Raw genomic sequence first — 55,426 nt, forward strand, 5'->3', positions numbered from 1 at the left:
AATTGTTAGCACTGGTAGCATTCTGTAATGTAATAGATCACTTACATCTCAATTTCCAAGCAACAATTACTCTTCAGGCTTAAATTGGCCTCAACGCTGACAGCAAATCAGCTTCCTTAATAAATGTAAAGTCCTCATATGTCTCCACACCAAGAGATTGCAAGGTCTCTTCTAAAATGTCCTTTGTCATCTCTGGAAGGTCAGGCAAGACCTCACTGATGGCGGAACGTAGAAACATTCTCTCTGAGTCAGACATTTCTAGAATCAAGCAAGTAGAAATTAGATATTAGTGAAGTAACAACATGCATTTAAGAGGAGCCACTTCTTTTGAATATGTGTCTGAGGATTTTAAAAAAAAATGTGCATCTAAAAGAAAAAAAAAATTATTTATACTTTCATATTTTTCCAAATGGTATGTTTTTACTATATTTTTTTACTAACCATACATGAGCATTTTTTGTGTGGTTTATCCACCACTGTGGCCAAGACCTCTTTATTTCGACAGCACACTGTGTTTCAGTGGAATGACTTGATGCCCGTTTAAAATGTATGATGGTAACGGATAAAAATCAACCAAATCGTTAATGTTAAGACATTGCAACCTGGTGTTCTGTTTTGTCACGGAGTACAGATGGTATTCAGAATGATAGTCAGCTTTATGTACCCCCATCACAAAATACACTGTGTCATCATTTTGAATTAAAATAATGAGAAGTTCTCCAAACTCAATGGCCTCATCATTTTTTGACACAAGGAAATTACCTTTTTTATATGATGTACCTTTGTACACGATGTCTGTGGATACATTAGTATTAATTTCTGAAATAGTAAACTCTCTTACTGCATGTTTAATTGTGTCACTGTAAAGGTTGGGATAAAAAGTGCAACAGTCTTTGACTTGCAGAAGCTGACTGCATCCTGGTCCAGCTGAAAGATATGCCTGAAACTTCTGATGTCTTTCAGATAAAGTTAGGCAGATGTTTTTAAAGTTTTTCAAATGCCTGGCACATCTCTTGAAGTAGGAGTGTTTGCTTTCAAAACGCATCGTCCATATACTCTAATCAAGGGGACAAATTTAAAAATAAGTGCTGGATAGTGCCGCAAATAATGATGTTTTGGTTTTAGTGGACTTTCAGGAAATAAAGACTTTCTTGATTCCAAATATTCTTGGATTAGAATATCAAGATAGGCTACCTGTGCTGATGAAATCGTTTGCGCACAAATCATATCAACAATATCTTTAAGCTGGAGAGTTAACTGCCACACATCATCTTCTGGATTTTGCACTTTGTCACCAATTAATACAGGAAGCAATCTTAAGAAATTCCAATTCTGAATGGCTTGCCCTGAAAGCTTGGGCACCTCAGAGTTGACAGCACATGGCTTTGTGAGAGCATCAGTTCCTTTGTACTTGAACTGCTTGATGCGCCGGTTCAAAATTGAATATGTAAGCCATTGCTTCTTCTTGATGAAATACTTCAAGTACAATGCAACATCATAGGACAATACACCCTCAAATATGTCATGGCCTAAACAAGGAGGGAGACCAGGCTGGCAAACATGAAAAGATTTCAAAGTATTGAAAACAGAGTTTCCCTTTATGCCTTTGTTGTCTTGAGCTTGTAGATCAAGAACAACAGAATTGTAACGTTCAGGGGTGCGCTGTGGACCACAAACATTTGGGTCATTGTTTTGATATCAAATGTTCTTATCAAGCATAATAAAACAAAAGAATAAAGACAACATTTTGTTAAATTAATCACCTTAGAAGTAATTTAGACAACACATTTACACTTGAAATGTTTACTTGCCACTTTGTCTCGCATAGCATTCACATATCACAGATAACAGATAACACTGAAATTGAACTGTGGTGTAGTGTAACTGTATTGAATTGTGGTGAATGTGATCAAATAAAAGAAAAGAAAACAGAAAAAATAAAATCACACTGGTACAGCGGCATCTCAAATTGCCATCTTAGTGCTTACATGCCTCACAAATGACAACTACATGTTTGTGCTCCTTGTACTCAGGCCTGGTGCTCTGGGAACACCAGCTGCTGACTTTTCTGTCTTTGGCAGCTGGGCATCATTTCAATCATACAATGATTTCAGTATAAGAATCATTTCAGCATATGAATGATTATGAACTGTTAGGCCTACTAAATGTAAATAAGCTTTAAAAAACAATCTTTTTTTAGTGTAGTTAACATTAGCTAGCTAGAATATGTCAACAGCTAGCTAGCTAATAGTATTGGACATGTTTCTCCTTCTCACAAGTAATTTCTCACTATTACAAGGTCAAGGTAACCATAGCCTAATATTGAGATATTATGTTGTTATCTTTTACAATATATATAAAAAAATGTCTGTGGTTAAAATTAAATAAGATTAATAATAATTTTTGACCCATGTTTGTAAAATTGATGTAGAGATAATAATAAAAAAAAACTAACATAGGCTAATGATTTGTGGAAATTAAAAACAAAATATTTAATGAATACTTGGAATAAGAAATGATTAAAAAAAACATATTTTAAATGAAAGATTCAGCAAAGAAACACTCAGCCATCACTGAAATAACATAGCAAATGAATATGGGTCATTTTAGACCCATGTATGTAAAATTGATGTAGAAATACAAAAAAAGTGTTTGTTTATAAAGTAAGAAAGGAAACGTAGACACAATGATTTGTGGAAATCAAAAACAAGATATTTAATGAATACCTGGAATAACAAATGATAAAATACATATATTTTAAAGACTCAGCAAAGAAACACTCAGCCATCACTGAAATAACATAAGAAATGAATACGGGTCTTTTTAGACCCATGTTGCGCATTAGAAGGGTTGCTATACAAATACTATTTTTATTCAAAAAGTAAGAAAGGAAAAATAAAAATAAGGATTTGTGATGATCAAAAACAAGTTAATTGAGGAATACCTGGAATACTGAATGATGAAATTAATTTCTTGCAAAGATATAGAAAATTAAAACTATTTAGACCCATGTTGTGCATCAAAGGGTTAACAACTCCCATTCCCACTTCCATGAATCCCATTTCTGATGGGATGCTGTTTAGAATTTGGTGTATATGCTGCAAACCTAATTATGTACATTATAGGAATTATGCAATTATGATAGTGATTATGAATTATGATGGGGTGTGCTTATAATTTAGACATTTTAAATACAATTTCTAAGTCAAAAACAGAATCCCAGCATAACCTATTCATTTTGCATAATTGATAGCTGAAATGTAAATAGTGTGTTGGGTAAAGCATGTTTCACCTCATAAAGTCAATGTAATTCTGAAAAATGACCCATAAGTGTGCTGTCCATGAACAGTAATAATTAAACTTGACAACTTTTTTCAAGACAACAAATTTTATTAAGAATTAGAAGAAAATAGAAAAGTAAAATAATGTAAAAATAAACATATAAAGAATAGAACTATTAAATAAGTAATTAAAAAAAAGTGTTTTTCTGGAACTGGCTTATTCGTCGAGCCATTCTAGACTCAGGCCCTCTCCACGGTAAGAGCCTCTCTTTAGTCATATTTGAGCTGTGTGCCAACAGTGATGTCCTTCAGTGCTTTAAATAAGATTATATCCTTGTCTTCCCCATTAATTTTCATCTTGCAATGGAACGGTTTAAGGTTTGGCATCTTTGAAGAATGGTTTATTCTTCTGCCAAAAGTGTTTGTAAGAGGGCGGCTCTCGCATGGATAATTCTGTGAATCTACACACAGTTCTCTTTCTCCAGCTTTGAAAAAGAAACAATATCCAGGCTCGTCGTTCAGGCTCTGCAGTATGGCCCTCCCTTCAGCCGCTGTGATTACCTTTCCATGGTAATCACAGACTATATCGTTGGTGTAAAACCGTCGGGTTGCGACGACTCCTATAATAAAGAGAACAATAAAAATGACATGTAGTTCATGGCTGCTGGAATGCACATTTTACATTATTGCTTCTTCTGCCCTTACAAGACAAATGAAGAGTTTTCTTAGCTAGACCTTGCTCTTGCTCTGCACCAAAGTCCTCGATGGCGAGCCCCGTCCATGTCTGCTGGGACACGCACTGAATGACAAAACGGTCTTCTTCTACTTTTTGCTTTGGGGCTGGTCTCCACTGCAGCACAATCTCCTCCGGCTTTGGCCAGTTCACCGTCCAGCCCTCCTGTGTGATAAGACCTTCGCTGCAGACGGTTTGCGCAGTCTGAAGTATGCTGAAAGGCAGAATGAAATAACTTTACTCATGTGATTCACTGTAAATAAATGGCCTAGTTCGTGTCGAGTCAGTGTGTGTTAATGCTGTATTGATGGATTCGGAGACTTACACAGCAGATGTTTCTCCCGCTGGGCGTACTGGGCGGCCCTCCATTTATTATAAAAGATACGGTCTTCTGGAAAACCGTATTCCACCCTTTTCTTTTTACATGGAGGCAGACCCTCCAGCGAAACTGGAAATCTTTCAATGAATTCCCCAAAGTCTCTCCGATGTCCCCCAGAAGCGCCAGGCGTAGCCAAGGATGTCTCGTCCGCAGACCCGCTTTGTAAGTGAGGAATACAAGGTTTATAATATGCAAAAAAATATGAATGAAAACTTGCTAATCTGCTGTGCAAATAGTTTGTGATGAGTTATGTCCTGGTTGGACGAAGAGACGTACCTGGCCAATGATTCCTGTCCATGACATCCTGAGGCTGGGCCGCACCAGCGCTGAAGGACAGGTAATTCAGTAATGCCCCCCTTTGTTGCTCTGGGAGCTGTTTCAACTGCCCTCCGCACACACTGGCTGGTGAAAGGGGCCATCTCATACCTGCAGAAAGACAATGAAAAATCAAATGTTAATTGTGCTGTGACTGACAAAATGTGGATCCATTCACACACACGCATACCAGTTTGCATTTTGAAAGTGACACACTTCCTGCTGCCAGTTGGTGGCGCTATAACTTTGACTCACAATAGTCACATCCATGTGATCGTCACATCGTCACACCAGTCACATCCTCGCACTGTTAGTGCTCGGGCCCTAATGATGAAGTCTTCGCCTACTTACAGGTTGTGGCCCAACAACTGCTGCCTCTGGTTTTAAAGTTGAAACTGCTTCATGTTTTAGTAACAGTTTCTTGTTGAATCCGGTGTTGAACTCGTGGAGATTCTGGAAGCTGTCTTCCGTAAATGAGCAGCACAGAGAGCTAGATTACCATCGTCATTTTCAGGAACATAATCAAACATAAATTGTATCCATTGTTGAAGTACAGCGTCTGTGGGAAGCCTGAACACAGAAGACCTGACAGCTGCATGAACAACTCACTCGACGAGCTGGAGCTGCTGAAATATGGTCATGCCCTTTTCTGCTTATTCCGGAGGGAGGGGTTGATGTAAATGTGTGGGTTAGTGACGTACCATAACCCAGCTGTAGTCCCAATCCAGTTGTTTTTGTAGGCGTTTATACTTCCTGATTTTTAAAGGACGATATCTCTGCTTACACTGAACTTTCAGCGCTGCAACTTTGCAGATACTGTTCATGCACCAACAGCAACATTACACACTATTTAACATGAAAAAAGTGAAATCGCAGTCAACCCCCCCTTTAATATTCATCAATTGCGAAATCATGTTAAACACAGAGAGGAAATAATAAAAATATAACTTTACTCAATGTGAAGTAGAAGTTATCGTTGGCGAGGTGGAAAAGAGGAGAGAAATGTTGTTTGGAGGGCACAGTGTGGGCATCCAATATGTCCGTCTAACGGAGCAGATATAGCAATTAAATCGTTAGTCAGTCAGATAGATAGATAATTAGAGAGATATATAGCCTAGATAGATCGATAAATAGGTGTATTATTTGTCCACTGGGGAAAGTTGTTTTCATTGTAAAAATATCTTCATCAGCTCCGGAATCATGGCATTCATGCATATGCCTTTAGTTTGTTTTATTTTTGATAAAATAACGTATGACGTGTCTCAACCATTCAGAAAGCTGCAAGAAATTACATTTGCGCTGAACTATTTCCCATTTAGATTATAAGCGACATCCGTAGCTTGTCAGATGCAGAATTAAATGGATGTAAATAAAATGCCCCATCACAATGCGTATAATGAAGCACATGGCTGATCTTGCGCTCTTAGAAGATGTGGCGATTAAATGGAAGGATTCGAAGCATCTTCTTCACAACAAAAGGTGTGGAAAAATATATTATTTATTGAAGAATTCCCTCATTGTGCAGTTTATTTCAGTTTGGAGTCTTGATTTCGCCCAACTCCTTGGCCCTCTCTAATTGAATTAATGACTAGACTCTTTTTTTGCCTCGACTTTGAAATCCGACCATTTCTTTTTTATTTCGGCCACAGTCCGAGGTTGTGAGGCTACAGCATTTACAGCGTCTGTTACCTTTTGCCACTCAAGTGCCTTTTTTGGCATTAGTAATGGCGAGAATATCAGTTTTGTACATTATTTCGTTCTGTTTACCATCTTATTTATGAGGATGAATTGTATAAGCCAATATTATTGAAGAACATGTTTCTTTCTTTTTTGGAAATATGTGTTAATTTGCATTTCTGTTGCAGATCGATCAAACGGGTGTTCGTGTAGGCTGTTAATTGTAAGACTTGCTTTGTGAAGTCTTCGTGTTATTTATGAGAGGCAGTATTGCAATTTATTTTACACAACCGTCTACAGTTTCACACACTTTCACGTGTTTTTCCAACTGCCGACGGTGTCGCCATTTCTCATTTCACCCGTTTTTGTGCGTACGCCTGGGTCAGAGCTGGCGTGAAGGACCGCACATTTTACCGTCAAGTTTGCTTTGTATAAATACCAACTATTGCGTAGAGAGCGGCGTACGCCTTCTTTTGTGTACGCAACGTTTATAAACGAGGCCACTGGAGCTTATCTCCTGACTTGTGTATAGGCTTTACTATGGCTGTTTTCAGAGCTGTAAGGAAAGTACTTTCATTTATAGACTGATTTATAACTTTAGTGAGCATAAATTCATGTACAATACAAAGTATTTACAATACACTTACAATAAGTACTTTACTCTAATTACAATACAGTCTGTCTGGGTTGTCAGTTCACAACGAGGCTCCATGTAAATTTGTCACACATGGTCTGTGAGAGGCAAGCAGACGTCCGGCAAAATCACAGTCTGAAAAATAGAGTCTATCCGGGTTGTCAGAGATCCAACCACTCCAGCTCCAGGACGTAGATCAAACTCAATTATTTCATTGGTCACACTGAGGCTCCATTTACATGAAACTACAATGTTTAGACGCTATTGAGGCTCCTTTTACATGAACATCAAGTCCATACGCAAGCTCCCAATTTTGTCCAAACATCTATAGTTCATTCGCGAGCTCACAGTTGACAAACAAAACATTGATAGTTCATAGTCTTGTGTCATAAAATGTGACACAAATTGTAAAGAATCAAATGTTCAGCCACTCCAGCTCCTCTATCTCCCCACGAAAAGTCCTCTTCTTGATGCCGTGGTCGAAGCAGATCTTATCATCTTTCTTAATGTCCGTGATGGCCTGAAAGAGCAGGACGTGCCTGTCTCCCCCCTGAAGCTTCACTATGCAGTGGCATGGCTGCACGTTGCACTTCTTCTTTGAATGTGTAATCCATCTCCCGATGGTTTCCAGAGACGGGTGGCACTCACAGGGGAAAGTCTCCGCATCGATGCAGATTTCGTCAGGGCCATGTTTGAAGAAAAACAGGTTTCCCAGCCGGTCCTGCGTCTCTGCCATCTCCCTGCCCTCAGCACCTGTGATCACCTTTCCGTGGAAATCACACAGGATGGAGCCCTTCCCGAAGGCCTTGGTTGCAACAACGCCTGTGGTCAAAAAGAGGGAGTCATTAATGTGCTGTTAATGATGTTATTATATTCATTTTATTTATGGATTTTACTGTGCTCATAAGACAGTTGTACATACCTTTCTGCTCCCCAAAGGCCTTCACAGCCAGACCCGACCATTTCTGCCTGGTCACCCCCTTGATGATGCCCGGGTCACTCTCCGCCTGTGCTCTGCTGAGCGGCCTCCACTTCGCCATGATGTCCTCTGGACGAGGATGATTGGCCGTCCAGCCCTCTGCATCTATGACTAGGATATTCTGATGTTTACCGTGTGCAGAATTTTCAAAACTCATCGGAACATAAAGTTTAAATCCAAACCAAGGCAATCCGAGAAACCTGCGGCTGTTCAAAATACGCCATTATTTCACCGCAGGGTGTCAGTGTTCGTCTACACTAGTGACCGCGACGCTGAAATGTGTGAACAGATGAATAACATCAGTACGAAACACAAACATTTCTTTATTTGGATTAAATATTGTGATCATTCAGTGTCATTTTTCAATGTCAATCGTTTTACTATTACATGTTCATGCCCAAAATGCTTAATTAATATTCAGAGAAGTTGACTGTCATTCTCCTCTAGCTGCGTGCGTTCTGATCGTAGGCACCTCGCGATCATTCATTCATTCAACTATTTAAAAAAGACAGGAATAAGCACCAATGTACTTTTTATTAGTCAAATTCATTAAAAAAAATTTAAACTCAAGTATAGAATATAAGTAGGCTAAGAGAAAAATACTGTTGTTAATGAGAAGACAGAAGACTGCTGCAGGTTAGTGGATAAATATATTTTGCCTATTTATTATTCAGAATGGAACAGTTGGAAAGAAAATATATTTATAGGAACATTTCAGCAGGCTCGAGATAATTAATACAGAGATCATTATTCATTGTTTTAATCAATTGGCATCCATAAAACGTAGTGATAATCTGCATTCTCATGTATGGACGTGCGATGAACACTCCCGGAAACTCCCGGTATGTAATAAGTAGAACGCGGAAGTAGTTGTGCAAGTAGTCCATTGTTTACACATTTAGCTTACCAGGTATGACATTCTTTGATCCCTGCCGACGGTAGAACCTGTCCCAGGCTTTGACCATAGCGTCCGCATAACGTCCAGGGACACAATGTACACTAAAAAGTAAATTAATCGTTTACCCAAGGTAAAATTATAGAAAAACTATTTCTTTCTAAACAAAATGTCCTTCTTATGCGTGGATTCTTAGAAATATAACATGCAAACTTCCAATTACCTCATTTTACACTTATATAAGCTATAAAAAATAAAATAAAAATAAAAAGAGTAGAAGCATACTTGTTGAGCCCAATGAAGCCATCGGTCTTGTTCGTCTCGTTAATTCTAAGGCTATTTATCTGCCTGTAGGAACATTGAAGATGTGTTGAATATTTACACACCACTCATTCAAATGCATAACATATTTGTTGAGATATGCCAGAGATCCTACTTAGAAATGATGATTTCATGGAGGATTTCACGAAACGTTTTCTGATTTTGACCGTTGACCGTATGGTGTTCTTCATTTGCTAAAAAGAAAAAAGAAAAAAAGATTTTAAAATAGTTACAATACTTCCTAGAATGCACCTGTGACCATACACTCACCTCTAGCTTTAGTTTCAGAATGTCAATTTCCAGATCTGCCTTTTGGATCTGGCGGTCCAAGTATACAAGTTCTTTGCTGTTTTTTTCTATCTTTTTAATAAGAAGAAGTCTATATAACTCCTTAACTGGCAACTGAAAATACATTAGATTAGAGTTACATCATGAATGTAGTCTAAAATTCAGAATTAAACTGTGGCATTTACTGTAAATCACTGAACTGTGTTCATCTGTGCACCAGAAGTTGATGGACCTTCCTCCTGCTGTTCTTCCACACTCTGGGGGTAGAGATAAGAATAACCATTTATAAAGAAACTTAGATTCTATAGGCTACTCCACATATAAATGTGAATGTGTAGATTGTTTGATATGTAAACATATAATATTAAAATTACCTCTGTAGGCCTGTCTGTGGTAGCAGAAATGGTTTCTTCATCCCCATCATCCTGTGAAGATGAGCATTTAATAGAGTACACTTTATAATTCTATTTGTCATAATTGATGGTGTATGGAGTAGGCTACTGACAACTGTATGGGGTACTGTTGGGACAGGAGGCTCCAAGAGGCAGATATTACCATCAGAATCTGTTGGGACCAACAAAAAACCCAACCCAAAGTAATATAAATGTAAATATCACATTTAGTCTATATATAAAAAATTACACATACTGTAGGTAGATCTCTTACATTTTATGAATGCACTTAAGTCTTCTGGAGTGACTGGCTCTGACGAAGTCCCTCCAGGTATTCCCTCAGCCAATGGCCTTCCAGCATTTAGGCTCAGGGCCATCTCTTCTGCATTTGACAGAGGTGGTGGTGCAGGTCCTCCCCCTGTTTTGCGAGCCTCTGCCTTCTTTCTGTTGGCTGAGTAGAAGTCAAATGAGAATGAATATTTAGACCTATGTCAAAAATGCTGCGGCACTGCTAGACACTGAATGCTATTTAGTCATTTAATATGTCAAATGTTTGTAAAGCGAGGTAGCTACTCTACTCCTATGATGGGCTCAAGGCTTACCTGCTTGAAGTATGTTTTTATATTTCATTTTCAGCTGCTGCCATGTTCGTTTTATGCCTGCAGGATTGCACCTATCCATGAAAATTAAATTAGGTTTAATAAAATCTGTTCTTTCAGTTTCACCTCTGATATTATAGCAGTTGGGTAAGTTACTCTAAAATAGTTCTTAATTACTAACTATAAATTTTACCTTCAAAAAGTCTAATTAGATTAATGTAATAATTACTATCTCTAGAAAGTGGTCTACTTCCTAATTTGTTTTACTTATTAATTTCTTTCTAAATCCCAAATTAACCTAAACCACTTGAACAATACAAGGAGAGACAAGAAACTGCACTTCTAATACTTTCAAATAAACAATATACAATTGCATAAATTATTCTTAAATTGATCAAACTGTGTAACTAGAGGGAGAAAGTTAAATTAAAAATATACCTTTTAAAATTTGATATTACATCCACTATTGTTTTATACACAATTGTTTTATAGTCTTTAATTTAATTACAGTATTTAGATGACTTAGTAACTTCATTCATTACACCCAACAGTGTATAAAAGTAATTAAAATGTAAACTTACGCATTGACTCGAGCAGCTATTTTCTCCCAAGCTAACTCTCTCTCCTTCGCCGCGGCAGCCGTGTTGCTTTTTTTTTTAAATACATGTTCAAATTCTGCATATGCTTGCATTAGCACATCCAGTTCCGCTGGTGAGAAATATGCACACCTTTTTTTGTCTGACGCTGTTGCCATGGTGACTCCTAATATCTGAGCTCTATTGATAATGGCTTTTTATAGTTGTGGTGCATGCGCTTAACTCAGAGTCAGTCAACTCAGAGTTGATATGGAATTAATTTTGAGCCAATAAAAATGAACGTAACTTTTCAAGAAACGAATGAAAACATAAATTGAAACTGAATAAAATATCTTTGAAACTGAAAAAGAATGAACCGCAAGCAATTTTTTTGACTTTGTTTTTAATACACTACATGTTTTGCTAACTATTCCTCATATTTCGTTTACTGATCTATACTTACAAATGCGCTTCCAGAGTTTTCATTTACGCTTCTGAAGTTTTCGTTTACACTCCCTGAGTTTGCGTTCGCTGTTCTGACACAAATCTCTCGTGGGGGCGGGGCTAGTAGCAGTGTATTCTCATTGGCTACTGAGCTTTTGATTGACAGCTTCTTGACCTGGAAGTGAAGACGTCAGAGTTGTGTTTACACGTGTGGATGTGAGCGTCTGTAAGCGCAGCTTTCTATTTAATTTTAGTAATATTAAGTTATGTTTGTTTTTTAATTTTATCTGTATTTACCTTCTGCTGCGATTACTTTGTCAACAGAAGCTTTTAGGTTCACAAGAGATCAGTCTATTCAGGTGTAATTGTACATCAAAGTAGGCCCACTGTATATGACTACTTAAAATATTTTGTCCAATGTTTTAGGAGAATATTTGTTTATTCTTGATGATTCGTTTGCATGTTAGGCTCTGAATAGGTTGTGCTATTACAATATAAAGAGAATAGCCTACTAATATACGTGTGTTATATATTCAGCAGTCAAGAAAGTTTCACTTCAACCAATTAATCAAGGTTGGCAACCATGGCCATCAAATTTCTCATTGTTACCATATGCATTTACACCATCAAATGATCATGTATGATCACTTAAATAAGAGGAATTTAAACTATATGAAAATTACAATCGTGGGTTGCTGTCAGATGATACAGACCTCAAAGGGCATTTCATTACATATTTCACACAAAGAATATTTTTGTTGGTATTTTTTTAATCATGCTGATCATTTTATTTATTTCATTTTGTTAATATTATTTTCTCACATTTAAAATGGTAAATGTATTTGAACAATCATCAACAGGTTCAATTATGACTTATAAAATCAGTTAAATGAATTTAAATAAAAAATCTAAATGTATTCATTCTTTATTGTCACTACAGCATATACACAAGTACCAAAGTGAAAGTCTTGGATGCAGTTATGACAGGAAAGACCAGAATCCACAAAACATTAACTGCATACTGTAATGCACAGTATTCTCATAATAGATAATAAAATGTATAATCACAAAGATTTTTAATGAAATAATACATCTCTGTGAGTCCACATAACACAAGTGGATTGTACCCATGTATGGCAGTTGGTCGGAAGTTATTTTTAATAGTTAAAACAGTTTACATTATTAGTATTTTCTTATCCTATTGTTTCACTTCAGAAGGTATTGATTCATCCACTGAGGTCACATGGACATGACGGTCACTGTGTGTGGTTTTTAAAGCATCTTTAGGACTTGCAGAGATGGATTACTTTCCTTAAAATCTTAATTCGTATTTATATAGAAATAAAGTAAAATGCATCTGGGACAGCATGAGGGTGAGTAAAATAAGTGATCATTTTATTTTTGGATGAACTATCCCATTCATATGCTGTTGATATGCAAATCCATGATCAGCAGAGACTAATAAGAATAAACTGCAACCTCTTGTGTACTGTGATTGTTTTAATCTAGAGCTCCAAAGAAATTAAAATATTTGCTATTTTATCATATTAAAATAAAATACAACAGGTGTCTGAAGATAAGGATCCCAGTCATTCAAAGGTGATATGTCTGAACAAAGTAACATTATTGTCTGATGGAGACAGCTGATCTCTGGTATTATCACTCCATCCTCTGTGTCAGCATCAGAATTTTGTTTGTGGAAAAGTTGCTTAAATCCCTGGAAAATGAGAAAGGAAATATATTATAATCTAACAATACAAACTGCTTTGAACTCCCACATGCAGTAACCATTTGCAGACTTAAAATAATTATTTCAAACAAATTATATAAATGTTTTAAGGGATTTTACAGTACCAAATGTTTACCTGACTCACACACCATTTATCATCTGTAATACTATTGTATAACCAGTAGATGGCTCTATAGCCCAATAAACATTTATCCATGGCTGTGTAGCGTCTACTCCCAGTTGCTGGATTTTTTCAGTCATAATTATATATATATATATATATATATATATATATATATATATATATATATATATATTATTAAAGACTATTAAAAATTAAAAAAATTTCTCCAAAATGTTGTTTTTTTTAACATAATTATTACTCAAATATGGATACAGAAAAAGCATTTTGTTGCCTTTTGCAGAATAAATATTGCGCCCAGGGTTATACTTCAAAACAAATGAGTGTTTACATATTATGAATGGAGACGTGGAAAATGGTCAAGTACTCTCTCTCTTCTTTTAAAAACTCTGCATCACAAATTAATCAGCAATTGGCTTTACATTGCCAAAGTTGAATCGGGCAGTGATTGACAGCGCTCTGGTCCAAAGGCATTGGTCATTGTCTGATACAGTACATTTTGTACTGTAGGCTACACTACAGATACTGTACAGTACTCTAGCACAATGTTGTTTGGGGTGGCAGAGGGGAAATATGATCTAATTGAAGCAAATATGATCTAATCGAAGACTGTAACCGTATGTAACGTTAGATAAACAAGACATGTAATGATTGGGCTAAAAACTTACCAATTAAATCAAGAAAACACTGCTGTATAATTTTATGGGCTCTCACCGAGCTCTAATATGCCTCTCCACCTGAAAAAGCAAGACCTGTATTATAATTAGTATTAGTTTAGTATTAATTAATAAAAAAAAATAAAAACAATCAGACTTACCACGAATAGCCTATGCTATCCAGTATTCTGATATCGACGATGACAAATTATATCATTTGTCTGTATTCCTTCTATAAGAAATCATATCAACAATATAGTGTAGCAGTAAATAAATATAGAAATAAACTTAATATCACCTAAATGAAATAGAAAGCTACGCTTCGACGCTCACATCCAAACGTGTAAACACACAACACTCACTGACGTCTTCACTTCCAGGTCAAGAAGCTGTCAATCAAAAACTCAGTAGCCAATGAGAATACACTGCTACTAGCCCCGCCCCCACGAGAGATTTGTGTCAGAACAGCGAACGCAAACTCAGGGAGTGTAAACGAAAACTTCAGAAGCGTAAATGAAAACTCTGGAAGCGCATTTGTAACTGTAGATCAGTAAACGAAATATGAGGAATAGTTAGCAAAACATGTAGTGTGTTAAAAACAAAGTCAAAAAAATTGCTTGCGGTTCATTCTTTTTCAGTTTCAAAGATATTTTATTCAGTTTCAATTTATATTTTCATTCGTTTCTTGAAAAGTTACGTTCATTTTTATTGGCTCAAAATTAATTCGATACCAAACAAGCCACTTTGAAATTTTGCTTTTTTCAGGAATGCAAAAGTTGGGTGACCCTCTCCCTAGACTAAAAAATGTTGGATCACCCTCCCCTCAACAAACAATAAAAAGATATGACCCTCCCTTATTTTCCTCCGTTGGCCCTTTCCATAAATACCGAACAGTGTCGGTAATGAACAAATTGAAATAATGAAAAAAAAAGGCTGCATTTAATTACTATTTGCAACATTAAAAACTTTCAACTGTTCAATGTTTGTGTCATCAGTGTAAGATCAGGCTCACATGTGTCCAGCTCTGTGTCTCTGAAGAGTGATCAGTCTAAAGATGGAGAATTACCAAACTTCAGTGAGAAAACACCATCATCTAATAAAAGGTATTTTGTTATACTATTTTTTTTGTCACATGTTGACTGTTTAAAAGTTGTATCAGTGAATACCAATCATGAAACAAGTTTAGATCAAATATTTGTCAGAGTATTCACAGCTGATGCTTATTTCTCTTTCTGTAAAATATCAGTTAGTGTTTTATTTTACTAATGTGATTACAGGCTTCAATATGAGACATTAGACTTAGACCTTCAGACTCACAGGAAACATGAGAATTTCAAAGACAATCTTCTTGGGATCTTCCAGGTAGGAAAAAACATTTTTATAAATGTTTAATATTTATAACAAACAAATATGTTATTGAACACATCTTAGCACAACTTGGTTAGCATGTTAGTCTTTTAACTGGATGTATTATACTTATTGAATAAATAGTGTTGATCAAATGTAGATGTACAATTTGACTTAAATTGTGTTATTCTGTCTTTTGTCTTACTTGTGTTTATAGGATCTTGAGAGCAAAATAATCACATTTCTGAAGAATGAACTGGAGAAGTTAAAGAAAATATTACAACATGAGAACACACAACACTTTGTGAAGGACTTTAATGAGAACAGATCCAGTATCAAATCAGCAGCTCTTGATCTCACACTACATTACCTGAGAGAGATGAAGCAAGATGAAGCTGCTGATGCTCTAGGCAAGAGACTCGTCATCATCTGTCTGATTGTCTCTTATAAATGTAGGAGAGAAAATGAAGACTGAAATTATCTATTTTCTGTTCCTGTGTTTAGATGAGCTGGTCTTCATTCATCAGCTGAAATGTGGCCTAAAGAAGAAGTATCAATGTGTGTTTGAAGGAATGGCGAAGCAAGGTGACTCCACACTCCTGAATAACATCTACACAGATCTCTACATCACTCAGGGTGGCAGTGAACAGGTCAATACTGAACATGAGGTCAGACAGATTGAAGTTGCTTCCAGACGTCATGAAACACAAGAGATACAGGTTAAATGCACACATTTGTTTGAAGCGCCTGAACAAGACGAGGAGATCCGAACTGTACTGACAAAAGGAGTCGCTGGCATCGGGAAATCAGTCTCTGTGCAAAAGTTTGTTCTGGACTGGGCTGAAGGAAAAGAAAATCAAGATATCAGCTTCATATTCCCTCTTCCATTCAGAGAGATGAACTTAAAGGAGAAAGAAAAACTAAGTTTGATGGACCTTATAACTCAGTTTTTCCCAGAGACAAAAGGACTGAACCTTACAAGAAGGAATCAGTTCAAAGTGCTGTTCATCCTTGATGGACTGGACGAATGTCGCCTTCCTCTGAAGTTTGATTGTAATGAGACGTGGCGTGATGTATCGTCACCAGCCTCTCTGGATGTTCTCCTGACGAACCTCATGAAGGGAAATCTGCTTCCTTCTGCTCTCGTCTGGATCACCAGCAGACCAGCAGCGGCCAGTAAGATTCCTCCTGACTGTATCGACCGGCTGACCGAGATACGAGGATTCAGCGACGCACAAAAGCAAGAGTACTTTAAAAAAAGATTCAAGGATGATATTCAAGCCAACACAATCATAGATCATGTTAAACAATCAAAGAGTCTCTTTATCATGTGCCACATCCCAGTCTTCTGCTGGATTTCAGTCACTGTTCTCCAGAACATTCTGGAGGAGAAGAGAAATAATGATGTGAGAAACACTCAGGCTGATGAGATCTCTAAAACACTGCAGGAATCAAACACTGAAGACACTCCCAAGACTCTGACACAAATGTACACACACTTTCTCCGCTTTCAGATCCAGCAGAGCCGCCGGAAATATGATGGAGAATACACACCAGATGTTTCCTGGGATAAAGACGCCATCCTTTCACTGGGGAAACTGGCATTTCATCAGCTGGAAAGAAACAACCTGATCTTCTATGACACAGACCTGGAAGCCTGTGGTCTTGACGTCTATAAGGCATCAGTGTACTCAGGCATGTGTACCCAGATCTTTAAGGAGGAAACAGGGATCGTTCTTGGTACCATGTACTGCTTTGTTCACTTGAGCATTCAAGAGTTTATTGCAGCCCTTTATGCACATCTGTTTCTAGACATCAACAAGACAAGTGTGTTTGATCATGAGTCTACAAAACAGAAAAACAGAAATAAAACCATGATTGATTTTCTCAAGACTGCAGTGGACAAGGCGCTGGAGAGTGACAATGGACACCTGGACCTTTTCCTTCGCTTCCTCCTCGGTCTGTCACTCCAGTCCAATCGACGACTCTTACGAGGTCTGTTGACACAGCGAGACTGCACTTACCAGAGCAACAAGGAGATAATTCAGTACATCAAGCAGAAATTAGAGGATAATCTTCCTGCAGAGAGATCCATCAATCTGTTCTACTGTCTGAATGAACTGAACGACCAAACTCTGGTGAACGAGATTCAGACCCACCTTAGCAAAGGAAGTCTCTCATCTGGTGACCTTTCACCTGCCCAGTGGTCTGCTTTGGCCTTTGTGTTGTTGACATCAGAGGAGGAGCTGGAGGAGTTTGAGCTTCAGAAATTCAAGAAATCAGACGAGTGTCTCATTAGATTATCGGCAGTCATTAAAGCCTCCAGAAGAGCTCTGTAAGTCTTTTAATATATTTTGTCATGTTTAGCTCTCATCTGAAAAATGCATTTATCCCTATAAACATGAAGCTATACCTTTAAAGCTGTTTGTGTGTGTGTGTGTCAAGTCAAGTCACATTTATTTATATAGCGCTTTTCACAATACAGATTGTCTCGAAGCAGCTTCACAGTGATAACATGAAAGTAGTACAACACAGATCAATAATATTGTTAAATATTAAATATTAAGTAACCCCGACTAAGCAAGCCAAAAGCAAGGCGACAGTGGCAAGGAACCAAAACTCCATCAGATTGGATGGAGAAAAAACCTTGGGAGAACCCAGGCTCAGTCGGGGGCCAGTTTTCCTCTGGCTTACATTCATATTGTTTATATATAAATTTTAAATATAAATATTGTTTATGTATAAAACGGCGCCATAACATATCGCAGGCTTTGAGTCGTCTCTTTACTGGCGTTGTGTGTGTGTGGAGACAGTTTATCACAACTTAAAGGTTCTCTAAGCGATGTGGGGCCAAAACATTTTTTGTCACATACATCAAACGTCTCCTCACTATCGGCTAGCTGCCTGTCCCCTAAACACACTGTAAAAAAACACGGTCTCTGTAGACATCACAGGCTCCACAAACGGCAACAAAAACAATCATGTCTTACCCGGACCACGAAACCTAACAAACAGTGTTCCAGCCAATCACTGGCAAGAAGTATTTGAGGGTGGGTCTGGGGGGTTAGTGTGCGTGCACATGAAGGGTGTGTGTGTGTGTGTGTGAAGGAGAGACTCAGAGAAGCATCCGAGGGATAAAGAATAAAGAATGTGCGAAGTTCCGAATTTACATCGGTAGCAAAGCTTTTGAACGATGGCGAGAACTCCGGCGGCAGAAGGGCTTCCAGTCCGACATTCAGGTTGCTCTGTTTTTGCTGGACAGGTGGGTAACGTTAAATTGTTTTTTTTCTTCTAAATTGACGCTTATGTTCGCCAAACCCACACAAGGATATAATTAGCTAGAACTATGCACGTTCACAATTATTTCAGGAAGCACGGAAGGGAGGGGGAGGAGATGAGATGCGGAGGAGGGAGGGTCTAGCTAGCCTCCGATTTGTTTGAAAATATTCCGAACGTAAACACCCAGGATCGCTTAGAGAACCTTTAATACCAAATATAAAATACCATATAAAATTGTTTGGATGTTTGTTTTGTATCATATGATACACCAGACTTGTATGACTCATATATAATTATATATGCTATCACCTACTTATACTTGAGGAAGAAAAAAATCCATTACCCAAATTACCCAAACTGGGGGGAAATATTGTAATTTGATACTAAAATAAAATACCTACATCTCACCACATCATATACTAGTTGTCCCTCAGTTTCTCCCAGTAATTATATATTTAAATGCTTATTTCTATGAGTACTTCTGTAGTTTAAAGGGTTAGTTCGGTGTTTTACACTTAAAGCCCTGTTTTAAGATCGTTTCTGATGAAATAGAACGGTTAAGATTGAAATTTGGACAAATGCTGCTGTCCCGAGAATTTTAGGTTTGTGTGTTAGCACCCTCCACCTACACAATGGTTGTCTATGTGCACTGGAACAATCATTCATAAAACACATTAAACTTTAGTTTACTAAGACGTGAAACTCACCGAGGGGTCTGGGGTGTTCGCTGATATGCTCACACAAAAATCACTGCAAAAGATGCTTTCCAACAGGTTTTATTGTAGTTTTTGCAAAAACAGTATTGCAGTAGACATACAATTTAAAAGAAAAGAAACACAACAAATTAAATGTATTTTGCTATTACATTATATCTTCATACAAAAATAAAAACTTTGGCCAGTTTTCCAATACATTTAATTTAAGTTTAAATTAAAACTGAAATAAAAAGCTTTTATATTTAGCTTTAAAGTGCTGTAGTCAGATCAAACAATCATGCTAAATGAAGAACTTAACCAGTCAACCTGGTACTTCATACTCTTGTGGTGCGCGCACAGTCTTCACTCGGACGCACTCTTCAATCTATCGCCGTTGTGGAAACTCTTTATTCTTTCCAATGAAATCACAAAATAAAATGCACACAAAGGTGACCCTGCTTGATATAGACCAGGTGTGCCCAACCCTGCTCCTGCCAATCGACTGTCCTACACAGTAGGCGTTTCTCAATACCAAGTACGCAGACTTCGGACTTGCGTCCTTGGTAGTTCAGACTTGCCAAGTTGCCAAGTCAGACTATGCAACGTGATTCTCTTCACTGCATATATTTATAACAAAATGAACATGATCTTTTTGTTCTCATTTTAAAAATATGAAACATTGATTTTTATTGACATTTATCAAACAGAGACAGGGTTATGCAATTTTATTTTATTGCTATAATGAAGATAATATAAAAAAAATGTTGTTAAAGTTAAATAGCCATAACGTTATGAAACCTCCAAAACTATGGAACAAACTATAGTTTAATTAGACCAAAGATAGACTTATACACAAGACGAATTCTAAGGTTTATCCATAGAGAGATCAGAGCCGACGGCAAACGTCAGAAGCACTAGCCGAGGATAAGCTGTTCCAGTCGGGGTTGATCTCGCTGAGTGTCCGCTGAAGGCTTGGATGTCAGAACTCCGAGTCTGAAAACGTCTGATGCATTTTTCAGATAGGCACTATCTTTATAAATAAACTACAGATTTCAGATTTAAACAACCACATTCTTGCCTGAAACACTCTTAAAATTACATTTCATGACTCAATAACAGTAGTATTTTGATATTTCGTGGATTTTCTCCTCTCCTATTGACGCTAGGAGTATAAGTGGAATAAGTGGAAAATTTCATTAATATTAGTATATAGAAAATGTATTGTATGTGTTCAATCTAATTCTGTGTTGTGACTTTATTGTAGGTTAAATAATTGTAACTTAACAGACAAAAGCTGTTCATCTCTGGCTGCAGTTCTTGGATCAGACACCAATCTGAAAGAGCTGAACATGAACAATAATAATCTGCAGGATTTAGGAGTGAAGCTGCTCTGCACTGGACTGAAGAATATAAAGTGTAAATTGGAGATACTGAGGTAAGTTGAGCCACAGGAGTCACATGACTAGAGTGAGGGGCGATGACTGACAGGACGATGCCGGAGGCAAAAGCGCAAGATAACTTTTGTGAAAAAGATCTTTTATTTATCTGTTACAACGTGGGTATACCATATCAATCCTGTCATTGTGCTATTTTATTGTTGTTGTGTATAAAGGATTATTATGCTCTTAGGGCTAATTAATACCCGGTGGAAACCACCAAAGATTGTCAGATCATGCCCGTTTAGGAGGAGCCAGATGCACACACCACTCACAGACCACCAGGGCTGGATTAACCATTAGTGCAACTGGGCTCTTGCCTCAGGGGCCCATGACATCTAAGGGGTCCTGGGCACCAGGGGCGGAGTGGCAATCGGGAGAATCGGGAATTTCCCCTGTGGGCCGGTTGTGTTTCGAGGCCGTGAGGGCCGATCTGATCAAATTTATTTATTGCAAGTTGGCCATGCTCACTTGGGGCCCAAGCGAGGGGAAGAATTTTTTTTTTTTACTTTTTAGATAACGGAGCGTATATTTGCACTAAGTGCCTTTTTAGCAAAAGAAGCTTGTCACGAAATAGCTACGGTGGCGCAGGTCGTAGGGCTTGAAGCTTTTGATGCTCTCGACCCAAGTTCGAAACCGTCTTTAACTGAACTCTCTCTTCTCCCTTTTCCCAACACATATGAGATGTAAAATGTATACCCTAACATAAAGGTCTCTAGCGCTATATTTTGCCAACAAACTAAAATCGAAACCATGATATGGCTTTGTGCCTTTATAAAACAGCACAACACTTTAAAGGGTTAGTTCACCCAAAAATGAAAATTAAGTCATTAATTACTCACCCCCATCCTGTACCAACCCTGTAAGAGCTTCGTTCATCTTCGGAACACAAATAAAGATATTTTTGATTAAATCTGAGAGCTGGATCAGTCCTACATAGACTGCCTAAGGGACTGGCTCTTGACGGCCCATAAAGTCATTAAAGTTTCAATTATAAGTTTATCAAGCGACGAGACTACTTTTTCTGTGAAAAAAAACATGAATAACGACTTTATTCGACTATTCCATTACTTCCTTATGGGCACATGCACGAGAACTGAGATGAGGACGTTCTCCTTCGACTACTTCTTGTTACTGGCTGCTCACGCCCCCACCAGGGGAGAAAAACAATCCAACCGTCTCCATTGATTTGCATTGCGAGAGACTGCCTCCTTGTCATTTATGACTTATAACAAAAAACAAAACAATGTTTAAAAGCTGTTGTGAGACAAGGAGTACAGCAAACAAGCCAAATAATCCAGAAATTGTTTTTTTTAAGCTGATGGCTTCTACTCTGAGAAGCACGCCCATAATTCATAATTTAACCTGAATCTATTTTATCTGAAATTCTGTACGTTGATTTATTTTATTTTTTTGTATATGAATTTGTGAGCATTGAAAAATATTCATCGAAATTCAGGTTTTTAAAATGGAAATTTTCATAGGCCTATTTAAAGGTGCAGTGTGGGATTTTTAGCGACATCTAGCGGTTCGGTTGCGAGTTTGCACCAGGTTTGCACTAAGGGCTTAGCCCACTGCTCACCCCTCCCTTTCGAAGAAGCCATTGTTTCTGTACCACAGTCCAGTATAAACCACATCATGGATACAGTTTACAAAGCCATAGTCAGGTGAGGATCAAGGGTTTTAATATATAATTTAATATATTAATAGTGATCAGCTGATTGTCTCACAAACGTAACCAGCAGCACATTTCTCCCCACATAGCAAACCCATAATACAGCGAGGGAGAAGAACCACATGAAACTATGCAGCTATATATGTTTTCTAACAGGGTAGTAAAAGTTTAGCTGGCTAATATGAGCTGTTACTGTGGCTGAACTGGTTAAAGCATAAAGCCTTGTTTACACTCGACGCGTCCGCATGAGTCCAAAGGTGCGCGCGGCAAAAATGACATGATTGTAACAGCGTGCGCATTTCCGCATCCCATAGACACCATAAACTACACACAATAGGCTTTTTCTCTGATTTTGAAAACTCTTCGCGATCGACTTAGATCTCTTACAAGATCGACGGGTTAGTGATTCCTGTAACATACTGTTTTACGATCAATGACATGAGTACTAATCAGCTGTCTTACGAACATAACAGCACATTTATCCCCACATAACAAACCCATAACACAGCGAGGGAGAACTAAGCTACACGAAACAATCCCAACTACATATTTTACACTACTCACAAGGGAAAAGTCAGTACTCACAGAGTTTATGGCTAGTTTCTAGCTTTCTGCTGCTTCTCTTTCAAGGCAGTGGCGAAACGCGTTCTGTAGCACTGTTTGTTCACGTTCGGCTACGGTAGAAAGATGACGTCACGATATGGCGACCTTCATAGAAGGGGATTCCCGCGGTTATGGAGATATAAATGTCTCTCTCTAAGGTAATAAAAACATTACGGTTTAAGTAAGTTCTTTATACACCACTGAAAACATAGTTATGGATGTCATATTGCATTTCTGTTACAGTTTTTCTCAATTGTTTACACACAAATTCTGGTACTTGAGACACAATGACCACAACATGTAACTCATTCGCCAACCCCGTGAACCAATTCTGATGAACTACAAGCACAATTCCTGCTTTACACTCAAATTGCAGCTCTAAAACACTTTTTTCAAAACACTACACACAAATTCTCTGCATTTGGCACAATTTTCATGCAGAAAATCTCTTCTTTTCACGAGGAACACACTCAAATATTCACACGTCAAACAGTTTTACAATTAGCAATCAGAGCTTTAGCATAAAATACCAAAACCGAAGAGAGGATGCAGCATAGATTTTTACTGTAACAGCATAAACATTTTTTTCTGTTGTTTTGTATGTAGACCACTGTATGTGCAACTTTGTGTTGGTTGGGGTGTATGAAATGTGCGATCTATTTCCCATTGTTTTTGTGGGAAAAATACAGTAAAATATATTTGTTACTGTGTATTTCTGGGTATAAAACAATATTCTCAAATATTTTACAACACACTTATGTATGTAATGTCTGTAGTAAGTGTAACCCTGAACAAAAAAGGCCCAATTCATTATGATGAATGCAGAAGAAGTGTTTTACATTGATCATAGTGTTTTACATTGAGCACATCAGTGTTCAACTAGTTCTTATAAATGTTTATTCATATAATGGTTTGTGTGTGTCATTTGAAAACAAAATAACATTTTGAGAAGATATAACATTGTTTTGAATGTAAAGTTTCATTTTGCACTAGAATTGAGGGGTTTTGCCGATTGTGTGTGTGTTTTTAGATTTGTGTGTAGAGTTCTGAGAGTATGAGGCATACTTGCAGGAAATGTGTGTAAACAATCGAGAAAAACTGTAATAGATACTCAACTTTTTGACATTGCACATTGCACCTTTAAATTTTTAGAGATAAATTCGAAACAAATAAATTCAGACAAATGTTTTTCAAAATAAAATTGAATACAAAACTATTATTCAAAACTAGTAAAAGTATTCAGTGGCTGTTAAATTTCAAATAGTTATGTCTCTCATTTGCTTCCATACTTTTACAATACTGTATGACAATCGCGGGATAAGATGTGTGTGTGTGTGTGTGTGTGTGTGTGTGTGTGTGTTTGTGTGTGTGTGTGTGTGTGTGTGTGTGTGAGAGAGAGAGAGAGAGAGAGAGAGAGGAGAGTGTGTTAGTGTGTGAGAGAGAGAGAGAGAGAGAGAGAGAGAGAGAGAGACTGTTTTTGACACTTAAAGCAATTTATTCCATCATTAAAGTTAAAAAAATAAATAAATTTAGTATTCCGTCATAGTGACTATAACAAACAATTCACTCTGTCTCAGTGTATTACAGTTGTTTTACTATCAATGCCAACGGCGAGAGAATTTAGTTTTGCTGTGGACAAATCACCTTACTTTGCACGGGGGTAAAATTAAGTCTCATAAGACACTTGAGTAAAGGCTCGTGTGTTTTGTGTCTTAATCAATCTTTCCCACACACATAAATTATAACTCGTACTCAACGCTCTGTCCATTTCAGCAAATGACGTTTTGTGAAGGCCTCTCCTGTTGCTTTGTTTCAACATGTGTGTGCACCCCCTGCTGGTAAAGCCATCTAACAGCAGATAGAGAGTATGCTCAGTAATCTATTGCTTTTCCTGCAGTTTCTGGATGTCACCGTTGAATTTACTGTCGAATTTGTTGAATATACACCTGTTGAATATTATAGGTTGTATTTTTAAACAGTTTGAAAATTTTGGAAGTGAAATATGAAAGGTGAATATGGATTATTGAATTTTTAATAATGAAAAATATTTTTAATTGAAATATTCACAGCTTAAATATTCAACCATGTTCAATTTCAGCCCATAAAAATGTAAGCCTTAAAAATACATTGGATTAAAATGCAAGCAGGGTTAACACAATGCTTTTTTTTGAATTGGTGCAATTCAACATGCTTTTTGTTTCAAAAACATTAGACATTATTTTCAGTGTTGTATAAAGTAGAAGTAGAAGTAGAAAAAAAGTAGAAGTCCTGCCATGTGTTTATTCCTGCCATGAACTGATTGACAGTTGATTAGGGCTAATTTCTGTCTCCTGGCTGAAAAACTGCTAATAAGCAAATCCAGGTGATTGGAACAAAATACTGAGGCGGACTTTTACTTTCTGAACCTGGACTTTACTCCTCTGAAGAGAATAGAAAAGGAGATGACACAGTCTTAAATGAAATCACCTGAAGATCTCAGCAGAGGAGGATTAAACAACTCCACAAACAGCATTACCAGCTTCACTTATTACTAACCAGACTGACTTTATTTCTGTCAGACTTCTACAGAAGATTTCATTGAGAATTAACAGAGGTTTACTCTGTGTTTCATTTGAAGTCACCATACCATCAGAATCTCTGAAGGAGAAAATCGTAATTGGTTACCGTTATGGAGATCAGTGTAGAGATCAGAGATCAGTCTTTAGTTGGGCTCTTGAGCTTTACATTAACTTTAGGTTTTGTTTGGCTGTTGTATCTAAGTTGAAACAGTCAGATGAACAAAGAAAAACACATACAAATTAATAGTTTTGGTTATATTGTGACAATTGTCATTTGAATTTATTATTTGTGATTTATTTTGTTGGTTACAGCATAACTGAGATTCTGCATAAATATCCAGAATGTATAATGTACATGATTTCTTAAAAGTTGTAAAAAAAAAAAAATCTTTAGTAAAGGCACGCACAGACCTCAAGATTCAGTCAATGCTTCTCTACAACGGTGACGAGCAGAATATTCAATTAGGAAAAGTAATTTACATAGACAATTCAGACCATAATTTATTCATACCGCAATGCATGATGGGAGCCATTAATGAGTTGTGATTGGTGGGAACAAGGATTATGTGGTCACCACGGTTGAGATTCACAGGCTGATTATTGATGTCTGTGTTTCTAAATAAATGCATTTGAAAGTGATTTGATCAGAATAATTTATATTAAATATTTTGGAATATCAGAAAAATATTGATAATCATATGCTTTATAACCACTAAAATGTTGCTATCAAGTAGGGATGAGCGAGTACAGCATTATCTGTATCTGTATCTGTATCTGTTAACCATATGAATTATCTGTATCTGTATCTGTACTCGGACTGGGCGGGGCCTAAACCCGGAAGTGGGTCGGGTAGTCTTGAAATGGGCGGGGCTTTAACCGGTATGTTATTTTAAGCATGCAATTGATATGGGTTGATCTGAAATTGCTTTATTTTTTGCTGATAAGAAATAAAACTATTTACATGACAGCATCAGCATTGAGCTTCAGATCAATGGTTTTGATCACGATAACAAACGAACTACAAAACAAGTTTTGCAACAATGAATACAACACATGTGGCTGCAATTATGAAGTAAAATGTAATGAACAAGAGTATTCATCTCAACTACGGCTGGGTGATATGGACCAAAAGTCATATCCCAATATATTTACGCTGAATTTCGATATACAAAATATATCCCGATATTTTTTCTGCAAAGTGAGAGCAAATGTTCAGTCAAAGCCAAATATGACATGTCACAAGTATAGTTTTATTGAAACTTGAACATTTGCCAAACCAAATGAATAAATAATAAACAGGTTTCTTCACCTTAGGGCTGCATGATTAGCTATGACAAAAATCTTCATTGCAGATTATTCCCTTGGAATTGTAATTGTGATTTATTAATTGGTTTATTTATTTTGTTAATACAACGTTGGTATGAGCCATTACAGTCATTTAAAAAAATATAAAAAATAACACAAAGAAAAATAGGGGCATTAAGGGGTTAATATAGAAACGACAGTTACTATGGTGAATAGTGAATACACAATACTAACAAGAACTGTTTATGAAACATGGAAACTGCTCTGGTGAATAGAATGAAAATCATAACTGCATTGCTTTTATTTCGTGTAATTTACAACGTAACGGTGTTGCATGCTCGTATAGTTTCTTTTGCACTTTATACAGAGGCGATCCAGCGCGCGCAGCCGCATTTGCGCGTGCAATTGAGTGTGCGCTACGACTAACGTTACAGTATAACGGGTGACAGGACAGAAAGTCCGTTTTGCTGAGGTGAAAGACTTTATTTCATAACATAACATGCTTTAATCAAGCACGCAAAGTGGAAAAGGAGTGGCTGGGGCGCGGGGAGCAGTGCAGAGAGCTCTGGATCAGCACTCAGCAGCTTGCTTGGAGCAAGGATCACAGCGCAAACCTGAATAGCCTATATCGATATGCAATATCTAATTACATATCACATTTAAAAATATATATATTCTTTATATACACTCACCGGCCACTTTATTAGGTACCCCATGCTAGTAACGGGTTGGACCCCCTTTTGCCTTCAGAACTGCCTCAATTCTTCGTGGCATAGATTCAACAAGGTGCTGTATGGTTTAATTACATATCACATTTAAATATATATATATTTTTATATTGATATATCGCTCAGCCTTAATCTCAACATAACTTTTTTTTTTTTTATCCGAGCACAGATATTGACTCGTATTACTCGTATAATATTCGTACTCGACAAAAGTGCTTTATCCGTACCGGATACTCGTTTCAGCCGAGTATCCGGCTCAACTCTACTATCAAGTTAAACCAAATTATATGAAAAGTTTCGTTTTACAGATCACAGGATGATTATGCCAAAACAACCTACACTGTCACATCACCGTTGTCTTTGTTCATTTGACTGTTCTAAATCAATAACAGCAGTCAAACAAAGTTTAAAGTGAAAGTAAAAGTGTCAAGAGCCCAACTAAAGCAGACACTGATCTCCATAACGGTGACTTACAATTTGTGATTTTCTCCTTCAGTGATTCTGCTTGTGATCATCAGGTGTCTTCAATAATGCTCAATCATCACTAGATTAGTCACTTAACTATCTCATTAACTTTAACTAGGGCTGGGCGATATATCGAACGATATTGTTATGCGCATCTAATCAGTAAAGCCGGTTCCTTGATTAGCAGTAAATCACCTTCACATGCTTTCAAATGGACGATATGAGTGTTAAAGTTAATGAGATAATTAAGTGATTAATTTAGTGATGATTGAGCATTATTGAAGACACCTGATGATCACAAGCAGAATCACTGAAGGACAAAATCACAAATTGTAAGCCACCGTTATGGAGATCAGTGTCTGCTTTAGTTGGGGTCTTGACACTTATACTTTCACTTTAAATTGTGTGTGTCTGCTGTTATTGATTTATAGCAGTCAAATAAGACATCTTTGATCTTATAGTGTTGGTTATGTTTTAACATAATCATGCTGTGATCTGTAAAATGAAACTCTTCAGATGATTTGGCTTAACTTGTTAGCAACATTTTAGTGATTGTACGGCATATCTGTATATTTCTTATAACCTAAAATAATTAAGAAATATTATTCTGATCAAATCACTTTCATGCTTATTTAGAAACACAGAGATCAATAATCAGCCTGTCTATCTCAACTGTGGTGGCGATATTAATCATTGTTGCCACCAATCACAACTTATTAATGGCTCCCATCATGCATTGCGGTTTGAATAAATTATGATCTGAATTGTCTATGTAATTTACTTTTCCTACTTGAATATTCTACTCGTCACCGTTGTTGAGAAGCATTGACTGAATCTTAAGGTCTGTGTGTGCCTAAAGGAACGTTTTTTTTTATTAAGCATCTTTTGATAAAACTGTCTATTATATTTAACATTCTGGACATTTATTCAGAATCTAAGTCATACACTAAGCAACAGACTAAATTATATGTTATAAATTTTATAAATAAACTTATAAATAAATGTTATTATACATTTTATATATAATGACATAGATTTCAAATGATAAATGTCATTATATGACCACAATCATTTTATTATTGTTTATTTTTGTTCATCTTATAGATATAACTCAGATGCAACAGCAAATTAAAATATAAAGTTAATAATATAAGAGTGAAGAGCAAAGGCAAACACTAAAGCAAACACTCATCTCTATAACGGTGGCTTAAATTTTTAGATTTTTTCCTTGTGATTCTGCTTTAGGTGTCTTCAATAATGCTCAATCATCACTCATTTAATCACTTAATTATCTCATTAACTTTAACACTCTTGAGTGTGGACTCATATACACTCCAGGTGTGTTAGTTTAACACGGGAGATTTCGTCGTGACGAAGAGCCGTAGTTCACTGACCAGCTGAGCCATATCGCATTAAATATCGATATTGATATGTCCTCGATATTAACGCGATTTGGCTCAGCTTGTCAGTGATCTACGGCTCTTTGTAGTGAATGCCGCTCCATCTGAAAGCAGGTGAAGGAGATTTACTGCTAATCAAGGAACCGACTTTACTGATTAGATGCGCATTCCATATCGTTCGATATATCGCCCAGCCCTAACTTTAACACTCTTGGGTTAATTTAACACTCATATCGTCCATTTGAAAGCAGGTGAAGGTGATTTACTACTAATCAAGGAACCGGCTTCACTCATTAGACGTGCATTGTGCTATACATCGCCCTAGTCACAGGTTTTGTTTTTTTTAAATAATTTGTCAAAATAATTATTATATTCAAATACCACAGTGAATCAGGCTTTTTCATGATGATTATAAAACCACCACCAAGTAATCTTCATCACCTGATTCTGTTGAACTTTGTTACTGTAAATGTGTTTGACAAACACACTGTCACAGCAGACAGAAGAGATCAAATAAATTATAAGAGTAGAGAGCCTGGCTAATGGAAACACTAATCACTGTTATGGTGACTTCAAATGAAACTGAGTTAAACCTCTGTTAATTCACAATAAAATCTTCTGTAGAAGTCTGACAGAAATAAAGTCAGTCTGGTTAGTAATAAGTGAAGCTGCTGTTTGTGGAGTTGTTTAATCCTCCTCTGTGGAGATCTTCAGATTTAATGTCTTCTCTTCAGGTGATTTCATCTGTGTCGTCTCTTTTTCTATTCTCTTCAGAGGAGTAAAGTCCAGGTTCAGAAAGTAAAAGTCCGCCTCAGTATTTTGTTCCAATCACCTGGATTTGCTTATTAGCAGTTTTTCAGTCAGGAGACAGAAATCAGCCCTAATCAGTGGTGTAGTCTACGTGATACGCAGGTATACGCCGTATACCCACTAGAAAATGTCAAGGATTTGCGTATGCCCACTAGGAAATGTCAAAGATCTCCGTATGCCCACTTTAAAAAGCGTGAGGATTCGTAACAACATCGTTTTGTGAAATACATTTCCTACGACATCAGCCCCCCTAAACGTTGGCGACAGAATTCCGTGTTCCCTAAGTAAGTTCTGTTATCAGATTCAGCGCGCGAGCAGAGAGCACGTCAAAAACAGAGGACAGGGTGTGTGTGTGTGTGTGTGTGTTCGTGTTCATCTGAGCCTCATTGGTCTGTCACTGCTCGTCATATGTCAAAATATTTGAGATGACAAATCAAATCAAAGTAGGCGGGCTTTATATTCACAGACGCTGAGCGCGAATTTCAGCAGAGCTACTCGACGCTTCAGTTTACGGGCAAGTGCGAGATAAGATGTAAGTGGCTAAACTTCATATTTTACATTTTTTTAGGTCATAAATGTTAAACGAATGACAAAAAAAAAAAAATAACCAGGCAAACTAATATAGTTTTTGTCTAATTTCGCCATTTTGAACTGAAATAAATAGGCCTGTAACGTGACTCGTGCAATTTAATAGTTTCCCACATAGCAAACAGATCCGGAACGGATCTGCCGCGGAGGTAAGAACCAGGTCCGGAACGGAGTCCACTTGCACAGCGCAACGGATCCGGAACAGATCCGGATTGCGGATCCAGACTAGATCCGCGGCAGACCCTATCCGATCTGAACCTGTTCATTTTGGTCTGAAAACCTTTCAGATCACTCATTCAAAACTAGTAATCTGGCCAAAACTACAAAAATACTGTATTTCAAATCTATTGGTGGACCAACATTAGATAGACTGCCCACTAAACAACATGATGTCCAAAAGATGTCTTTTCAACGTCTTTGTCACAAAAGTCGGATGCTGAAAAGACGTCCACTGAGTTTTTATGACGTGTTTTTATGACGTGTTCTGCACGTCCGATATAGACGTTCATCGAACCTTCGTACAAGTTTAAAAACTAGGTCAAATGTTGGCCATTGAGTTTAAAACTCATGTTTAAATCAATGTCATTTCCTTACATTGTTTAGATGAGGTTTAGATGTTATGTTTCATTTTAAGTTACCATTGTGGTGATGAGTGTTTGCTTTAGTTGGGTCTTGGTCCCAATTCTTCTTATTTTAACTTTACTTTGGTTGTAGTAACTGTGTGATTGTATAACACTATTGATGTTGCACAGAAAGCCAAGAAAAAGTGAGATGCTGGCATCAGCTTGTTGATTATCATTGCTAAGTCACAAAGTGAGCATTTGATGTTGTGTTTAGACTTTAGTCTTTATTTCTGCCATTTATAACCACCTATCTTGTGGAACTGTGTTATTGGTATACCATTAAAATTAGCACTTATTTGAAGGTGAATAAAAAAAAGCTTGTTTAAACAATGTTATTAGGAAATTTACCTTATAGTCACACACAGACATCAAGATTTTGCGTATGTATCACAAGAACGGTGACAATAAAAAAAGCTTCATGCTGCAATGCATGATGGGTAGTTTTCAAAGTACAAAACATCCTTGATTCCCAAGCTTTTTTGTTTTGGTTGTCACCGTTGTTGAGAATCATGTGCAAAATCGTGATGTCTGTGTGTGACTATGTGATATATTTGCTCAAAACATTGTGTACACATGATTTTTGTTGACCTTCAAATAAGCGATAATTTTAATGGTACTGGTCCAATTAACACAGTTCCACAAAATAGGTGGTTATAAACAACAGATATAAGGACAAAAGTCTACAAAAAAGCTCGCTTTGTGTTTTTGTCATCATCAACAAGGAGCCGATGACAGCCAATTTTATTTTTTCTTGGCTTTCTATGCAACAACAATAGTGTTATACAAACACACAGTTACAACAACCAAAGAGAAGTTAAAGTAAGAGGAATTGGGACCAAGAGCCCAACTAAAGCAAACACTCATCACCACAATGGTGACTTAAAATGAAACATATCAACATCTAAACCTCATCTAAACAATGTAAGGAAATGACATTGATATAAACATGAATTTTAAACACGATGGCCACATTTGACCTAGTTTTTAAACTTGTACGAAGGTTCGATGAACGTCTACATCGGACGTGCAGAACACGTCATAAAAACTTTAATTCTGGCTCTTCAGTGGACGTCTTTTCAGCATCCGACTTTTGTGACAAAGACGTTGAAAAGACATCTTTTGGACATCATGTTGTTTAGTGGGCAGTCTATCTAATGTTGGCCCACCAATAGATTTGAAATATTTTTGTAGTTTTGGCCAGATTACTAGTTTTGAATGAGTGATCTGAAAGGTTTTCAGACCGAAATGAACGGGTCCAGATCGGATCCGGATAGGGTCTGCCGCGGATCTAGTCTGGATCCACAATCCGGATCTGTTCCGGATCCGTTGCGCTGTGCAAGTGGACTCCGTTCCGGACCTTGTTCTTACCTCCGCGGCAGATCCGTTCCGGATCTGTTTGCTATGTGGGTTGTTATTGCGAGGGGACAAGAAACATTAACAAAGCCGTTTTCATCATTTTAGCCACAAGAGTAATAACGAATGTGTACATATTGAGAATATAATAAAAATTGTAGCCTTTAGTATACATTAAAAAAGCTCAGCCTTCGGAGGGGAAGAGAATGTACTGCCCACTGACATGGTTTTAAAGCTATTTCTTATTCTTTTTTTGGTCTTCAAACGTCTTGAAATGCACATCAGAGAAATTAAAAAAAATTTGAAGCCCCAACCTCAAATTTAGGACCTCTTTGATTATAAAGCCCTGTCTATGGCCCTGTAAGATCAATAATGAATGTGTAGCCTATATGTTTTGAATGCATTTAATAAACTTAATTACCTACACTGTTAGACCTTACCAGGTTTTTTACAGTAAAATACTGGCAACAGGCCAAATTCTGACACTATCATACCATTTTCCATTAAAACAGTAATATACCGTAGAAAACAAAACTAGCCTACAGGAATATACTGTGAATTAATAATCGACACTCAGACTGTGTTCATAATCACATTCACACCCTATACCCTCATTCACTGTTTATTCCCTACATTAGTTCACTAATATAGTCCACTTGAATGAAAAGAAGTGAGTGAATTGAGACACTGATGAACACCTGATAAGCAGAATCACTGAAGGACAGAGAAACAAGAACTGAAAAAGAGAAACACAAGATCTACAACTGACTTCCAGCAACACAGAGTGTGAAAACAGTTTACAAACCAGTTTAACATTATTTATTTCATACATGTACAAAAGTTCTTTTTGAGAATTAACAGAGATTTAATTAATAATAAAGTTTTTTGTCACCATAATGGAGTTCAGTATTTGCTTTAGTAGGTCTCTTGTCCCTGGACTTGTTACATTTATCTTTTTCTGACTGCTGTAACAGTGAGTTTTAAAACACATTTGTTATAGCAAGAAAAGTCAAGAGGAAGTTGATCTGGTGTTATTGGCTTTTGTGATGATGTCATGATCATTTTAGATTCTCAGATCTTTCCTGTGTATTCTCTTTGAATATATGGGTTTATAATATGAAACTTACATTAAATAAGGAGTACAAAATAAATCTGTGAATCTACAACAGGAAATCAATATGTTGGTTAATCATGTCTTCTGAATAATATTGTAATCATATAAAACATTAAAATAATATCATGCCTGTCTCAGACACACACAGACATCAACAATTACAATATTCATCTCAACAACGGTAACATTCAAAAGTTTCATGCAGCAGTGCATGCTGGGTTCCAGGATAGTATAAAACTCCCAGCATGCATTGCTGCATGAATAAAAAAATATATACTGCCACCATCGTTGAGATTAATGTGCTAAATTTTGATATCTTTGTGGTTCTGCAAGAATATGTAGCTCTTTTCCTGTTTATGTATGATGTGTTAAAAAATGAGTCATAATTTATTGCTGTTTTCACAGTGGTGGTAATGCAACACTTTTGGTTGAGGATTAAACTCTGTGAATGAATTTTTTTACTAAATGAACAGACAATATGATGATTTACATAATTATTTTGACAAATCAAATCATTACTAAACTGTCTGCACAAGTGTGACTTGCACAAAACACAACTCGAAAAGAAAATCTCATGTTACAGCATCAGCAGAGCAACTAAAGCAAACACTGATCTCTATAATGGTAACTTCAAACCAAACATTTTCAATTAAACATCTCAACATCTTCTATAGATGTATGACAGAAATAAAGCCATACTGGTTAATAATAAGTGTAATAATGTGTAATGGCTGAAGTCAGTTGTAGTTCTTGTGTTTCTCTATTTTCTGTTCTTGTTGTTCCTCTTTCCTTCAGTGATTCTGCTTGTTAACAGCAGGTGTTCATGCTCAACAATCACTTACATATTCCCTTAATTATCTCACTGCAACACTGCATCAATGTTACTTTTTACTTTTTTTAGTGTGGATTTTCCTGTGGAGTTGAAAGGGTTAACAGTGTAAGATAAAAAGACACTCCCACAAAATGTATTTTAACAGTAATAAACTGTAAGTTATAAAACAGGTTTATACTGGCAACACTGTTGCCAGTAGTTTACTGTAAAATCTTGTTTTTTGGGTCACCGTTGTGCTGAAGAGTAGAGCCTGAGCTTCAGTCCAGGAGAAGATCTACAAACATTGATGATACGCTGCATGTTGCTTTATTTAAAAGGCACTGTCTGTGTTAGTCGTAGAATCTGGTGGAAATCTCTTTAATTACAAAAGTTAATTTTTGTTGTTTCTAATTGAATAAGTTCATAATAATACCTTGCTCACATTATTAATGCATTATACATTTAGTTGATTCTTTTAAGTTTGTTTCTGCAAGTTAAGTTAGTTAACTCGAGTTTTAGTCCATTTTTACAGTAAATAACTGGCAACACTGTTGCCAGTTATTTACTGTAAAAATGCACTAAAACTAATAAGTTGTATTTTTTTTAGTTAACTCGAGTTTTAGTGCATTTCTACAGTAAATAACTGGCAACAGTGTTGCCAGTATTTTACTGTAAAAAAAACCTGGTAAGGTCTAACAGTGCAGAAAGGAAATAAAACATCATCAAAGTAGTCCATGTGACATCAGTGGGTTAGTTACAATGCTTTGAAGCATCGAAAATACATTTTGGTCCAAAAATTACGACTTTATTGAGCATTGTATCGTCTTGTGGTTCTGTTGTGGATCAGCGTTCAGTGACGCTGCTAATGTATATTTTTTTGTTGTTTTCAAGTGATATTGATTTATTCTTTATTATTAGGACGAGACTCCAGAGGACAGACAGACCAGAGAAGGTGAGGATCCTTGTGGCATCTGAAGATGATGTTGTGTTGGAGGAAGTGACTGTTTTGAGAGATGCTCCAGACTTGCAGTCTGCACTTGCAAACCTGTTGGGTCTTCTTTTTGCCTTGGACTTTGAATACCCAAAAGAACTGAAAGACACTTTGAGAAGGTGTTCATGGAGAGTTCGGCTCATTGCTCTGCTACGGTACAGTCCCTAAAATCTTAGAAAGTTTTTACTGTGACGGTGCATTTGTGAACTTGAGGCTGTGATAAACATTGTGCCACTGTTTGTGCACAAACGTTAACTTGCACTTATAAATAGAAAGATGCTCATTTTGTAACATGATTGAACATTTAATGTATTTAGGATTACTTGATTGTGATAACACTTTGAATGTTAAAGGGATAGTTCACTGTGAAATTAATTTTTTGTATGTTTTAGATTACCTCAAGGGCATCCAAGATGTAGGTGTCTTTGTTTCTGCAGTTGTTTAATTTGGACTCTGTGCATGCTCTTTGAGGTGGTGACCATAGACTTTAGGCATTATATGACTGACAGACAAGAACGGTTTGACCTAAAAATATCACATTTTAAACTACTGCTCCACAAGTATGAGCAACTGGTCTTCTGCTGAGGCCAGAGTCTGCATTGAAGATTACCTTGATCAGATCAACACATATGACAGAAGATCCAGAACAGAAGTGTAGAAACTGCTCAGCATTTCTGACATAACGTTGCAGATGATTGAATACGATCTGATCTGAGATCTGAGAGAGATTACCTGTGATGTTTGAAGTCACTGTGACACTTTTGTGCTTCTTTGTGTCATAGAGAGACAGGAGACTTTCCTGGTCTGAGACATTCAGCAGTGCAAATGGCATGATTTTGGAGAAGCATCTATTATATATTTGGGCTCTTGAAGAATTGCTTGTTTGTGTGGCAACTTTCATGGTGTTTGTTGGAGGGATGCAATGAGAGCCCATTCAGAATCCAATGAGAGCCAATCAGAATCGAGTATTCACCCAGACCATGGTATAATACCATGGTCTGGGTGAATACTCGATTCTGATTGGCTGCAGGGTGTCCGTTAAAAAGTGATAGAGGACACCTAGTAAAGTAGTTCTGGTGAAACTGCCTGTTTACCATTCGAAATGAATAAATAAATGCGCTGCCTACAACGGCTGTGAGTAACCATAGCAACAGGCAGTCACATGCTCTATCATCTAACGTTAGATATTATAGCCTAATACAACAATGAGCGACTTCGTGCTATTTCTTTTAACATTTATGGAGAATATGGCAACTTTGACGACTGGTATGCTGCTGAAGAAAGAAAAAATGTAAAAATAAATGGAGAAAATTACACCGCTGCTGCTCTGCTCCATTGAACTCTATTGGTAACGACGTAACTTGCGACCATAGTTGGATAACGATGCTTTCGGGAAACGCACCCCTGAATGAGACCCTGCGGGAGTTTTACGCAGCTGTCCAGACAACCAAGGCAGGAGAAGGCTGAACGTTACAGCGTTTCAAGCCTAAGGAGCCTGAGGCAAATGACGCTCTCTTTGATCTGATTAATTTATTGCCCTCTATAACGTTAAGCGCAAATCGCTGGAGATCAGAGGCAGAGCTAATTGTTTTTTTTATTGTTGTTTGATTAATTGTTTTATGTGTAATAAAAAAAAACTATTCCTACCTTTGTGTTTCATGAAAAAAAAAATGCATTTGTGAACCTGAAGGGATACGAGCTAAGCGGACTATAGGCTAAATATCTCCGGTTGCTAAATAAACAGTCAGGCAAGGCAAGTTATTATTTGTAAAAACTAGATTTAGCCTAATTAAAATATAAACTAATGTTTTAAAAATGTTTTATTTGGCAAGTGACCATGGTATAAGCGGGTTAATGCCCTCCGAGGTGTCCATTGTCAGGTTTTAATGGACTTCGGCGGAGGCAACCGTCCTCCGCTGCGCGTCGGCCGGTTTACGCCTCGCCGTCGTCCATTAAAACCTGACAATGGACACCTCGTCGGGCATTAACCCTTACTTAACTAATACAACCTTTAAGTTTAATCACCCGCTTCGAATGTTATCACTCGATTGAATGGGCATTATCAGTGGTTATCATTCCATATATATGGGCCAGTAGGGGCCTGCTGCGCCTACTGGTAGGCTCAGAAGGCTGTTATCATCCATCCACATGGTTAATCACCGACAAATACAGGAGAAGACTCCAGCTCCAATCCCAGAATCCAGCTCGCCGGTAATCGGAAGTCTACTGAATGACGCAGCTACGTTGGAATATTTCGCGCTTGATTTTTGATAAGGTAAGAGCATTTAAATGATAAAAAACGAGCATTTAAACGGTAATTAATTAGTTAGTAAGGGAAAACAATACATAAACAATACATAAAATGTGTTTTAATGTTGCGTGACGTTATGAGATAACCGTATGATGATATTTCGCGCTTGGTATTTTCAGGTAAGAACATTTAATGATAAAACCGATCATTTATACCGTAATAATTAGTCAATAATGGAAAACAATACATAAAATGTGTTTTAATGTTGCGTGACATGAGTGTTGACATAAGTTAAGCGTATTACGATTATTTTGTAAACGTTAAACAGGCCAACGTTAGGCTCTATTACGTTATTACGTTTACGTAAAGCCTTTAGCATTACGTTAACTAACTTGCTTGTTTAATTGACCATTAAAGTTGCTAAATAAGCATGTTTTTGCGCATGAGGCTACTGGGGAAATGTAGTTTCTAGTTAAACGTAAAGTTAGCCTGCAAAATTACTTTTTCCACAACCTTACTCTTGACATGAGTGAAATATTCAAACACATGACGTATTTTATTTCTGTTTGGGAACCTCGGGATCATGACTAGAATGTAAAATTTTTGGGGGGTTGAAAAAGCTTGGAGGGATTTGTTCCCACACGAGGAAGCTTACAATTACATTCATGCAAAAGACGAATACGTTACTGACAATCTATTAGAAGTATAGACTGTGGTGTCGGTGTGTGTCTCATTTATTGCTGTCCGTGACATTGAACTTGAAAAAAAAAATCTATTAATCTATCTGTCTTCCTGCCTGTGTAACATTAAAATCTATTTACCTAACTTTTTCTCTCCCTTTACAGTTACAGCATCAATTGCCAGTGGATTGCAAGGACTTCTGTGGTAAGTTTGCTTTATTACTTCCATGTTCTGTCTTTGAACAATTCAAAATTTGGTTTGGGCCTTTTTAGAGAGAAGGGCCCATTCACATTCTGTTTATGTTTTAGGTTGAAGATGGCCCAGAGAGGTAAGCCTTGCAGTTGCTAATCTAGAAGCATTAATCAAGTGTGTCTGAGAGCGATGGTATGATCTGCAACACTCTGTTTTTTTATTATTACTGATTTATTACTGACTAGCTTTTTCTTTATTTGTTGTTATTCAACAAGAGAGAACTCCCATTAATGGGAATCAAAAGGAAACCCTGAAATCCTTTTTTAAGGATGGAATGACACGAGTTGGGTCAGAATTAATTCCAAGAGCTGCATCTGCTACTGGTTTGGACACCACTGTCATAGAAGTAAGTTTTACTTACTGTAAGTGCCACACTAACAAACAACTTGTCAAATGAATATATCATTCTGCTGCACTGCTTGTATAAATGAAGTGTTTTGTTAACATTCAGTTTAGTTGGTGTAATACTCTTTCATTATTTTTTTTGTTTTTGTTTTTCAGAACTGCACTGAAAAAAATGATGTGTTGGCTTTACTTAATTTTTTCATGTAAACAGGTTCCACCGGTTGCACATAACTTTGTTTTGTTAAACAAACATAATTTGTTCATGTAACTTCAACATCATGGAAGTCATTTTAAGCCATCCAATCAAACTCTGAGCTGAGTGTTAAAGTTAATGAGACAATTAAGTGAATAACTGAGTGATGATTGAGCATTATTGAAGACACCTGATGATAACAAGCAGAATCACTGAAGGAGAAAATCACAAATTGTAAGTCACCGTTATGGAGATCAGTGTTTGCTTTAGTTGGGCTCTTGACCCCTATATTATTAACTTAAGATTATGTTTGGCTGTACATGAGTTATAACAGCCAGGTGATCACATAGAAAAGGTGGAACTGGGGATTGAATCACCAAACTTCCGGTTTGTAGTCAAACTGCACCAAACTGTTAAATTTACCTTATGGATCATACCAGCACTGCTCTTGTAGAACATACAATTTGAGCCTTTTCAATGAAATTCAAATGATCAAATCAATAAACAAAAAAAATGTCTGGGTGCCACCAATCAAAATTCATTCATGGCTCCCATCATGCATTGCTGCATGAATAAATAATGAGCTTAAGACACCTAAAGCAGAATCACAAGGGGAAAAAAATCTAAAATTGTAAGCCACCGTTATGGAGATCAGTGTTTGCTTTAGTTGGGCTCTTCACCCTTATATTATTAACTTTATATTTTAATTTACTGTTGCATCTGAGTAATACCTGCCAGATGAACAAAGATAAACAATTATAAAGTAATGTTGGACATATAATGACATTCATCATTTGAAATTTATGTCTATAATTTATTCTGTTGGTTTGTGTATAACTGAGATTCTGCATAAATATCCAGAATGTTCACAAAAGATGTTTTTTTTACAATTTTTTTTTTCTTTAAGGCACACACAGACCTCAAGATTCAGTCAATGCTTCTCAACAACGGTGACTAGTAGAATATTCAATTAGGAAAAGTAAATTACATAGACAATTCAGATCATAATTTTTTCAAACCGCAATGCATGATAGGAGACATTCATGAGTTGTAATTGGTGGAAAGAAGGACTATTAATGTCACCACGATTGAGATAGACAGGCTGATTATTGATATCTGTTTCTACATAAAGATTAAGTGATTTGATCAGAATAGTTTTATTAAATATTTTCTGTTATAAGAAAATACAGATATGTTGTATAATCACTAAACTGTTGCTAGCAAGTTAATCCTATCCATCAGAATTATGAATTTTTAGAGTTTACAGATCACAGCATGATTATGTCAAAACATAACCAACAATATCGGATCACAATTTTCTTTGTTCATTTGCCTGTTATAAATCGATAACAGCAGCCAAACAAAGTTTAAAGTAAAAGTGTAAGGGTCAAGAGCCCAACTAAAGCAAACACTGATCTCCATAACGGTGACTTACAATTTGTGATTTTCTCCTTCAGTGATTCTGCTTGTTAACATCAGGTGTCTTCAATAATGCTCAATCATCACTCAGTTATTCACTTAATTGTCTCATTAACTTTAACACTCAGCTTAGAGTTTGATTGGATGGCTTAAAATGACTTCCATGATGTTGAAGTTACATGAACAAATTATGTTTGTTTAACAAAACAAAGTTATGTGCAACCGGTGGAACCTGTTTACATGAAAAAATTAAGTAAAGCCAACACATCATTTTTTTCAGTGTGGATCGGTAATTACAAAAGATCAGAAATTACAAAAGCTTCGTCTGAACCCCGGCAATCAAAGGCCAAAGTTCATGTCAGAGAGCTGTCGCCTTACAATCTTTTTTGTAGGGACATATTCAAAAACAAAGGTGAGAGACAAAATGTAATGGCTGCTTTTAATTATACTAAATGATTCGTTTGTACATAGTAGCCCTGTTGATATCAGGGGTTTACAAGGGACATGAAACAGATTTTCAAGATAGTATTTGGCAAGAACTTAACTCACACAAGTTGCATTCATCAACGTAAGACTGCTGTGTGTATTGAAAAGAATCATCAGGTCATCTACTTTACATGTTATCTGGTTTTTACAAAGTTGTTACAGAGAAATGGGTTTCACAACCCAAGTAAACCAGTGTGTTGGACAGATTTTCGTTTTTATGAATTTACTTCAAAAAAGGGAGGCTGAATCTAAAGTGTGAAGCTTTCTGTGCATCTATTTTTTTCCTCAGGCACAATGAATGACATTAAGGGCAGGTGGGCCTCATTGAGTGAAGATGAAAAGCAAAAATACTTTCAAGAGGCAGCGGCACTGAGGGCACATGGGCAGACACAGGACCTTAGCCCTGAGATTAGGGATGCCCGAATTAAAATGCACCTTAAGAAGCTGAAGTTAGAGGTTTGGAAATCTATTCACATCAAGGTGGTCAAGCATTAGGAGTCACAAATTACTATGAGAAGAAAAAAAATGATTGCATTTGGACTCTATGTAAACAACTAATTTATAGTTAATGTATCCCTGGGTGGTCTTTGGCCACATATTTGACACATGTGACAACACTGTTTTCATATATTGCCAAGCCCTGTAATGAGTTGTTTCTTCAGTGTGTGTTGAATTTTTAAAAGTAGGTTTTGTGTATAATCAAGTATTTACTATTTTTGTGGTTGTCTTCTTCTTTTAAATATTGTAAAGGTGTCCAAGCTTGAGGATTTGGGTGTGGAAACAGCCATTTTGTCATTTGACCGCCAAAAGTCCACATTAGAGGTGTTTGAACTGAGCAGCAAAGGAGCCACTGATTTCCTTGATTCAACGGAGACAGTGAACAACTTTGCACTGCATTTCAAAGGTATTGGTTATATAAAAATCCACAAAAAATGGCTCAGGCCTGTAATAGTGCAAATATACATCATAAAGTTTTATGAAATTATTGTTGTCTGTTGTTACATCTGTAGCCAGCTCCTCACCCGCAACACCCAGTACCAGAGAACATGTCAGTGTTCTGGTAGGAAAAGTGCAAGATCTATTCAACCAAAAATATAGTAAGCATAACTTCAAATACTTTTAATACCTTCATGAATCCATGGCATTATTATCAAATGAATAAATTATCTAATGTGCCCATCAACCATTAGATTGACACCGTACCAAAATGTCTGTTTGCAGCCTGTACACTGGCTATCAACTAGAGGGGAGAGTGACAATTGTCCAACTGTGTAACATTGTGTAATCTGTGCATGCATATGTGTGCTTGTGTATTTCAGAGGAGGCCGGAGGTACTGGGAGGCTCCCCTACCAGTCCCTGGTAAATCAGAGCATGACCATTAATGTATCTGGACTGCCCACAAGCCTTACTCTCAGGAAGCCTTCCTTTTATGGAAGGAACCAATTGGTCGAAATTTTGAAAGCTGCAGAGGAGATTTCATTTGAAATAAGTAAGTGACATTACCATTACCAGTGTCTTTCTCCACTTGTGTTTTAGCAGACCATTTGGCTCTATGCAAAGTGGGGAAAATAAGTTAACTAAAGAATAATATATAGGCTTACATGTAAGTCTTTGTATAATTTTGGGGCGTTGCATCTCTATCTGTCCCTTCACCGCAACCGGTCAAGCCAGATGGCCGCCCAGCCTGAGCCATGGTTCTGATGTATCTGCCTCTTAAAGGGGTCATTTAATTTATGTTATGTAGCTGTTTGTGCATGTATAAGATCTGTAGCGTTACAAAGATCAGAGTCTCAAACCTTAAGAGATACTCTTTGTAAAAGGGAAGGCTCAGCCACACCTTCTTAAAACACTTCCCCCACTCAATCTCCACTCAAAACACTCAATCTCTACGTCAGTATGTGGGGGCAGAGTTCCATAACACCGCCCAAATGTATACGCAAAGAAGGCATAACTCTTATCCGTGCCGGCATGTCGTGGAGACTCTGTGTTTTTCGTTGCAAAAGTCCAACTACTTTGTTTGGCTTTCTAAAAGAGGACACAATTAGAAAACAGTGCAAAGCTTTATTTACAACACTGTTCCAGCTACAACCCAAATATTCAACTGTGTGCTGCGCATTTCCAGAGGACTGTTTATAGCACCTGGGAGAGCTCTCACTACATCTTTGTCATTTCAACGATAACAAAGCTGATGTTCCAGATATGGTATTAAGCGTGATATTTCCATCAGGCGCATAAGGTATTTGGGCCAATCACAATGGACTGGATTTCTGGCCAATCAGAGCACACCATGCTTTTCTGAATGATGAGCTTTATACAAATTTGACATGTTTCAGAAAGGAGTGGCATAGCGAGCAACAATAATGTACAGAATGTCTAAAATAATGGCTTTTCTTAACCTAAAACCGCATAAACGCATTGCATTAAACCAAATACACAAAATAATGTTATTTTTTATAACCATCATATGACCCCTTTATAAAGAAGTTTTTCCTTGCCTCCGTCACCTACAGTAGTGCTTGTTCATGGTGGGAATTGTTGGGTATTTGTTAACAATATTATAAAGAGTATGGTCTAGACCTACTCTGTTTGTAAAGTGCTGTGAGAGAAATTTTGTTATGAATTAATGCTATATAAATAAAATTTAATTGAAACAGATTCAAGTTATAGATTCTGTATGTGTCTTTGACAGTTTGTAAGGGATGTGACAATATCTCAGTTTCGTCATCCTGAATATCCTATAGATGATTAGTTGTGACTAGTGAATGTGGCCCTTGGCAATGGTTTTCATCTTTTTTAAGCTCATCAAACTATTCACTAATTAAAGTATATGTATATAATTCCTTCGAATTAAATTCTTTCATTGATATATTCACTGCTGTGTGATTCATTATTTTCCTCCAGTACTATTGCAGGAAGGCCAGTTATTTGTTAAGGTCATGCTAAATAAGGGTTTTTTCTGTCTTTCTTTCTTTTTTTCTAAATATATCAATCAGATGAAGCACAATGCAACCCCCCTGACTTGGGAGAGGAGATGTCAGAGCACATGGATGCAGAAGGTATGCTGAGTTGTTTTTATTTTATCTTTAAATAAATATATTACATAAAACTTTAGAGGCATTATTAACTAGATATGTACCTGGTCATTTCACAGCACATTTGACTACTGCATACATTATTGAAATAATACAATTAATCAAAAGATGAAATGTTCACCTTTGTGTGATGGTTTAATCTTTTCAAATCAACAGACACAGCGGATGGCATCCAGACGAAGTCGGTGGAGGAAATTTTAGAGGCCATGTGTGAAAATGGTATTTCATGTAATCGTAATACATTTTACCAAATGTTACAAATCAGTTTTTGGTATTGCTTAAGTTCAAGCTTAATTAAAACTACTGTCTTAGTCTTCCATTGACAGTGAGAAAAGCTCACTTGTTTGAAAATTACAATTTATTGCAACAATATTTATCCAGGTGACATTAAACGGCATATATACGGTTGGAATTCTGGAAATTTTACATTTTGAATTGGCTGTTGAGATTTAGATGCAAATAATGGAACTTTTTTTTAATTAATGATTTACTAATTAACTATTGACAGTATAAATGCCTACAGTTTGAATTATGAATTTGTAATTAAGATTAAAAAAATGTATTTAGAAAGTTATTATCGTGTTTTGTTTTATGTACTTTAGGTGCACAACAGATGGAAGAGTCCGCAGAAACAGCCACTACTGTAGCCATCGTGATGACTGCAGATAAAGGTATCTTTCCACATTGTGGTTATTTTTATTTAACAGGAAGTGAATGTTATACCATATATTGCCTTAAAGGAATAGTTCACTTTAAAAAAAAAAAAAAAAAACTTTTGCTGAGAACTTACTCACCCCTATGTCCTCCAAGATGTCCATGTCTTTCTTTCTTCAGTCGAAAAGAAATAAAGGTTTTTGATGAAAACATTCCAGGATTTTCTCCATATAATGGACTTCAATGGGAACCAAACGGTTCAAGGTCCAAATGAGTTTTAGTACAAACTGTTCAAAGGACTTTAAATGACACCAGACGATGAATAAGGGTCTTATCAAGCGAAACGATCGCTCATTTCAAAAAAAAAAAATAAATAACAAAGTTCAAGTTTTATAAGCTCAAATGCTCGCCTTGCTCTGTTCTGTGATGAGTGTTCGTGACTCTCCTGTTCAAACTCGTTCATCAAAATGAACAAATCTTTTTTTCGAGTCATAACTCGAAGGGTCCTAGATAAGACCCTTATTCATTGTCTGGTGTCGTTTAAAGCCCTTTGAAGCTGCACTGAAACTCTCATTTGGACCTTGATCCGTTTGGTTCCCATTGAATTGCATTATATGGAGAAAATCCTGAAATGTCTTCATCAAAAACCTTCATTTCTTTTCAACTGAAGAAAGAAAGACATTGACATCTTGGATGAAATGGGGGTGAGTAAATCATAGATATCTATATAAAGGCTAGATGTCTTAAGGCGGAGTTTCTATCGTCATCACCGGCGGCCATATGTCACAGGCGTGGTGACGAAGTGGTCAACACGAACACAAATACTCTTATCTCGTTGAAATCTTGACGGATTTACAAACGGTTTGGTTTCTTACAAAAGTTATTAACGTGGCGATAATTATCTGGATGATTATTTATTTATACACTTATTATTCATAAGTAGGCTGTGTCATAACTACATCTCTGACGATTATAACAAACCAAACCGTTTGAAAATCGGTAGAAAATTGAGCAAGTTATGGTTATTTTAATAGTACATGTACCGTTCACACAATGTTACGAGTGAGCGAGCTGCCTGTGACAAGATGGCCGCCAGGTGCAGACGTCGACCTCCATTGGCCAGCAGCGTGGACGTGATATCTAGCCTTTATATAGATATCTATGGAGTAAATTCTCAGCAAAAGTTTTTTTTTAAAAGTGAACTACTCTTTTAACAAGTTACAAAATAACAAATGAGCTCTTCCTCATAGTAGACCTGGCCAAGACTAGCAGCAGCCTGGATATAAATAAGCAGTTTCAACAGATTACAATACTACAATAAGAACAGATATGGAAACAGAAGAATAGACTAAAACATTTTAAAATGGATAAAAAAAAACCATTAGACTGTGACAAATTAGCCTCCAATACTTTCATTTAGGATACAACATCATTTAACTAGATTCACTTTTAAGTATTTCAATGGGCAGATTCCAGGCAGAACGTGCAGTAATGTATAAAAACATCTCAGAAGCGCAAAGGGTGTTGTCCAGTACATTTTTTTACATGATTGAGCATTAGCAATATCTGAGATTAATTGATGTGCAATATCCACATTTGCATTTGGCAACAGTTACAAATGAGTAAGCTGCCTTTTATATGTTGCTTCGAATTAACTGGCTTGACTTCCAAAATATTTGTGGTTTTCCTTTGGTAGATGGAGACAATGTGTGCTGTGTCTGCCGCATCCATTTTGACGACAAGAATAAGAACGCAAGAAAGAAGTGGCGTTCATGGTCACAGTGCACAGTGTGCCAATCATGGTCACACACTGCATGTGGTTTTAAAAAGAACATGTGCCTTCCCTGCAAACACCATGCAAACACCCTGAACCTATGCTATTTAGTGCATTCAAAATGTATCTAGTAGTAGTTATTGTTACTGTGTTGACGGCCCCCAACCCATCCCTACAAATATATACACACACTCACATAATACATACATACATACATACATACATATATGTGCATTTTAAAATGCATTAAGTGCCTTTCACCTTTTTCATTAAAATACACTTGATGAACCTGTATTAAAGCTGATCTTTTTGTTGTTTTGATTCACCCCAATTTGTCTTTATTGTTGTCGTTTGTTGGCACCTTCAATGTGGTCCCTTTTAAACTGGGCCATGTGGGGATCAAATAAAGTTCTATTGTACTGAATTGAGTCTACATGTTGTTTTTATATATAAATCTGTTTCATCATTAGTTCAATAGGGCCTGGTTTTAGTAAGAACCTCTCAATAATACAATTAATTAAATAAAAATATATAATGGATGCTGGTATCGAAGAAGCCACCTAGTTTGAAAGATGTAGTTCCCCTCGGAAGTATTTTCACACTCACCATGTTATGCTTTTCTTTTAATGATTAACATTTAAGATTAAATGTGATGGGTATTTTATCTGTGTTTAAATGTTACAAAGTAATAATATAGATATTAATTGTTTCCTTGGATCTGAGAAATAAAGTTTATTGACAGTTTATGCAAGGGGGTTCCACTTCTGTTTAGAGTTGTCTGCCATGGATAGACTACATTTCAATTCAAAGTACTGCCGGTCACTATGATATTATATTTTAGTCACAAATAGCAATAATTTGAACACATAACCAACCATTGCTTTAAAAAAAAAAAAAAAAAAAAACTTTCTTGAAGTGAATATATATATATATATATATAAATGACATGCTTTTCAAATGGCACATGAGTTTTGGTAACATGGACTAAGAAAACATGCATCCATCTTCTTCTTGGACACTTGGTAATTACTTAAGTTGTCTGAGAGTGACCAATACACATTTGGAATAGTTAAATATGTGTAGTATTAGATTATGTGTTGAAAAAGATGCTATATTTTGAAGAGATACAGCAAGCAAATGTCACCTATTTGGTGGAAGGGCCAATTTATAATGTAGGCTACTCTTGTATTTGACTATCAATAGGCCTAATAATAGTGTACAAGTAGCCTAAGAGGAAATGACTACCCATCATGTAGATGATGGTCTTATCATTAATGGTATTTAACCATCATAACATCATTAACATAAAAAGAAAGCCTATGTATATAAGCCATGTGTGTCCCAAACCCAAACATAAATGCAGTGTGTGTGTGTGTGTGTGTGTGTGTGTGTGTACAGTACCCGATATTCCTTATGTTGTGAGGTTGTAAATCTGTTTACAGAGTAACAAACAAACAAACAAACAAACAAACATACAAACAAACAAACAAAAAGCTTCATATAGGCAACTCCTATTGAGCTCTCACAGTGCTCTCTAAAACTATACCCAGGATGGCTTGTGTATGTGAAATGAGAAATTTAAAACTTTGTTGTAGAGCTAAACCAATACATCGTTAGAAAGGTCTTGACCTAGAGAGTAACATATGTAAGTATTAAGATTTTACATGACCCCTGTTTTGAAATACTGACCTTTGAAACATGACCCTGGTGCATGTTTTAACGCTTGTAATTAAGCAATGAAAGGGGCTATCAACATGGGACCAACTGTTATAGAGAGCTCTTGTCCTTAGTTATCATGTGAATCTAGACAACAATTTAGAACAATTTCAAGTATGGTTAAAAATAATTTTAACCTATTTAAAAATGTAAAAATTATTTTCATTTAAAATCTGATTACATAGATGTGTTTACAATCCCCCTAAACTCCTCACTGTACTCTCAACTAACTATTTACAACCTCCCATTCCAAGAGAAACACTTATATTTTAAAAACTACAATTCCCTATAGCTACACAATGCAGCTTGATACAAATCGGCACTGCAGTTGTAGTTTTTCTGGTTTGCAAATTAGGGTTGAAAATTAGGGTTGTAAAAACATATATCTACTGCATATATCAAATATATAGTATAGCCAAACGATTATTTACACTGCATCTAGATGATCTACGTTAAGAAAATGTAAATAAGTTGTTTTATTTAAGAGATATTAGCCGAAACAGGAGAACCCGTAAAGCCCGCCCACAACACAATGCACTTCCGTGTCGGATGCACTTCTCAGAATCGAAGGAGTATTTGTTAAAAGTGTTAACCTTAACACGAACATATCGTATTTGTTGAGTTATCAAGTTGTGTTTTTCTGTGGTCAAATGTTGAATTTATTATTATTTTTTAAATTGTCTATTAATAAAATAATTTCGGGCGGAAGGACGTCATGCAAGATGCGTGGTTTCAGCTATAGCGGCGTCAATTAGCAACCACCATAGCAACTAAATACAAAAGATAAAACTAAATGTTATGTAGGCCTAAATTCACTGAACGAAGATTGTGAAAATAAAGCAGTCCATTGGAAGAAGAAAAGAACCTACTGCACCGTTATGTTAGAAGATTATGTTGATTCTGACTGTAAAATCATTCTGTGTCATTTTATTAAGCAAGTTACTTTTTATTTAATTTATGTGTGCTTTGAATAAGTGCTATGACAATGGTTGAAAACATGGCTAACTCATTATGAGAAAGGTGTATTGTAGAGTCACTACATCTGTATGTTCCCTTTTATTTTTGACAAACTTAAAGTTGATACAGAGGATTCAAGATTCAATACTTTGTCATTTCAATAAATTTATTGTCATTTCAACTCATGAAAACAAACTCTCACACATGACCACATTTGTACATTACAATGAATACGTAATATCACAAGTGGTAAACACACAATTTTGTACTCGCATACTAGTGTCGATATGTGCTTAAATACAGTACCTAAGCTTTAAAATAGATCAGACCTAGTAAAACACATCTTTGTGAGCTTTGTAAATACAGGCCCTGTCCTGTCATACCAGTACCATTCCTAGTTATCATGGTCATCCTCAGTGTCATCCTCATTATCATCATCACCATCCTCATTGTACACTAGAGTCTCTATGCTTGACATGGGGAGGGCCTGACACAAGTAGGGGTTGTCTACAGGGACAATGTCTTGTACATTTGTGTGAAACATCACAGTTGCTTGATGACGTTTTCTTTCCACCTGATGGAGTCTTTGGGTGAGAGCAGCTTTTGCACCAGGCTGATCTGTGTCTTTAATGGCAGAGCAAAGAAAGGCATGCTGCTGATGGAGGTGTTCAGTAATATTTCTCATTTCCTGGTACAGCATGCCCTTTTCCTCAGTTGCTCGAGTCTTCATATTTATGGCATCAATTGCTCGCCGTTTAAGACTCCTCGAAACATTATCGTCTTCAATCTGAAAGAGAAAATAAATTTAAAAAAGCTATGTCATGTTACCAGGTGCTTTCAAAACTGATTGGCAGGTAGTTGGGGTTGGTAAGTGGTTGTCAGATTGTTTCTAGAGTGACTGCTGTGTGGTTATATATAGACCATTTCACAAGATGTAAACAACACTGGTCCAGAAGCACTTCCTGTTTCAGTTTTTTAACACTACATAAAAGCTGGGATAAAATACAACCAACAGAACATTTAAAACTGAATCAAAAAGTTAAACAAACATCTTTAAGATGTTTTCTTTACATGTGAAATAAAGAAAACGGTTACAAACTGAAACAGGAAGTGCTTCTGGACCAGTGTTGTTTACATCTTGTAAAATGGTCTATACTTACAGTGGTTATTATACTTACAGTGTCATCAAAGCAGAAGTAGACTTGCCAAGAGGGATCGCATGCTTCCTGAAAATCAATTATTGTGGGGAAGATGCTCCTCTGCGGTGGCCACTGAATCCAGTTGTATTCATTTATTGCCTGCCTCAGTCTCTTGTTGGAACTGGCAATCTGCTTGGAAAGTCTAATGGCAATGCCCTGCCCGTCTGTAGCAAAGTTAGGAAACACACATGCAGAGAAATGTATTTATTAGTTTGTATTATGGTCCTTTTCAAAGTTGAACGCAATATCTGAATGTATCTACGTATCCACAGCACTTCTTTTCAGATGGAGGAGGACTGCTCTCTCCCTTGATTCAGTTCTAGCTTTGAAGATTAGTTGCCCTCTGAGCTCACAGTCCACATTTTTAAGGGTAGACTGGAAGTCTGAATCGGATTCTTGCCATCTTCTCCCAATCCGGTGTTTTTTCTCTATGTTCAGCAGAGAGTCCTCAATTCTACAACGGTCAGAAAATAAATGTTATTAATTTACTTTACTTTATACTTTATTGTCAGACGAGTCTGAATTTTTTCTTCCACAACAGTGTATGTTAGCAACATCTAACATACATTCTACATCGACATAAACTTACACATCACATATTATATCTTCAAAACAACACAACATAAATAATATACAACCTCTTAAAAGTAAGTGAAATTATCCAATGCCATGCTCTTATTGCTGGAAACACAGAGTTGGCAAGCAGTGCAGAAGGATTTCAGAAACTGTACAAATCAAAGTGGTCAGAATTTATATCTCACACAGCGTTAAGCACCATTAATGATTTGAAATACAACAAACCGACCAAAATGCCACTCACTCAAGACATCGAAAAACTTAATGACTATCTACAAAGAAGTGCAGAATCGGCCTTCCGGGAACTTAGCCAAAAGACCTCAGATGACAACTATGCACGTCTCACCAAGCTAACACTGACAAGGATCATTCTGTTCAACAGACGACGGGTTGGAGAGGTCTCCAAGATGCCTTTAAAAAATTTCCTCCAAAGAGATGACTCGCACACATCTGACGAGCTGGGTCTATCAGCTTATGAGAAGAGCTTGTGCAAATATTTTACACGAGTTGAGCTGAAAGGAAAAAGAGGACGAAGAGTTGCCGTTTTACTCAATCCAGACATCACAAAAGCTCTGGAACTGCTGAATGAGAAGCGGGCACAATGTGGAGTACTGCAAGAAAATGAATTCCTCTTTGCCATTCCAAAGTGCTCTAGCCACTACAGAGGTCACGACTGTCTCAAGAGGTTTGCTGCTGAGTGTGGTGCAACTCACCCAGAGTACTTGAGATCGACACAACTGAGGAAACAAGTTGCAACAACCTCCCAAATTCTTAATTTAAAAAATAATGAACTGGACCAACTAGCAGACTTTTTAGGCCACAATATTAATGTGCATAGAGAATATTACAGACTACCTGAGGCAACCATCCAAGTGACCAAAATTTCAAAACTGCTTCTAGCCCTTGAAAAGGGAAAATCTCTTGATGAAATCCAAGGTACAGTTACTATTAATTGTTTTTAATCAATTAAGTAATGAGTACTAACTAACATGGAAGGGTCAATGTTAAGCTTATTAGGGGTTCAAGCACGAAGTGCTGAAACCCTATTGTTTTTGTACTGATTTTTATTATTAGGGGTTCAAGCACGAAGTGCTGAAACCCTATTGTTTTTGTATTGATTTTTATTAGGGGTTCAAGCACGAAGTGCTGAAAACCTATTGTAATTGTACTGATTTTTATTATTATTAGGGGTTCAAGCACGAAGTGCTGAAACCCTATTGTAATTGTTAAGATTTTTATTATTAGGTGTTCAAGCACGAAGTGCTGAAAACCTATTGTAATTGTACCGATTTTTATTAGGTGTTCACGCACGAATGTGCTGAAAACCTATTGTATTTGCTAGAAAGAAAAAAAAAATCCCCTAAAACGCATCGTGCAGCCCAAACCGTAAGGGCTGGAGCTGTGAAACTTTGTCAGGTGGTAGGGCCTCAAATTGTGGAGAAGCTATCAGAGTATGACCCCGATTGGCCCATAGGTGGCGCTACAGCAACCAAAAGTACTAAATTGCTCATAACTCCAAGACCGTTTGACTTAGCTTCAATGTTTTTACACCACTGTAATCCCTGGCTCAAGACGGACAAGATGTATATCTCGGATTTCCATTTGGAGCAAAAAAAAAATTTGTTATTTCGGTTTTTGTCCAAAACCCACTTTTGCGAACTAGTCCCTGGATTTTTGCCCGATCGGGACCAATCCAGTCTAGGCCTATTCTCTGGACTCTCTAGATCAATAATTATCGAAAAAAAGTAGAACTTTTGCTTTTAATTGGCTTTAACAGGGTCGTTTACAAAAGGGGTGGGACAAAATGCACCCAAAATCATATAAATCCTAAAGGAAAACTCAAAATTTTCACAATTTATGAGCATATGTCTCATAACATGCCGAAGAAGCATGCACAGTTTCATGGAGATCGGACCATAGGTGGCACTATAACTGTTAAAAAGCTTTAAAACCATGCATTTCCAATGTGAAATTGCCTGTATTGATTGTAAATGGTGTTTTACATCTATTATGTCCGTGGATAAATGCATGTTAAATAAAATTGAATGCCTTTCGATGCTTTTGTGCTTAAAGGCCTGAACTGCTTGAACACCGATAAATGCTGCTTGCAGCTTTAATTGTTTTTATATTTAATAACATTATGACTTTTATCTAATGTGAAGGAACTATTTTCATTGTTTTTATCAGTGGAAACACATTGAACTACTTAAATATAAATATAAACATAACATGTTATTAAATATAAAACTAGCCTACTAAAAACTACTTGTAGCCTATTTCTTGCAATGTCTCGTGCATCATACTTGCAGGCAACGCTTGGCAAGTCGTATTGTATAAAGTGCTACACAAATAAAGGTGACGTTTGTCATAAATTATGACTTGGCAATGCCGTACCATCCCCCATTTACATGAGCGTATTCATGCTGTAGAGAATATGGGGCAGTTTGACCAATTAGATAATTGTAATTATGTCTCCTCCTACTGTACATGTCTGAATGAAATATAGGACAATAAAACAATAAACCAATTTGTAGAAAGAAACAACAACAGAAACTGAGAAATTAAGCCAAATTGTTATTTCCCCATTGTAAAAACAAATCAAAAACAAGATGTCTTTTCATTTCTCATTTCTACTTTCCAAATAGGACAATAAAAGGACAACGCATATATACACTGTTTGGACATCTTTTGGCGAAGGGTGATTTCATAATAACAATTCTGTCCATATTTTTTTCTCCATAGTGGCAAGAAGTGGAGGAGTACCTGGGTCTCGAAGGAAGCTATGCAGTAGTTACTATAGGGAAATACTGTCTGTTTAAATTCATACACAAACATGGCAATACATATAAAGAAATTAACACAGTATGTGTACTAATTGTGCTTATATACATTTGGTTAGCATTATTTAAATAACATGTGTATCAAACAGTTTTTCCTACAATAAAGTTCTGTTTATAGAGTGTTGTCTGTAAGTGTGGTGAGTATTGTGTATTGATTGAAGTGTTAAACAATTTCATAGATACCATGAGATATAAGGGGTGGCAGTGGTTTAGTGGTTCATATAGGTTGTCTACAAACCGGAAGGTGACCAAGTGTCCACCTGACCAAGTGTCGAGGTGTCCGTGAGCAAGACACCTAACCTCGCCTGTTCCCGACGAGCTGGATGGCGCCCTGCATGGCTGACACTGCTGTCGGTGTATGAATGAATGAGTGTGTGAATGGGTGAATGTGAGGCAAAAATGTAAAGCGCTTTGGTGGCCTTTCGGTCTATGAAAGCGCTATATAAAATGCAGTCCATGTAAAACCATGTTTTAAATTTCTTAATATATAATATTTTATATATATATAAATAAACATTAACCATGATTTTTTTTTACTTGAAACGTTTTTTGTAGTCATATTAGTGACAATTGGGACAATAATAAACCAACATTTAACAAACATGCTGTGGCAAATACGCCAAATTTCAGTTACATGAAGGGAAGGTGCTTAAAATTACGCGTTTGGCACAACTTGAATGATTAACATGGAAGCTATACAATCAAGAGGATGTATTACTGACGTCCAGCACTTAAGGAAGAGCATGGAGATGGAGAGGTATTTTTTTTATAAGCAACGTCTTTGAAATAATTGCTGAATTTCACAGTTATTTAACTGACTAATGAAACTTATTGTTAGAGCTGCTTTTCAGCAGAATTTGAATTTGTGTCATATTTGAAATGCAGCATTTTGTTAGTTTTTCAGTATTGTTATTAGTTTATTACTGCGAGAGTAATTGCTTTGAAACAATCTGGTTCACCCATTACCACCATTTAAGAAAACAAAGAAAGAAATATAAAGAGATAATCTGTAGCCTATATATTCATTTTTGCTAAATAAATATTCCACATATTCTCATGATTTAAGCTAGCTAGACACAGCAGATGTTATGCTGTTCAATCTTTTATCCTCAGGTTGCTCCAACTCTGGGTTGGGTGCACTCTCAGGAAAAAAGGTACAAAAGCTGTCAC

At 36.7% G+C, this 55,426-nt stretch overlaps 3 protein-coding genes and 2 long non-coding RNA genes across 6 annotated transcripts; 3 read left to right on the top strand and 2 right to left on the bottom strand.

Annotated features, from left to right (window-relative positions):
- Positions 1-7,434: 7,434 nt before the first annotated feature.
- LOC148997596 (N-lysine methyltransferase KMT5A-like) lies at positions 7,435-8,155 on the bottom strand. The gene is made up of 2 exons (XM_089120153.1): positions 7,942-8,155; positions 7,435-7,841 (listed from the first exon to the last, which is right to left on the bottom strand). The coding sequence occupies exons 1-2, from the start codon at positions 8,153-8,155 to the stop codon at positions 7,435-7,437; spliced, it is 621 nt and encodes a 206-aa protein (XP_088976279.1).
- Positions 8,156-9,382: 1,227 nt separating this feature from the next.
- LOC148997597 (uncharacterized) lies at positions 9,383-10,605 on the bottom strand. Its single transcript, XR_016147432.1, has 4 exons — positions 10,169-10,605; positions 10,008-10,066; positions 9,877-9,927; positions 9,383-9,759 (listed from the first exon to the last, which is right to left on the bottom strand). It is a non-coding gene; the product is annotated as an uncharacterized LOC148997597 (long non-coding RNA).
- A 4,432-nt stretch (positions 10,606-15,037) lies between these two features.
- LOC120492179 (protein NLRC3) lies at positions 15,038-23,758 on the top strand. Of its 2 annotated transcripts, XM_089123071.1 has the most exons (5): positions 15,038-15,142; positions 15,317-15,401; positions 15,604-15,796; positions 15,891-17,721; positions 20,625-23,758. In XM_089123071.1, the coding sequence occupies exons 3-5, from the start codon at positions 15,766-15,768 to the stop codon at positions 20,797-20,799; spliced, it is 2,037 nt and encodes a 678-aa protein (XP_088979197.1). In that variant the 5' UTR covers positions 15,038-15,142; positions 15,317-15,401; positions 15,604-15,765; the 3' UTR covers positions 20,800-23,758. The 2 variants fall into 2 exon arrangements, with proteins under 2 accessions (XP_088979197.1, XP_088979206.1); XM_089123080.1 differs by lacking the exon at positions 20,625-23,758 and having other exon boundaries at positions 15,891-17,725.
- A 14,085-nt stretch (positions 23,759-37,843) lies between these two features.
- LOC148997598 (uncharacterized) lies at positions 37,844-39,350 on the top strand. The gene is made up of 3 exons (XR_016147440.1): positions 37,844-38,956; positions 39,061-39,080; positions 39,220-39,350. It is a non-coding gene; the product is annotated as an uncharacterized LOC148997598 (long non-coding RNA).
- A 1,898-nt stretch (positions 39,351-41,248) lies between these two features.
- On the top strand, positions 41,249-47,392 carry LOC120485856 (uncharacterized). Its single transcript, XM_039681634.2, is given in 10 exon segments — positions 41,249-41,373; positions 41,737-41,903; positions 42,198-42,351; positions 42,458-42,544; positions 42,767-42,937; positions 44,442-44,504; positions 44,697-44,759; positions 45,143-45,211; positions 46,891-47,041; positions 47,043-47,392. Coding segments are annotated over 9 exon segments (942 nt in total). The 5' UTR covers positions 41,249-41,373; positions 41,737-41,741; the 3' UTR covers positions 47,065-47,392.
- Positions 47,393-55,426: the final 8,034 nt, after the last annotated feature.

This window comes from Pimephales promelas, chromosome 2, assembly GCF_988280905.1.
Source record: "Pimephales promelas chromosome 2, fPimPro1.hap1.1, whole genome shotgun sequence".
NCBI lineage: Eukaryota > Metazoa > Chordata > Actinopteri > Cypriniformes > Leuciscidae > Pimephales > Pimephales promelas.

What these genes read in the sequence shown, in the direction of transcription:
- LOC120492179 (XM_089123071.1), top strand. Translation starts at nt 15,766, where the DNA reads ATGAAGCAAGATGAAGCTGCTGATGCTCTAG. An exon ending in TGAAGCTGCTGATGCTCTAG is followed by an intron (nt 15,797 to 15,890) that starts GCAAGAGACTCG and finishes TCCTGTGTTTAG; the next exon opens with ATGAGCTGGTCTTCATTCAT. An exon ending in AAAGCCTCCAGAAGAGCTCT is followed by an intron (nt 17,722 to 20,624) that starts GTAAGTCTTTTA and finishes ACTTTATTGTAG; the next exon opens with GTTAAATAATTGTAACTTAA.
- LOC148997596 (XM_089120153.1), bottom strand. Translation starts at nt 8,155, where the DNA reads ATGAGTTTTGAAAATTCTGCACACGGTAAACATCAGAATATCCTAGTC. An exon ending in GGCCTTTGGGGAGCAGAAAG is followed by an intron (nt 7,842 to 7,941) that starts GTATGTACAACT and finishes TTTTGACCACAG; the next exon opens with GCGTTGTTGCAACCAAGGCC.